Source organism: Prionailurus viverrinus, chromosome F1 (genome assembly GCF_022837055.1).
Source record: "Prionailurus viverrinus isolate Anna chromosome F1, UM_Priviv_1.0, whole genome shotgun sequence".
NCBI lineage: Eukaryota > Metazoa > Chordata > Mammalia > Carnivora > Felidae > Prionailurus > Prionailurus viverrinus.
The window spans coordinates 46,498,357-46,570,445 of NC_062577.1; the positions used below are offsets into that span (position 1 = coordinate 46,498,357).

Sequence of the window (72,089 nt, forward strand, 5' to 3'; positions counted from 1 at the left end):
TATATTGTTGAGGTTTAACAGAAGCCTTTAGCCTTCCAAGTCATCAATCCTATTATATAATGAAATGAAATTTGAGATAATTGATAAAAAATTAAAATACTTTGCTTTTCTCAAGATGAAAATGAAATAACAGTGTTTAAAATATTAGAATTTAGTAGATAAGAAACAGAGTAACTGCAACAATTAGCTCTTAATATTTTCAGGATTTGAAGGTGCTTTTCACCATATACTGGCATAGCTGACATTTTTCTCAGGCTGCTTGAAATTGATAAAACACATATTGAAACAAAGACATTCAATTCTGGAAATATTTAAAAATCCTCAACTTGTACTTCCAATAATATATTCACATATTAAGAATTAAAAAATACCTTAAATACCTAGAAACAAAAAAGATATGCTATTTTCCATGTTACTACAAATAATAAACTGTTTTCTGTTTTATCTGAGAGTGCTTTCAGAATAGTTGTTAAATCTTGATGATTTCTGAGGAAAATAAAACTACAGGATGTGTGTTTTCTATTCACAAAATCTCAGCTTTCTCCTAAAATTTGCAAATGTAACCTCATGATGCCTGGTGGCAGTGATGTCTTGTATACTAAAGAAGGAGAAAAACTTTGAGCTTCCTATGCACCATTTATTTTAAATTCACATAGCATCTTGTTTTCAACACTCTGAAATCATATTACATGGACTTTATTTCTTTTATCCAAACATCCTGATTCAATTTTCATATTAAAGTATTTTTTAATGTAACATCATGCATGGCATCAAAAATAGAAGCGTTGGTGTTTACTTGTGCACCCAGAAAGTTTTGTTTGTAAGCCAGGTTTTAAGGGAACACACCTAAAAAGAGAGTTTACATATTTTAGAATAATCTCAATTATTACTTAGTTTAGGAAGATGAAGTCTGAGAGATAAAATAACCAAATCTATAAAATCAAGAGATCCAGTTTATTTTTTAGGAATTTTAATTTTAAAAGAAGTAGAAGAAAGAATAGCCATATATGAAGTGGTAAAATTGTCAAGCTTGTTGATGTTAGGGGTTGAGAAACAAAAAAATATATAAGTAGATTCCATAATTGCTTAATAAATTGTATGATTCAGTTACATATATCAATACATGTATAAAATTCTTTCCCACCTGAGGAATTTTTCATAGAGATTGCCATTTCTCCCAGAACTTCCCTTCTCCTCCTTGCCATTTTTGTCCAATCCTACATTTCCTTCTATACAATCCATTGTTTTACTATGACTTTACATGCTCCTTTACTTTATGTAGCATAATTAGAGGTTTTAAAAAGAATATTTAATCACAAATTTTCAAATGTATAATTGTGATTTTACATTTAGTATCTGAACCCCCCCTTTTTTTTCCTCATTGAGGTCAAGTCTGGTCAGAATTATCACTTACCCTTTGAGGAGACTTGAGCAAACAACCCATTTTATATATTTGCTAAAGACTTAGCCTTATAATATGGAAGAGAAAAATTAATGTCTATGGTCAAAACTTACAATTTATTTTTTTTTTACTTTTTAATGTTTATTTATTTTTGAGAGAGAGACACACAGAGCACAGGAGGGAGAGGGGCAAAGAGAGATAGAGACACAGAATCTGAGGCAGGCTCCAGGCTCTGAGCTGTCAGCACAGAGCCCATATGGGGCTTGAAACACAAACCATGAGATAATGACCTAAGCCGAAGTTGAACGCTTAACCAACTGAGCCACCCAGGCGCTCCAAAACTTATAATTTAAATGTTCACTTTTTATATTATTAATTTTAACTAGCATTACTCATTCTAGCATTTAAGTATATGTAGTATATATAAAGTATGAAAGAAGGAATGAGATTTTTTATAAAACAAAATAATAAATCAGCAGAGCTCCAGTTATGTTTTATTAAAATTATTCAACCAAACATTTAAAAATTAAGGTAGTTTCTATTTAAAAATGAATTTAAGCGATTAGCCCATTTAATATATGACACACGTCCTCAGTATAAGAGCCAAATACCAAGCTACTTAGCTTAGTATGTTATAACTGAGTAGTCATATAAACTAAGTATACAATTTTAATGTAAAGCATAATAGTAAGTATTTCAGCGGTTACAAAAGTCAAGAAGTTGGGAATTGCACATATATATCTCTATCTATCTATCTATCTATACATATGATTAAAATTATAATACTGTTATGAATTATGACTAAAAAATCAGGTACTATGCTAATAAATGCACACACATGCCTTATTTTATTGAACTTGACTTTATTATGCTTTGCAGATATTGCATTTTTTAGAATTTGAAGGCTTGTGGAAACCCTGCTTGAGCAAGTTACCAGCACCATTGTTCCAAGAGTGCTTGCTTACTTTATCTCTGTGTCACATTTTGATAATTCTTGCAATACTTCAAACTTTTTCATTATATTATTCTATTTTTTATGGTAATCCATGATCCATAGTTATAACTTGATAAAAGCTCAGATGATTGTTAGAATTTTTTAGCGATAAAGTATTTTTTAATTAAGATATGTACATTGTTTTTTTTTAAAACACTATTGCACACTTAATAGAATACAGAAGTGTGTGAGCATAGTATTATATGACTGGGAAACCAAAAGTTCACTTGACTTGCTTTATTGTGATATTCTCTTTATTGAACTAGTCTGGAACTGAACCAGCAATATCTCTGAGGTATGCCTGGCAATTAATTTACTTCATTTCTTCCATAAAATAAACTTCTATGAATTTTCATTGCTTCAAAAATTGCCTTTCAATTTAATTGTCTTTAGAATTTTACAAATAAAACAAAAATAATTAATATGTCTTTAAACAATTATATATGTACATGTGTGTATTCACTAAAATTTATGTATATATTTATATACTTATATTTACTTATATATTTATACAAATCAGCAAAAATAGAATTGAAGGGTAGAATCTAGTTTTATTTTGATTTTTGATTAAGGTTTAATTTTCAGTAAAGCAAACTAGATGACTTCTTTGAAAAGATGGTGTATTTGGTATACTCATCTGATAATGTATTTTATATCAGAAGAAAATCCTGATAGTAGGTACTGATAAATTTTTACTGATGAGATGAATAAATAAATTATATTGGTTGATATCGGAATCATGTTTTCACACAAATTCTTTATTATTGTTCTAACTGTTCTAGAGATGATTTTACTATCCTGACTTATAAAATGTGAAAGTTGATGGACACAATCTCTAAATCTCCTTTCAGCACTAGTGTTAAGTGTTGGAATAAAATGTAAGAAATCTGCAAATTGTCCAATGCAGTTTCTCCATAATGGAGTGGATTTCCCTTACCAGAACAATGTCATGCTTTGAATAGAAAATTTCAACTCTTGCCAATTTGTCCTTGTTCAAAAACAACATGCAATGTTTTCTTTCTTTAAAAAAAAAAATTTTTTTTTTTGAGAAAGGGAGCACAAGTGGGGGAGGGGCAGAGGGAGAAGTGCAGAAGATCTGAAGCAGGTTCTGTGTTGACAGCAGCCGGCTGATGTGGGGCTCAAATTCATGAACCATGAGATCATGACCTGAGCTGAAGTCAGGCACTCAATTGACTGAGTCATCCAGGTGCTCCAAAGATTTTATTTTTAAGTAATCTCTCCTCCCAACGTGGGGCTGGAACTCACCACCCCGAGATCCAGAGTCACATGCTCCACTGACTGAGCCAGGCAGGTGCCTCTCCAGAGCATTATAACTAAAAATATACTGACTTTTAAAAGCCATTATTGTATACCTCATGTCTATCTTTCTGCTTTTGGACTTCCTTTACTCTTCCTCATCCCTTATCTTCATACCTTGTAATCCATTAATTTTTTTCACATACTGCTTTTAGGATTTACCTCAAGTATATTATCACCTGTCATGTTTGAGATTTGGCTATATTTTGTTCATGGCTTTATTGCTCTAGTTCAAATTGATATTATAAATTATATTTTTAAAATAAAGAGAATTTATTCTTTCCAAACTTCAATATTATTTTGAAAATTTAATTTTTTGTTATCAACAAACAGAATTCTCTTAATTAATATTCATGTTTATAATCCATCATTAGAATGATGACAATAGATTTTAGAACAATTAGAAGGAAATATACACGTGCACTAAAATGCTTGTTCTGAATTGAAAGATTAGGTCTTTTTTCTTCAATTTATTTTCTTCATACATTATATTTGTCTTTAAATCATATGTAGAATTAAAAACTGTTTCTCTTAGATATGTTTATAGTACTTTTTAAAACCATGATGTGATGTCAGAGATTGTGATTCATATTATGATAATTTTCAGTTTTCTATAATGCATTCTTGTTTTCCAGAATGTATACATTGCTTTTGTTGCCAATATGCATGTTCTTAAAATTAAGATATTTTCCCCCCATTTAACCTTTACCGATGACTTCAAGACCACTTGGACATGTTTCAAATATTTGCTGGAAAATTAGCTGAGAAAGATATTTATTAGCTGAGAATATGATATGTTCTATGATAATTATGTAATCTTATGTAATCTTTCTGACTCAGCCATTCAAGAAAATGGAGGCCCCAATCTAAGTTATTCCTAAATTTCTAAAACATTCATAGATTCTGTATGAAAAGTGAAAAAATGAAGATTAAATGATATCATTTCCTTTCTTAGGCAGATACAGTTGCTAAACACAATACTATTTGCAATATTCAGGGATTTAAAAAATGCTTATTTTTATATGATTTTTAAAGCACAAAAATTACTATCTTATTGATTTCTCTCTATTTTTATCTGTTTAAATAGAGATTCTAATTTTCAAGTCAAAATTTTTTGCAAAGTATAAATATTGTCTTATATCACCCCAAACATTTGCCTATAAGACTTTCTTCAATGATGAAGAAACTGTGATACTGTGTGGCAGAGAGAATACAGTTTACCCAGTAGACTGAAAAATAATGGTAATTATTATTATTTTTTTTAAAAATCACACTACTGGTATATTTATATATATGTGTATACCATCCTGAAATCATCTTTTACTTACAAATTCTTGGCAAAATAGCCATCTGGAGAAAAAACAAACAAGAAAATACACTATAAATGGCTAGCAAATAATGTTAGTGGACCAAATTGCAAGGTTATTGTTTCCTTCATAAGCATGTGATTCCTTTTAGAGAATGTTAATTTTATTTCACAATAAATATGCTTATAAATAATATAAATAAGTAAAATGTTATGGTTTCAATAATGATTTTTCAATGAATATTTCATAATTTCAGATATCATTCATCTGATTTTTTGGTTGATATTCATTTACCAGAGTCTCAATACTCTGCTTGTCACTTTCTATTAAAGATCTACTTCCAAAGCCTCTATGTTAAGTAATTTTTTGTCAATAAAACCTAAATACTTTTTTGAAATCTCCTACTTAAAGGTAGCCTTTAATGAATCAAATCATAATGTGAATGAAGTCCATTTATCTCTTCCATGAGATCTCAGGTTTATAAAGACAAGCATTTTAAAGCAAGTTTCAATGGCAAGATAACAATTCAATATCTCACCTCATACTACAAAATATACTCAGACGTATTGTGAAGACACAAAGGTATGACTCCGGTGTTTTGTTACATCACATGAAAATGTCTGGCAATTTTTTAGAGATAGAGATAGCAAGATATCTGTGACTGTTTTGCATGTTGGGTTGAAATGACTAGTTTATGTGTTTGCCTACATAGGAGTATCATCAGGTGTAATATCCTCAACAATATACTCTATGTTTTTCACTTTTGCATTCCTACCATCCAGTACAGTGACTGGAACAAAGGTGAAGTATAGCCAATATTTATTGAACTTCAGGGGTTCTGTATGATAAAATAAGGATAAATTAGGTATAGAGTATTCCAAACTATAGGTTATTAAATAAATGTATTACAGATATTGTTAATACTGATTTGACATCATTTGAATTCATATTTAAATATTCTAATTTCTCTACAGGTAACAATAGTTCAATGTTCAGAAGATAATTATTGGGTTTTACATGTTGATGGCCATCTTTCCAAATATTTTCTATCTCCTTCCTTGCTCTAGCAAAAAGAATATTTATTTTGATTATTATTTATTTTCTGTGTATTGCTAGTGATATCAGAAATGGACTGTAAACAGACTATCTGAAAGTTAATACTGTTGTGTTTACTAAATTTGTGATATTTTAAATATTTCCCTTGGTTATTACTTCTAAAAGTTTCATTTCCACTCTACAAAATTCAATTTGAAGGTAAGGTTCCACAAAAAATATGTGTATTTTCTGTAAAATGGTCATATCTTTTAAAAGCACAGTTAATACTGGCTCATTATTTTTCATATGCAATATTTTTCTACTTATGCTGTTCATTTTTCTCTATTGTTCCTCAAATGATATGATTTTTTTAAATGTTTAGATTTTTTTTTTACTCTACAAAGGACTTTTGTACAATCAGTTGTTTATAAAATAAAAACACATGAAATTAACATAACCCCTCAGTCTTAAATAAAATGTATTCTTAGATATGTGTATGCTTTTAGTTCCTCTTTCATTTTATAAAAGGTGCATGGAATTTGTACAAGTTAGTGGGACTACTGTGTTTCTCTTAAACAAGTGAAGAAATTAGCTATCCAACTCTTAGCTTCAAAAGATAAATGATATCTGCATCATCAGTCATGGATGGATTTACTATCTGGCATAAATATGAAGGAACATCTTGTGTAAAGCATGGCTTTTAGCTGAATATTGTATTATGCAAATTTTATCAGAGAACATACCATGAAGAAAGTTTCTTTCTCTCTCCCTTTCACTCTGCTTGATTCACTTCTTAATGTCCAGCAGTTAACTGTACCAGTCAAACACAAAGTGTTCAATAAATATTTGTTCATTCATTCAACATGCAACAGAAGCTGGGTTTGGCTATGTTATATTATCTTTAATTTTCATTATTGAAAAGATTCCAGTTAATGTTTATGAATAAACCCATGGTTAAATTGGCAAGGATCTTTGTATTTGTTTTCTCTTTTATAGATAGATAATAATTAAAAAGCAAGGGAATTAAATAGAAGACCAATCAATGTAACAAAATGAAAATAAAATTAATGTGTTTAAATTTTAGCTAATGTTATTGTTAAATCTGTGAGCACTTTTGGATCTTTAATATGCTTTGTCCTTTTTTTTTCTCCTAGAGAAGGACTTCATTGCACATAATTAATAAGTTAAGTTTTTTTCAGCTTTTCTTTAGAAGAATATTTTAGCTTATAATTTTCTAATATTTTTATATGACTAAATGTCATTACTTACTTTTCAATGGAGGGAAAATTTATAAAAGATTAGGTGAGAGCAAGAACTGTTCTCCCGCCCCCGTATTTTATTCAAGAAAAATCTCATTATTCTCAAGGAACATATATTTGTTTTTAACATAAACATTAGGAAAATTTATATCATAATTACACTGTGATACGTAAATATTGAGAATAATTCCGATATTTTAATGTTCATGCACTAACTCAATGAATCTATACTTGGCACTTTACAAATATTTTAAAATTTAATCATCTTAAGATCACTGTGAATGTTTATTTCAATATCACAAATGAGAAATTGAAGTTCAAAATATTTAGGTATATTTAGGTAACTTTCCCAACATACCACACTTGATAAGTGGCAGACCCAGGATTCAAATAAAATATGCCACATTCAATTAAAGTATGCCTTTATTCTTTGCTGAAATGTGAATTTTCCTCATAATGCTTCCTTTTGCTTCCATTTGATTCCATATTCACGTATTGAATTTCTATTATATACAAAACATGGCAGCATAGGTATTGACTTTTGTCTATGGACTTCAAGATACTCCAAATTATCTTATTCAAGCCATTTAAAGACATTCTGTTTTATACATATGATCAGTCAAAAAAATGTAAGCTACATTTCCTGTGGTTTCTTTCCTTTCATGTATTTCTAAGTTTTCTATAAAATTATTCCTATTAGACCAATATCCCATATTAACTTTTAGTCTGAAGTTTTCCTTCATTAACTATACATATTTGCCTCTTTTCCTTCCTTGGGCATTAATCAAGAGGTGCTTTGGAGAATATCAGGTGATGTACTTAGAATCAGTAAATGTAGGGACCATAAAGAGGATTAGAATTAGAAATGCTGAGCCCTTTTATTAAACAAAACATGGTTAAGATAGATATGTTTAGAAGTTAAATGAATTTCTGAGGCTTATACATCTGCTTAGGGAGCCCAGGCACTGAGGTTCTCAAGATCTCAGACTTTTATTATATATTTCTGCAGTTCCTTCAGCCATTGCTCAGTACTGTCTGCACAGTTTTACTCAGCTTCTTTCACTTCTCCAAATGTTTATTTTGTTTTCTGTTTGTGGCCACATTATCCTTGGTATGTTTTTGAAGGGTCCCATTGAATATTTTAAACAAGATATTGGACACATCTGTGAAGTATTACAAATACAAAAAAAACCCTACATAATATGTATTTGTAGTCCTAGAACAATGCTGTTAAAATCAGCCCATGATTTTTCTGATGATATCAGAAAGCTTGCAGGGATGCCTGGGTGGCTCAGTCGATTAAGCACCTGACTCTTGATTTCAGTTCAGGTCATGGTCTCATGGTTCATGGGATTGACTCCTGTGTCTGGCTCTGTGCTGACAGTGCAAAGCGTGCTTAGGATTCTCTTTCTTTCCCTCTCTCTTTGTCCCTCCCCTGCCCCTCCCCCCCCCACATGTGCTGTCTCTCTCTCAAAATAAATAAATAAACATAAAAAAGGTACCTTGTATCAAGTCTTAACTGTGCATGAGGCAATCAGACAACAAATAAAATACAAATCACCCAAAGAAAAATTAAAAATCACTTTCTTGGTTGATTTTTGAAAAGCATGATACCTTGTTTCATATCTATAACTGTATAAAGAATTGAATTAGCATTAAGATCAGTGACAAAACATTTTAATTCTTTCTATTCCATTATCATTCTAAAATAAGAAAATGTCTATGTGTAATTTGATGACAGAAAGAATATTCAATAATTAGCAAGAACACTTAATGGTAAAATAAACATTAACTGTACAAAAGAAGAAATTAAAAAATATTTATTACAATAGGTAATCCATGATTTTTATATTTTACATTTCAACTAATATAACATTTGCCAAAGCCAAATGTCAGACATCTTTAATTATATAGGCATTTACATGCAGCACACATTGAAAATTATATATTTCCCTAACGTAGAGACATATATTTATTAGCATAATCTTATTTTGAATAAGATAGAATTAAATGATTCAATGAGACTTGAAATAAGAACATGATCAATGGGGAACACTTTCTTTCTATGAGCCAATGTAGCAGATGCATGAGTCTCCAGGCCTTTGACTCCTTGCTTTTTTACCTCCTCTCATTTCTAACTTTCATCCCAATCCTAAAAGTCTAAGCATGAAACCTAACTACAGCTGGGGTAAACTTCCTCTGGGTGTCATTCAAACCACTGACTGCCACTATTTTAGTAGCAGGTTACTTATGTTAGCAGGTAAGAAGATGCTCCTAGTCTCAACCTGGAGCTATGTATGACCTGGTCATGTTTCTGTGACCACCAGAAATGTGCTCCACTTATTGGGTAAGCCCATGTTCATTTAGGAATGAGCCCACATGTGGATCCTATTCTCAGTTATCAATATGGGTTATGTTGAACTTGGAAATTCTATAGATGTGAATGTGTCTTCCCCAAAGTTCCCGTTTCTGGTTTATAACTAGAGGTGATACAATGCTTATTCATGAACCAGTGTTAGTAACACAAGAGCAAATGACTGTCTCTTCCTATTGTAGAACCAGATCACTTCTACACTCTCTATGACTGAAAGAGAAAGAAAGAGTCTTCATCAGTATGGAAACTGTGTTCTGAATATATGGATATCTGAGCAGTAAATTGTTTAATCTAGAAAAATAATCCAAAGTAGATATTGGGTCTAACCATTGACAATTTTGCAAAAGCTTAACTTTAATTCAACTTTACAGTCTCATAAAATATTATTACTTCTTTACTTCTTTTTAATTAAGTAATGTTTTTGTGATTATGAATGGAATGAAGTCAAATGGAAGGTTTTACAGAATAAATTGGCAGATATAGTATGTGTTGTTAGAATGTAAGTTTTGATTTACATTTTAAAAATCCATTGACATGGTGTATTTTATTTTAAAAGATGTACCCACTTGTAAAAAGTAAATATTCTATATCTTAAAAGCAGATTACAAATTTGCCATCAAAATAAACAAAATTAATTTTCTTTATAACCAAATGGCAACATCTGACTTGACATCCTGGAACTCAGCACAGGTGAATGAGCGTGATCGTCTTCTAAGATTTGTTGGTCTCTGAGGTCTTCCTTCTATCAAGTCTAAATAGATGTCAGATTTCAGAAAACGTGTGTAACTGTCTTGTTCCATAAGCTGATACACTCTGCTTTGTGCAGCATCAAAGCTGTGTAGGGTGGGTTGGGTGATGCTCTTAGTAATAACTTCTTTGGTGTGAAAATCAAGGTTAACCTAGATGATAATAATAACAAAAAAGCATGAATATGGTCAATCTACTTAAGTAAACACCTTTGAAAAACAAAGTGCAGGACTGATCCAGTGTTGGAGTGGGCATAATGTACTTGAATGCTTGGGTGATTTTCTTTGTTATGGGTCTAGGGATCCAATGATTTACTCTGGGTTGGCATTTCATGAGGGTCTTCTCTTCCTACGCTCCTGGTCCTTCTCACTTCTGCTAATTTAAGATAATGAAACATGGTAAATATCATAAAGACCATCAGGGTAGCTCATTTTCAAAGTGGAAACTAAGCTTCACAGAAATCAAATTATTTTGAGTGAGGGCAGTGAGTTTGGGGCATATCTAGGATTTCAATGTGGGGCTTTTTTTTTTAAATCACCATGCTCTTTTCATTTTATTATGATGCTTTCTTACAAGCAAATGTGTGCTGAAAATGGAGATCTTATAAAGATATAAAATCTTTCAATGGTTTTATGAAACTACTACTGCTATATCTGATTCTGGTAGAGGTGTTTTCAGGTAAGGGTCCTTCCTTTTCCCTCATAGATAACACCATAAAACTAGCTGTTTTTAAAAATCCATGTATAAGGTTGGCCATGGGAAAAACAGAATAATGCACTGAAACACAGAACCAACTGAAACATGCTGAAACAAGAAAAACAGTCATCATTCCATGTGAAATGATATCCACATAGACGATGCTACCTCATGGACGATAGTAATTTATAGTAAAACAGAACTCTTACCAGTGATAGACTACCAGTTCTACTCCTTTAGCGAAGAAACACTATTTTTTGAACACACAGAAATATAGAAACTCTATTTAAATTACTTTTGAGGGTAGTGAGGTAATATTGGCTAGTTTTATAGCTATTGTTTTAGTAGTTGTATCACACCGTTATCTCACACTGAGCTTATGGTCAAAGAAAATCACAACTGTTTTTTTACTTGAACCATTGCCAAATTAGTTTCCCTCAACTATTTATTATGAAATTTTCTTTAGTCTATCTTAAAGTGGAGGAATAATTATTTTGGGGCAATCAAAACTTTGCATTGGTAGATGAGTTCACACTAAAATGGCACATTATACAAACTTCTTAATTTCTCTTGCCTTCCTCACTTATAGAAATCATTAGTTTTGATGAGACATTGCTTATATTGCTTATATTTAGGTTATTAATATGGATAAGTGAATGAATCTAAATGTTGCAAATAATTGCATTGACTCTTAGTCTAGAATAAAAATAACCCCAAGTAATAACTTCAATTATAATTTTATTTCCATTGCAAAGTCTTATAGTGAATTTTGTTTGTATGTAGGAATTTACATTAATACCCATTTTTACTTCAGTGAAATATTGACCTTTTGGTGGAATGTATGAGGATATCAATTTGATCAAGGCAGACTTTCTCAAAAAATTTTTCAAACAGTTTTAAATTTTTACGATCATCTTTACTATACCTCTTGTGGAGCATCATTCTGTATAAATTTTTCATATATTGCTTTTGCTTTAAGGATAATTTGTTGAGGGTCTTCGCTTTTTTTGAAATCTTCACAGGCTATCCAAAATTCAATGTTTTCCTCACTGAATTCAGTTTTAAGAAATCTGGTAAAAGTCTCTAGTCCATCTACCAAGAAAAGAAGTGATATATTTTAACTAAAAAATATTAATTAAATGCTGAGAAATTATATTACATAATATTATTTTTTACTCCAAATATTTATTTAAATTCCAGTTAGTTAACATGCAGTGTCATATTGTTTCTGGTGTGCAATTTAGTTATTCATCACTTACATATAAGACTTAGTGCTCATCACAACAAGTGCCCTCCTTAATATCCATCACCTATGGAACCCATCCCCTGCCCAACTCCCCTCCAGTAATGTACTACTTGATATTAAAGTACATTTGCAAATGTTAACAGAATAACTACCTCTCCCCTCTAATGCAGTGAAGTAACACACATCTTGAAGAATATAATGAGGGACATCATGTAAATAATCTTCACAATTATAAAAGGTAAGTATCATTCCTGTTGAAATGAGGCTGGTATCACACTTAGATCTGAGTAAGAGTGACAAACCCCTATTCAGGACCTTGCTTGGGTTTCTTTCAAATCTCTCAGCGCCTCTCTCAGAGGTGTGGGCGTTATTCTACAGAGTCAAGAAACCATTCTATCTGGAGTTCATCCCAATTCTAGACTATGCTTTTGTATACAGGACCCTGGAATTCCCTATCTAAAAGCTCTGTGTTACCAGGGTTTGCATGGTCTTCTTTCCCTAAATTCATCCACTAAAGGCACACTGACTCAATGGTATGTATATCCTTAGGACAGGACTTGGATCTGCAGGCTGGGGTGTCCAAAAAAATGTACAAAAAGAACTTTCACAGTGTGGAACCAAACCATGAATGGAAAGAGAAGAAAGGCAGTCCATCTTGATAGAGTAGAACTGTAAAAAGTCTGAGAATTTTAAATTTAAACTTAATGGTTACACAGTATATTTGTCTAAGTAGAAGGATGAAATATATACATTTTTGACCGTTTGTTAGCTTGATTTATAGCTCTTAAGCATTTAGACATTTAGTATGGGGGTCTCCATTTTTACTTTTTTCCTGAGCTCCTTCAATGTTAGTCATTGGTATCAAGCCTTTTGGAAGATAACCCGGTTTCAAGTTCATATTCAGCCAGTTACTATGTGGTCCTGAGTGAAATACTTTTCTTTCATTGCCTCATTTTCTCAATATTTAAAATTAAGATAATGATGATACCTACTAGATAGGGCTGTTTAGAGAATTAAAAGCATTGATTTCAGGTGAAGATGGAGAAGGAGGACCCTAAGCTCATTTTGCTCCATAAATAGCAACCACATCAGTGTAAATAACCAAGAGAATGACCTCAGGACTGGCAGAACAGACACTCCACAGCTAAATGTAGAGAATGTAGGGAAGAGGACACATTGAAGTAGGTAGGAAGGAAAGAGACATAGTTAGGAGTCAAATGGATCCATACGATTGTAGGAGGAAGGGATGCTGAAGGCCCTGAAAGGGGAGAGAAATGGACCCTCATGTCAGGCACCCCAGGCTCAGCCATAATAGTATAACACACATAGCACACATAGGAGACACTCCTAATGCTCCAGGTTCTGCTGAACAGGGAACATTGCACTATAGGGAACCACAAGACTTCCTCATAAGGCCATTACTTTCAAGAGCAGATCTAGCTGACTTTCCTAACACTTAGAAAGATATACATAGAGCTAGACAAAATGAGGAGACAGGGGCTATGTCCCAAATAAAAGAGCAGGACAAAATAGAAAAATAGACTTGGGGAACTCAGCAATACCATCAAGTATAATAACTTTTTCATTATACAGATCCCAGAAGAAAAAGAGAGAGAAAAGGGGGAAGAAATTTTATTTAAAGAAATAATAGCTGAAAAATTGCCAGTCTGGGGCAGAAAACAGAAACCTAGATCCAGGAAGCACAGAGAGACCCAACAAAATCAACCCAAGGAGGTCCACACCAAGACACATAGAAATTAAAATGGGAAGAAGTAGGGATAAAAAGAGAATTTTAGAAGCATCAAAAAAAAAAAAAAAAAAAAAAAGGAAAACAGTTACATACAAGGGAAACCCTAAAAGTCTATCAGTTGATTTTTCAGCAGAAACTTTGGAGGTCAGAATGCAGTGACATGATATATTCAAAATGCTAAAAGAAAAAAAACAAAAACAAAAACAAAAACCTGCAACCAAGAATACTCCATGCAGGAAGGCTAGCATTCAGAATAGAAGAATAGATAAAGAGATTTTCAAACAAACAAAATTTAAAGGAATTCATGACCACTAAACCATCCCTAAAAGAAATGCTAAAAGGAACTCTATGAAAGGAAAGGAAAACCATAAGTAGAAGTAAGAAAAGTAGAAAGCATGAAAACAGTAAAAGTAAGTATATCTATAAAAAATAGGTCAAGGGATTAAGAAAATAAAAGGATGTTAATTATGACACAAAATACAAGTATATCACTAAAGTAAGTCAGCAAACCATGAGAGAAGTAAACAAGAGAGGAGAGAATTAAAAGTGTTAAAACATGCAAAGTGCTTAAATCAGTGACTGGCACATAGTATGTATACTGTATGGGTTTCAGTGGTGGTGGTGATGATAATGGTCTTGATGACTATTATTTATTTAAGGTTCAGTCAGGTTAAGTTTTCATAGCTAGAATGTGGCAGGCTTAGAATTCCTCTCTAAGACAAACTGACTTTAAAACTAGTGCTCATTCAACTTTTTATGATATTCTACTTTTTAAAAATTTTTTTTAGATTATATATTTATTTATTTTGAGAAAGAGTGCTCTGCACTGTCAGCAGAGAGCCTGATGTGGGGCTTGAACCACAAACTGTGAGATCATGAACTGAGCTGAAATCAAGAGTTGGATGCTTAACTGACTGAGTCATCCAGGTGTCCCTGATAGTCTACATTTTTTGGCCTATATACATTTTAAAAAATTAAACTTCTTTATTTTGAGAAAATTATAAATTCACATGTTGTTGTAGGAGAACAGAGGTCCCATGTACTCTTTACCCAGTTTTCACCAAGGTAACATCTTCCAAAACTATACAGTTGTTGTTGAACAATGCAAGGGTTAAGGGTACCATGCAATCAAAAATCCACTTGTAAGTTTTAACTTCTCAAAAACTATCCTGCTAATAGTTTACTGTTGACCAGAAGCTTTACAGCTAATATAACCTGTTGATTAACACACATTTTGTATGTATGTGTATCACATACTGTATTCTTACAATAGAGTACGCTAGAGAAAAGAAACTATTATTAAGAAAATCATAAGGAAGAGAAAAAATGCCTTTATAGTATTGCACTGTGTTGATTGAAAAAATCCAAGAGTAAGTACACCTGTGCATTTCAAACCCATGTTGTTCAAGGGTCAAGTGTAATACAGTAAGTATCACAAGTAAGATAATAATATGCCACCATTTGTTTAACTATTTGCCCATTGAAAAACATAAAGAGGCTGGTTTTCTTAAACGTATTTTACTTATTAGAATTATTTTATCCATGGATTATTATAACAACTTTCTAATTAGTGACCCTGGCTCCAGAATTCCCTTATTTCTTCCCACAACCTCTTAGTTCATTATCCACAGTCTGGTCAGTATTATCTTGCTAGTATAGACCTTATCATGTTTCTTCGCTGTTTAAAATTTTCCAGGTGCCCTTCATCTCTCTCCACTCTCTTTTTCACATTTTAAGATCCAAGAACTTAGAACATTGTGCTATAGTTGCTTGCTTGCTTTTATATCTCATGCTACTTTTTAAGATTCATGAGATGAAGACCCTTGTCCAATTTGCCACCAAATGTCCAACATGAAGAAACCATTCAATGATTACTTACTGAAATAAATGATCTACAAATAATTAAATACATGAGAAAAAATTTCATTAAAAATAAAAAAGTTTTGGAAAATGTTTTGTGTTCTTCATAAAACATCAATTCTATAATAATTAGGAAAGAAATTGTTAAAGCCAGTACATATAAAAAGGCAATAAACAAAGAAACAAAACAAAAAATCTTGTCATATTATAAATATGGATACATAAGGTATTAAATTAATAATATATTCATTTAAAAGTCAAAACTTATCTTAGCCTATTGTTATTAAATATTTAAGTAATGTTCTAATTTCAAGCTTGTCAGGCAGAATTTTTATTATAATTTTACTTGTTTGAGCAAACAGAAAGGGAGAGAAATGGCAACTGATGCGTTTTATTTCTGAATCTCTATTACTAAGTTGGAGGTTGGCCTCATGAGTTTTGCCAATGTGAGCCTTCTACTGAGAATTGGGTCCATGGTGTGTTAACAAGATGACAACATCAATATTCACAACCTTCAAGGTTAGAGTTTGTGGTAAATGCCATCCTATGTAATTTCAGACAAGCTGAAATATTTTCCTGGGGGTACATTGCTCCCTTTTGGATATCACTGTGGGCTATTCAAGCATATTTCTAATTCTATTTTGTATTCCTAACTTTGGTCAACTATCTTATTAAGTAAGTTTGTTTTTATCCCAAATTCTCCAGTGAGCAACACATTAATTTATTTAAAACATATTTATTGGGGCGCCTGGGTGGCTCAGTCGGTTAAGCGGCCGACTTCAGCTCAGGTCATGATCTCGTGGTCTGTGAGTTTGGGCCCCGTGGCGGGCTCTGTGCTGACAGTTCAGAGCCTGGAGACTGTTTCAGATTCTGTGTCTTCCTCTCTCTGACCCTCCCCCGTTCATGCTCTGTCTCTCTCTGTCTCAAAAATAAATAAACGTTAAAAAATTTTTTTTAAATAAATAAAAAAAAATAAAACATATTTATTGAGTGCTAATTATATCCCAGACAATGTTCTCAATACTGAAGAATCCAGCTAAACAAAGTAGACAAAGTTCTTGATTTAATCTACAGAGCCCCATGTTAATAAGAAGACATATTTACTATTAAACTATAAATAAGAGGGCCATGACAGAGTAGCAGGAACCCAATTTGCCCTCTGACTATACATAACCATAAAACTTGACCCAGTATCAAGGCAGGAGTTGTCAAGCATAATACAACTGGTAATAGGAACTGGAAACAGTGTGAGAAAAGAAACATATGAAATGAGCCCTTTCTGTCTCTCTTTCTCTCTGTGTTCCTCTCCCACCCTCTCTTTCTCTTTCTCTCTCTCAAAATAAATAAATTAAATTAAAAAAAAAAAAAAGAAACTGACCATGAAGTATCCAAAATATTGGAAGTAGCATGCAAGGACAGTAAAAAAGCTATTATTAATTTGTTGAAGAACATAATAGTTAAGGCATAATGAGTAAATAAATGCAAAAAACTCAGCATAGAAACTGAAACTACAGAATCAAATGGAAATTCTAGATCTGAATCTTAAAAATATCTGCGGTAAAAAGTTATTGAATGGGCATGACAACAAATTAAAGAAGAAAGGGCAAGTAAACTAGAACAGAGTTGAATAGAAATTACTTAATCTAAGGAAAAGGAAAGGAGGAAAAGAATAATGACCACACAAAATTATGGGACAACCAGGAAATAAGATGTAACCTATAGATTCCATTTATATCAATGATGACATTACATTTAAATGGACTAAACATTCTGATTAAGAGTCAGAGATTGTCAGATTTTATTAAAAATTAAAACGACTATATATTGGCTATAAGAGACACATGCTAAAAATAAAATACCAGGAAGGTAGTATAAAAAGATGAAAATGATTCACAAGGTGTTTTGCATAAGAAATCTGTATAAAAACAATTTGATATGGCTCTCTCTCAGTAGAGAGGGAGGGAAGGAGAAAACAAAACAAAACAAAACAATACAAAACAAAACAAAACAAACCCAAAAACACAATTTGATGTGGCCTGACACAGTGACTTCAAAGTAGCGTCTTTCCATTTCATAATTGTAAAGTAGTAAATAACAATTCTTCCTATACATGATCTTAATTGTAGACCTTTAATATATGAAGAGCTTTAATAAATGAAGCAAACTGGAAGAACTGAAAGAAGTAAAAAAATTATAATATAATTGTAGATTTTAATTATATTCATGTATAAATTTATAGAACATGTAGACAGAATATTGATAAAGTAATGTAAAACATTATCAAACAAATTGACCTAATTGCTAATTATAAAACACTTATAAAATTCAAGAGAACAAGAAAAGATTATCCAAGACAGACCACATACTAGATAGGGTATAAAATAAATCTAAACAAACTTCAAAAGACTGATACCTTACAGAGTATGTCCTTTGCCCACAAGGGTTTTAATAAAAAATTATAACTAGTAACATAGCTATAAAAGTCTCTATATATTTGAAAATAAAATACGCACATAAATTCATAGGTCAATATGGAATTACATGAGAAATTATGATATATTTACAATTGTATTATAATGAAAATATGGCACATCAAAATTTGTGGGGTAGAGTTTAAACAATATTTAGAGAAAAATTCATTACATGTAAAGTTGTACTAATAAAAAAAGGGTATGAAAATCAAGATTTAAGTTTCTACTTTAAGAAGCTTGAAAATAAGAACAATTTAAAACCACAGTAAGTAGAGAGGAAAAATAATTAAAAACAGAGCAGAAATCTATATGAAGGAAAAAAAAACATAGAGAAAATTAACAAACGCCAAAAGTTGGTTCCTTGAAAACGTTAATAAAATAGAACCCCTAGTAAGCCTGCTTCATAGTAGGAAGCAAATCAGGGATATTACCACATATCTGGCAGATAGTAAAAAGACTGTAAATATTATGAATGACTTCACACCAATAAATGTAACTTAAATAAAATGAGAAAATCATTAAAAAAAGAAAACCTACCCAAAATGACACCGAGGAAGTGGAAAATCTGATTGCCCTAATCCAATTAATAAACAGATTTTATAATAAAAATATTCTCTTTTCTCCCTAAAAAATTTTGGTCCCAGATTTGGTGAATTTTATCAAACCTTTAAGAAAAAGTGTTCTAGTGGTACTTGGGTGGCTCAGGTGGTTGAGCATCTGACTCTATTTTGGCTCTGGTAGTGATCCCAAGGTCATGGGATGGAGCCCTGAGTCAGGCTCTGAGCTAAGAGTGGAGCCTGCTTAAGATTCTATCTCTCTCTCTCTGTCTCTTTCTCTCTGTTCCAACCTGTGCTCACATGTGTGTACTCTCTCTCTCTTTCTCTCTCTCTCTCTCCCTAAAAAAAGAGAGAAAGTATTCTAAAACAGTGGAGGGATGAATACTTTCCCCCTCATTTTAAGAAGCTAGGATAACTCTCATACCAAAACCTGCCTCCTCCAAAATAAATAAAATAAATATTAAGAAAGAAAGCAAAAAGAAAATTACAGACCTAGATCCCTCTGATCTAGGGTCACAGATGCAAAGAATCTGAAAAATATTCTGAAAAAGAATCTGAAAAAATATTAAAGACTTAAATTTAGCAATATATTAAAAGAAGCAAGCATTCTAGCATTATGGTGAAAAAATACTGTGAAATAAAGTGATAGCTTTTTTTCCCCCTTGATTCATTTTCACCTATATTAATTTCTTATACTCACTTCTGTCTAGCACTATTCCTTATGGTCAGTGATGGTGTCTAATATAAAAAGTTCTGAGGCACCTGGGTGGCTCAGTTGGATAAGCAGGTCACGATATCATGGTCTGTGGATTTGAGCCACACGTTGGGCTCTGTGCTGGCAGCTCAGAGCCTGGAGCCTGCTTCAGATTCTGTGTTTCTCTCTCACAGCCCCTCCCCCACTGGCACTCTGTGTGTGTCTCTCTCTCAAAAATAAATAAATATTAAAACTTTTTTTTAATTAAAAAAAAAGTTCCATATTGAGTGAAGCAAGAAGAATGAATCTATTGGTAGAATGAAGGCAATTAAGAGATCTGGCATTTGTGACATGTTTAGAGGTTCTGAGGGCTAAGTGCTGCTTATATGCACTACCACATTTAGCCATTTAGCTTTTACAACAGTTGCTTGGGATATGTCTTATATTCATTTTCATAGATGAGGAAACTGAGTTTCAAATAAGTTCAATTTCCCCAGATCTCATTTTCAAACAACAAAACAAAAATTGTAGAAGTGTATCTGTCTCAGGAAGGTAACACTTCCTATGGTAGGCAGAGCAACAGCCCTCCACAGATGTCCATGCCCTAATCCCCAAAACCTGTGAATGCATTACCTTACCTGGAAAAAGTGAGTGTGGTTAAGGACCATGAGATGGGGAGAGTATCCTGGATTACCCAGATGGATAATCAAGTCCAATCTAAGCACATAAATCCTTAAAAGCAGAAAAAGGCAGAAGAGTGGGTCAGAGAGATACAACACAAGAAGGACTGTTAATGATTTTGAAAATGAAAGAAGATGGTCATGAGCCAAAAAATGTGGTGGCTTCTAGAAGGTGGGAATGGCCATCAGTTTAGAGCCAGCAAGAGAATGGAGACTTTGGTTCAAAACTACAAATAACTGAATTCTGCTAAAACCCTGAAGAGCAGGAAAGGGTTTCTCCCCTAGACCCTCCAGAAGGGACAGCAGCCTATTCACACCTTGACTTTTTTTTTCAATGAGACCCATACCATACTTCTGACCTACAGAGTTATAAGAGAGATTTGTGTTGTTTGAAGCCACTAAAGTTATAGTAATTTGTTACAGTAGCAATGGGAAACTAATACAATCCTCAAATGATGCTTTACATTTCACCATTTATTTCTCCTGTATATAGAACTTGTCCTCTTTGTCATGAAGCATCATTTTTTTTTAATATTGCAAGCAATTAAAACATACATTTGAGATACAGGAACAGAAAATGACATGACAACCTACAAGCATTTACAAAATATTGACTATGGCATCACTCCAACCACAACCATGACAAAAGAATCATGTCTCTACCCACTGCTCCTGCCGCTGGCGTTTTTTACTGAGATAAAGAGGGAGATTCTGCCATTTTTCTTTCTCAGTAAATTAACACTGAGCAGATGTTGATGGTTAACTGTTCGTGGAAAAACTAGGAAGACAAGCAAAGATCGGGCTTACAAGATTTGAGAAGCTATCAGTTAAGATTGACATGCAACTCAGAACTTGTCCACAGTCACTAGATGCTGGTAAGATAATTCCTGGTTAAACAGAACTTTCTTAAAAAGCTGTTAGTGCTAAGCAGTTCCTGAGTGAGTCAACAAATTCTTATCACTGAGAATAGCAAGAATGATCAATATAGGTGATATTTAACCACTTTCCTAATTTCTTTAGCTCACTTTGTGTTTCATTTTCAAGATTTATTTCTCATGTTGAGCGGTGTGCTTTTCTCAGAAGGTGCAAGGGAAATATGAATGGGTAATGATTCTCTGAAGCATTTTGATACACAGAAGCTTTTCCTCAAATTCCTAAAATGTATATGTTTCAGACTAAAAATAAAATTCCTGCTATCATGGGGCGCCTGGGTGGCTCAGTCTGTTAAGCCGCCGACTTTGGCTCAGGTCATGATCTCGAGGTCAGTGGGATGGAGTCCCACGTGGGGCTCTGTGCTAACAGCTCAGAGCCTGGAGCCTGTTTTGGATTCTGTGTCTCCCTCTCTCTGACCCCCGTTCATGCTCTGTCTCTCCCTGTCTCAAAAATAAATAAAACGTTAAAAAATTAAAAAAAAATCCTGCTATCTTACAATGAGACAATAATCTGTTCCAGGTTAAACCTAGTTTAGAAAGAGGAAATAAATTATAAGCTTTATTGGGCTTGTGAATAAAGTTACATTGACCCAAGTGAAGGAAAAAACTTTTCAGATTTCAATTTATTCTATCCACATGACATGTATAAGCATGATTGATCAATTTTTAAATGCCAAATTATTCCTAAAGTGAGTTAATAAATGTCATAATTTTGGGAGAATATGATCATTACTTTTCCTATTAATAGATCTCAATTTTTGCACTAACATCCAAAAGGGATCATCCATATGTCAGGCAACTGAAATTGCTACATATTAAAAATAACTTTCTTCATCTATTTTATTTATGAAACACCTAGTATGAGCCCGAGAACTGTATTATATACTGAAAATGCAATAATATTAATTATAATGGAAGTTTTGAGTGTTTGCTAAGGTCTTGGCACATTGCTATATGACTTTTATTAGTGTGGCTCCATTTAATTTTCATGTCAACCTTGTAGAGTAAGTCCTTTTATACCCATTTTTATAAATAAAGAAGTTGAGATTCAAAGAGTTAAGTTGCCCTAAATTTATAGCTGGTAAACTATAGAGCAGACGTCTGAACTGTAGTGTATTTTGTTCAAAGTTATAAACTGCCATAAAACAACAAAATCCCTAGTGTTGAGTAATATGAAGGTTAATGGACAAGGCACGCACTTATATACCAAGGACTAAGGAAGGATATTTGTGGGGTGATTTATTCTATTTGGAGCAGCCCAGGAAAATCAGCTTGTATGGAATTCAAATTGAAGACTTCAGAAAATAGCACAAATGTTTCTTAAAATACAGTCCTTTAGTAATTCATAAAATATGAGTGTTGACTATATGCCTGCCATTGTGCTCTGAAATATCATGCAAAAGGCCTTTGTTACCATGATTGGTCTTGAGTTTGATATGGACACTCAGAGTGAAGTCCAACTCTGAATAGGAGAAGTGCTATGTGCTAAAAAGTGCTGATAAGTGGGAAAATCAAAGTGAATGGATTTTGTTGGCATATATGAATACAATAAAGAAGAAGAAATACTGATTCAAGAAATGAGTTAATAATGAATGAGGGGTGGCTGGGTGGCTCAGTCGCTTGGACCTCTGACTTCATCTCAGGTCATGATCTCACAGTCGTGAGTTCGAGCCCTGCGTGGGGCTCTGTGCTGACAGCTCAGAGCCTGGAGCCTGCTTTGGATTCTGTGCCTCCCTCTCTCTCTGCACCTCTCCAGCTCATACTGTTTCTCTTTCTCTCAAAAATAAATAAACATTAAAAAATTAAAAAAAAAATGAATGAGAAGTAGTTCATTTTAAAAGTTTAAGTAAATTACTTTTTAAAAAGTAATATGCTTAACTAACTAGCATTTAAATAAAAACTTAAAAAAAAACAGTAAAAAGCAATGTTGTGAAAGATTATTCCAGCACATGAGTGACTTCCTGTTTCTCTTACTCTGGGCAGCTGCATTGTCAGGTCATCATGGAACCACTGCTCACACGGACGGAGTAACTGACCAAACAGTCCTTTAGAAGGCAGCAGTGGTGAATGCAGCTGCCATAAGTGCCTGATGGAACCTATTGGGATTAGAATTCACACTGGAAGAAGCTGGCTCAATGTGTCATACAAATATGAAACACTTGTGATTGCATGTTTCTAAATTAAAACGCTGGCATCTGTTGGAGTATTTTTCTGATGCCAAGAAACCAAATGAAACAAAAAGTCAAGAAACTCTGAAGTTGGAAGCTCAAGTACGGTATTACTAGGTTGCATTGTTTCCCCTTTAATATTGGGCTTTATAGCTCTTGACCCTACACAGAATGTTGTGGTTACTTTTGCAATAATGATTTACTTATGTAACCCATTCCTAGTTTTAACTGGATTTTACTTATTTTTATTCTTAAACAGATTAAGAAATTGAGTGTTTAGCTTGATTCAGCTTGACTCAGAAATTTAACTTTGCAGAACACTGGAATCCCTTATCTTGCAGAAAATCAGTAACCGAAAATCGGGAAGGGCAAGTTGAAAAGCCACAAGGTAGAAAGTGTAAGGAGAAGTACTCATTTCCTTGCAGCCTTTACTCAGTCAGTAATAAGTATTTTCCACAGTATAATTAGTTTATACTTTTAAATCAAGGGGGTGCAATGACCTATATATTCTATTTCTCTCATCTATTATGAATTATTCCCAGAATTAAGTTTATTTGAACCACAATTCAGGGTGCAAAAAGTCAAGCAAATACTCATTAATGAAAAGGTCAAAAATATTGGAATTATTTGTAATGACTGGAAAAAAGGGTGCATAGGAAAATATACAGTTATGTAGTGGAAAGATTTTCTTATTGATAGAGACTCCCCGCAGGAAATAACATCCTCTTTCACATCCTCAATTATTAATTATGTGAGATGGCTAGAAAAATCTCTATTTATGATCGATTACTCTTCCACATTCCAGGTGTATGCTTATAAAACCCTGCAAAACTTCTGATGTAGTTTACCAGGAACTAAATAAGTTCAAACTCTGACCTGTTATCTTCTCACAAATCTTGTTCTTCCACCTCTTTTTCTCATCTTTAAAAGGCACTGTCATCTTCCTATTTAATGTGGAATAAAATCTAGGGAACTTTGGCTCATCCTTTTTCTTCATCTCATATCTCTTCACCATCTCACTTTACAACACACATACACATTCAATCAATAACCAAGTTAATCCATTTTCTTTCCAAAATAGCACTTACTGTGAGGTTAGCTTTTATATTTGTAACAACCTTGTGGGTAGTCCATATTACATGTATAGAATTCTACCTTTCTGTCCATCAGAGTTTTCTGACAAACTCTTCCAAAATTTGTCCCCAACTTGATTTTCCAATGTGTTTTTTTAGTACTCTGCCTCAGTGAAAGATAACTGGTTGCTTTTCCAAGTTACAACAAAATCTCCAGCACTTTTCCTGCCTTTTTTTCTCAGCTCAGGAATTATTTTTTCTTGCCTGTTGAAACCTTGTACCCATTTATCCAATGTCTTTAAACATTTTTTGAAAGGCTACATGATACATTGCAAGTTATATAACATTTATAAAACTAGCTAATAATTTTCAAACATATATTGATCAACATCATGATTTTATTTTCAAAGATGTCTTACATGGAACATACCTATATACATACAAACACATCCATATATATGTAAGTATAATATATATGTATATATATATAACTTTATTGGTATTAATTGGTTTGCTAACTTCATATTAATAGCATTTACTTTTATAAAGTCAATCAGTGAATGAGGAGACTGATAACTATGAAATTGGTGATTATGAATTAGATATAATCTGACATTGGTTTTTGATTTATTCATAAATTTTATTTCTATTAAATAGCATTTGGAAATTATTGATTTTTGGAGGGCCACCTGGGTGGCTCAGTCATTTGGGTGTCCAACTTCGGCTTATGTCATGATCTCACCATTCATGAGTTCGAGCCCCACATCAAGGCTCTGTGCTGACAGCTCAGAGCCTGAAGCCTGCTTTGGATTCTGTGTCTTCCTCTCTCTCTGCCCCTCCCTTGCTGTGTTCTGTCTCTCTCTCTTTCTCTCTCAAAAATAAATAAACATTAAAGACATTAAAAAAAATACTGATTTTTATATGTATAGTTAAATTATAGACTTTTATGATTCATTTCACAATTCCAGACAAATTCGTCAATAAACGGGGATGGTGGAAAAAATGTATCCTAATATCTGTATAGAAACAAATGAGGAATATTTTATTTTAGAATAGATTTGAATTTACAGAAAAGTTATGAATATAGTGCAGTTTCCTTATATCCCACAACCAGTTCCCTCTTATTATTAACATCTTACATTGGTAAGGTACATATATGATCATAAACAAATACTGAAACTTTTTACTAACTAAAGTCCATACTTTGTTTAGATTTACTTGTATTTTATCTTCTCGTTTTTTTTTTTTTTTTAATTTTTTTTTTCAACGTTTATTTATTTTTGGGACAGAGAGAGACAGAGCATGAACGGGGGAGGGGCAGAGAGAGAGGGAGACATAGAATCGGAAACAGGCTCCAGGCTCCGAGCCATCAGCCCAGAGCCTGACGCGGGGCTCGAACTCACGGACCACGAGATCGTGACCTGGCTGAAGTCGGACGCTCAACCGACTGCGCCACCCAGGCGCCCCTCTTCTGTTTTTTTAAAAGAGTAAAACTACATTTGAAGAATGAAATTTGGATAAAATAGTGGAATTATTAAATACTCCATGGATTCTGTCGCTTCCATGGAAGATATAGTAAAAATCATGCTTTTTCTGTTTTAGTCTTATCTGTCTATTGTGTGTCACTCTCAGCCATGCTTCCTTTTTCAAATTATGTTTCTCAACAAAGAATTACTTTCTTTTTAATTCCCTAAGTTAAACTGGTTAATGCCCCACGTCTATGATCACTCTCCACTTGGGTGTTCTCTCTTCTTGTCCAGCTGGTGAATTTTGATTAATCCCCTAAAATCTAGCGTAAGAACCATCTACTCTGTGGCTCCATTTCTAAAGATACTAATAATCAGCATACAGTGCTTTAAATATCAGCCATTTTTGTCAAACTAAATACTCATATTTCCATCGTATTTTGATTTTACATTTTGTTATGTATCACTACATTTCCTATTTGCCTAAATTTAATACAATCTCTATTTCCTTTATATAGACATGACATATAGAATTTGAGAAACTTACTCATTTAACCAAAGGGGAATTACATAAAATTTGATAGAGTAAGATCTTTCTTTAAGTGTGTGCATATGTGTGTGTGGGGGGGAGGGTACTAATGAGTAAGATCTTTCCTTTTTTTTTTGGTCTGGAGTCAAGTCAGTAGAATTGAGCTGAATTTAACCATTGTAACCAAAAAGACCTTTTTAGCTGATTATTTTAAGCTTTATTATTTAATATTATGATAAGCTTTGCAATTAAAAATAATTGGATTTTGAGGGATTGATTAAACGAATACTAGTAACATAATTTTTTTGTGAATGCCATATAATTTAATTAGCACTTTGATCATGAACAATGATAATAATGTCCAAGTGGGTCAGTGCTGACTTTTGTTATCATGTTGAACTCTCTTGATTCAAATTGCTATTTTACAGCTCTTTAATATTTCCACCAACAGAGAAAAGAGAGACAGCAGCAGATTCAATTTTTTCCATTCAGGTTTGACTACTTGCAAAGCAAAATGATTACAGAATGCCAGGGGAGAATTTTCTGTAGGACTAATTAGCCTTGCTAAATCTTTCTTCTCTCTGAGTCGTGAGAATATGATGAAATTATTATGTACCAATTTATTAAGTTCAATAAATAAATACAGCTTATATATTTCTTTTAATTGAAATTTAACCCTGTTGGGAATGAACTGGAAAATAGAAAAAGATTATTAAATTCATTGTTGATAATTCTAATTTTTTCAGAATAGCAGTAATAATTCACATTTATGGAGTGTCAGTTACTGGTTTCGTATTCATCATCTCATTTAATCCTGAGAGAAACCCATTCCTATTGGAGTTAAGGACACTGTTATCTCCATTTACAGTTGAAGAAGCTGAAAGTCAGAGACATTAGGAAGCTTAACTAAGATTATGCAATCATTATGTAGCTGAAGAGAACCAGAACTCAAATGTCAAAGGAAACGTGGGCTAACATTTTCTTCGCAACAAATTTGGTTATATTATTTAAGAACTTAATATTTATCAAGTGATGGACTGGGCTGAGCCTCCACAGATGAAAAGACATCTGCTCTCTTGTAATAAACTATCAAATTCCAGAAAGAAAGAAAAAGAAAGAAAGAAAGAAAGAAAGAAAGAAAGAAAGAAAGAGAAAGAAAGAATTCCATTCCTTTTTTCTCTTGCTGTGACTGGTGAAGAGAATAAAGGGGGATGTGTTCAAATGTTGGAAATACTAATAAATAAGAAAAGAAACAAATTTGGGGAGCATAATTAATGATGGAGGAAAGTTTTATATATTGTTGTAATTCGTCTTAAGAACTGACAAATTCCTGAACCAAGACAGTGGACTTAGTGAGAACAAGACAGATTTGACATATATTGAGCAAGAATTGGAATAATAGTTAAAAAATGATTGGATATCGGGGATGAAGAAAAGTGAGCAGTTGAGGAAAGAGATGTTTAAATTACTCTTCTCCAAAATATGGACTGATACAGTATTAAGGTGAAATAAGGAGAAAGGAGTAAGAAGTTACTTTTTTTTTAGCATCAACTTCTTACTTATGTCATTTTCATTGATTACATTCTTGCTTAAATGTAAGCCTTGGTTTTTCTACCTATATTTTTCTTTCTCTCAGTCCATATTACAATTCAGAAGTAGAATGTATTTTCATTGGAAGAGGGAAAGTATTCAGGGATGGTGTACAGAAATAGAATTCTTGTGTCAGTAAATTCAGGGAAGCATTAACAGAACACCAAGACCTTACAGAGATGGACAACTAGGAAGGAGAAAAATACAGAAAATGAAGACAGACAAGAAAAGTTGGTGTTTCGTCAAACAGAGCACAGTACTTGAGGCTGAATTACAAGTAGTGCACTCTTAGCTGTCCTAGCAACAGAAACCTCTTTTTCCAACAGAAACCTTAGAATGTGAACTCCACTAGCAATACTATAAACAGTAGAGTGACAGTACAGTAGTTTAGCTAGCCTCATCTTGGAATGGTCTGGGCAAGAGCAAGGAGGGTTTGTGTTTTAGACAAAGAATGAGGTGAGGAACCAGGAAAATTTTGAGATACAAGTAAAGGTGGTGCACTTGAGGAAGTGTGTAATGGTAAAGTGTTTCTGAAACAACTCTGCTAGGTTGCCGAAAATGATCAACCCTGTGGTTCATAGACCCATCGTTTACTCAGTTAAACTTATCAATTTTGCTTCGTGAAAGGAATCATGGACTCAATAAAGACAAAAAATGCTCACACCCCTGCTGCTTTATGTAAGTTGACACTAAAGAGTAACAATCTAGGCAGCCTATCTTCTGACTCATGCTTTATCATAGTGTTGAATAGTCAAACAAGGACTCAATATTTGTCCTCACCTTCCATGTCACCTACAAAAGTCATCATAAGAGATTATTGATACAAAGAGTGGAATATTTACAAAATTTGGAAAAATAAGTATTTTCATGAGGGTTTCCTGAATTTCCAATAAAAGAATTTCTTTACATTTTGGATCACTTAAAAATAAAAGTAACATAGGATAATCAAGTATTTAAAAAAAAACAAGGATTGGGAAACCTGGGTGGCTCAGTTGGTTAAGCAACTGATGTTGGTTCAGGTCATGATCTTGAAGCGTGGGACTCTGTGCTGACAGCTTGGCAACCTGAGCCTGCTTCGGATCCTGTGTCTCTGTCTCTCTGCCCTTCCCCGACTCATGCTCTGTCTCTCTCTCTCTCAAAATAAATAAACATTAAAAAAAATTTTAATAAAGAAAAAAAAGGATCTTAGGGTCCCTGGGTGGCTCAGTCAGTTAAGCGTCTGACCCTTGATCGAAACTCAGATCGCAATCTCATGGTTTGTGAGTTCCAGCCCTGCATCAGGCTATGCACTGTCAGTGCAGAGCCTGCTTGGGATTCTCTCTTCCTCTCTCTTTCTGTCCCTCACCTGCTCTCTCTCTCTCTCTCTCACACACAAAATAAATAATAAATAAATATTAAAAATTAAAAAATCCAAGGATCTCATTAAAAAAATCAATAAATGAAAAATTTGAAACTGTTAATCATGACACAAAGAGGTAATATTTCAACCACAATAAGTATTTCTCAGTAAAATTAGAATATTGAAGAAATACTTTCCATTTATTGACTATTCTTTTAGTTATTTCTCTTGATCAGAAACTCAGATTGCCGTCAATTACCAATCAGACTACATTTTTATTGCAGCCTATTTTGTATAGTTACATGCATATTTTGTGCAGTTTTCCATTAAGATGTAAAGCATTTGGGGAAAATACCACTAACCTTTATGGGAAAGCAGTTTGTCAAATGATTCACCCCATATCACTGCTTCTTCAGGGGAGACTCTGTTCAAGAAACAAAATGTTTATAATGGAGTATGCAGAAAGTCTGTTTATGGATCTGCTGTAACATATGCTATTACACTGCTCTTTTCAGTCATATTTCATGGGGTTTCTTCTTTTATTATTATTCAATGAAAGTTGTTTTTACATTGGAAACTTCAAAATCATTGGTCAAGTTTAACATATAATAAAATAACATTCATTATTTTCTCATGAGTGTACAAATCATTTTATTTAAAATTAATCATGTGTTAGGTTAAGAACAAAGGAAAAGAAATCAGGTCACTTATCTTTTTTATTTTTTTAAGAAAACAATTTATTCATTTCTGCATATCCAGTTTAATTCAACAATTAGAAGAACATAAACTGATGGTGTCTTTTAGTCAAACTTTTTAACTGCAATTTCCTTGAAGCTCTTACCACAATATGCAGCAATTTAAAAAAAAAACAGATACAGGAAGTTTGGCTAATGAAGTTCTAAAGGGATAAGAAATATATTTAAAAAGCTGCAATACAACAAGTATTTTAGAGTTATAATTTACAGAGTATAATATATTTGTTTTGGATCTTTTATTGGTCATATTTCATTTTTGGAAGAATCTGTATTATACTAGTAGATAAGGCTATTTCATTTTCTGTTTGAATTGAAGAAATGGCCTAAAGTGACAAAACATCCCTTTTTGTGCTTTCTTTCTTTTATACTTAGAGGAATTTTTTTTTCAAACTACTAAAGGAAGAGATGAATAGCTCTCCTCTATGACAATATTACATTGTGAAAACTCTTAAATTAATGAGTATTTCATCAGTTTATAAGGAGTAAAATATATCATTTAAAATTGACAGGTATATAATTTTAAAAGAGCACCTTTAAATTTTTATAAGGTTATTTAATTTGAGCTATTAAAATAGTTTAGTTTTATGGAATATTCCTAGTTTTTTTGAAATGAGATCTCTAACCTTCCTTATATTACGGTGTAATTTCCAATAAAATGCAAATCCCTAATTTCCTCTTTCTTAAACCTTTAATGTTAGAATCAGCAAAATCTTCCCTGAAATAATTAAAAGTTATTCACCTTGTTTCTTTGGCCAAGTTCCCAGATCTGCTGGAGGGGGGTTCTTCATGAAACTCAAGTTTCTGCACAAGAAGACTTAGCCTATTTCTTTTTTCCTTAGCTCTGAAATGAAAACGCATTAGCTTCAGGACTATTTGGATGACAATTAAAATCTTTCTTTCTGACTGTCGAACAAATTTGGAATTGGTAATCACCTGAACATCCCTTCTCATCCACCACCCACTCTCCACACACTCAAAATGGTTTTCCTAATGAATTTCATTCAATTTGTGGAGGAATTAGGAGAGCATATGTGAAATATATTTGTTTTTTCCCACAGTGACTAGGAAGTATTTGAGGCTATATTTTAATTAAGATTGTTATTACTTCTTTTGTGTGGTTAAAATTGTTGCATTAAAAAAAAATAAAAACACTTTAGATTTGACAGTTGTTTACTCCTAACAAAGAGACATTTTTCCTCCAGTTTTAACAGTACAGTCAATATATTTTCAACCAGATATTTTAAAAACAACTGCTAACAAATATTCAACATCAATCATGTCTTTAGAAGTATAAAACTGAGTTTACCTGATTTTGGCTTCTTTGCTGGTTTCTTCTTTTCCTAAACCATGTATTAACTTGAAAAAAGCTTTTTCCTTTGGTTCACACATATTTAATTGAGAAAAGAAAACCAAAGATGTTTCCATCTTCTTTCTCTAAAAGGAAGAGATGTCTAGTTTATTACATCTTTCACTTGTTAATGGTATTTCACAGTTATACATGGTACAATAAAAAGTTATCTCAACTCTGTCAGCAGTGCCAAAGAAAACCTCCAAAAAACAATAACAAAAAAAGAGTCCAGAGCTGTGTGTCTGCCTCTACAAAAAAAGTAGAACTGAGGAACTGAAGTGCAATTTGGTTCTGAGTTGTTTAGGGAAATGATACTACAAATTTGCAAAATGACTCTTGGTCCCTAAGATAAAGACTAGTATTACCACAGTGGAACTTCTCTTTCTAGTTTGTGCAACCAGAATGATGCTTTAATTGACCCAAATGACACTGTCATTTCCCACAGGAACTTTTTAAAACATCTTTAAATGTGTATAGTGTGTATTCAAATATGTTGTGGTGAAGTACTACATCAAACATTAGGAGATATTTTCCCTTGTTCTTAATTTTTTTTGTGCATATTTTAATTACAAGGAGTTAAGTATTTTCATTTACTTGACATAATGCTATGTAATGTAAATTACCTTTGATTAACATATTGTATCAAAATAAGAATATAGATCATGGAGTTTTATAGTTGAAAGAGACAGTAGAAAGCATTTAATTCAATAATTTTTAAGCATAGTTTCATGGAATGATTTTAGACATTTAAGAAATTTTTAAGCAGTCCATGGTAAAAATGGGGATAAAAAGATAATATGCAAACTTTTTCTTAAACTACGTATATATGAATATGAAGGATTTTACTTATTTTGAAGTTGCCCTTCTACCTCTTTGATTGTTAAAAAATTCTTTTTGATGAAACATTTTAACTAGAGAGGCAGGTTTTGTGTTTGTTTATTTTACGTCCTTATTAAAAAAAAAATGACAACTCCAAGTTGGTTCAACATCCACTTATTCCACTGTTTTAAGACACCCACATATCTAAGAAATACTGATGTAGTCCGTAGCTTACATTTTGTAGAAAAGGAAACCAAGAATGATAGATATTAAGTGATTTATTCTTGCAAAGCCCCAGAGGTCAGCGGAAGAAAAGATCTGGAATTATCAGAGCCTTTGATCACCAGGAGCATGTGATATAGTCTTTCGAAAAGTCTTTGATCTCCAGTAGTGGATGCTTTAATTCCTCTAAAATTTTGTCTACTAAAAAGGAAGTTAACAAATGTATAAGAAACCTTTTTTATTTTTAGTCTTTTCAAATTATTGATTTCAAGAAAATAGTTGACAGGGATGCCACCTAGGAGCTCAAAACATTTACAGAACTGAAATTAAAGAATATTTAGTATATATTTATACACACACCCTCCTGATTCGATAACTTTTACTTTGCACATATTTTTATAATTTTTAAAAAAGTTTATTGATTTATTTTGAGAGAGAGAGAGGGCAGGGGAGGGGCAAAGAGAGAGGGAGAGAGAAGGAATCCCAAGCAGGTTCTGCACTGTCAGCACAGAGCCTGACGTGGGGCTTGAACCCACGAACAGTGAGATCATGACCTGAGCCGAAACCAAGAATCAGGCATTTGACCAACTGAGCTACCCTGGTGCCCCTGAACACATTTTTAAATTCATCTTGACTGTTGGCTATAATGAGACTATATTTGAAGTACTATATCCAGAGGAGAGACAGAAACTTACTGGTGTTTTCATTAGATGTGTTGAAATTGTGTGCAAGCTCATAGAACTAAGGAGAGAGATATTGTGAAAATATGGACACAAGGAAACTACATTAAAGGCCTGTGTAAAGATCTGAAAGAGAACTATGAGATGTGTGGATTTACTCTTTTTGTATGCAAACAGTCGGAAGCAGGAGAGAAAGAAAAGGGTGGATGCTGCATGGTGGCCAGCATTCTTGGGCACAATAATTTCTTAAATATATATTTTAAATGAGAACAGTCTTTTATATTTACCTACCAGTTAATGATTTCCAGTTCTCTTCACTTCTTTGTGCAGAAGTACACAAGTCCCTTAGCCTGAACACCTTTAACATTTGTTGTCGTGAAGGTCTGCTGAAAACGAATTTTCTCAGCTCTTGATATTCTGAAAATGTCTCTTAAATTTTTTTTTTCCTTCTCAGTTTGAGGGATATTTTCACAAGATAGAATCTAGGTTGACAGTTGTTTTTTCTTCCTTCAGCAACTTTAAAGATGTTGTATTTTTGTTTTCTGGCCTCCATTATTCCTGTTAAGAAGTCACTGCTAATTCGTTTAAGAGTTCTTACATCCTAATGTAAGACTGTGACCACTTTTCAGATTTCTTCTTTATCTCTGGTTTTTAAAGACTTGATTAAGATATGAAAGGTGTTCATTTTACTTGGGATTCGTTGAGCCTTTTGGATTTGTGGGTTTATAATTTTTGTCAAAATTGGAAACTTTTAGGTACTAGCTCTCCATTTTTTGTTTCCCTTTCTCACAACTTCAGAGACTCAAATTACAGGTATGTCTGACCTCTTGATATTGTCCCATTAGTCACTTAGGAAATATTCAGTTTTTTGCCTCTTTTCTCTCTGTTTCACAGGTATTTTTCATCGCTATGTCTTCACAACAATTTTCGCCGATCTTTTTTGCCACAATGCCTTATTTGTTGTTAAGCTTATCCAATAATGTTAATTCAGCTCCAGAGATTTGATATTTTATAATTTGAATATTATACCTTCATTATGTTTTTTAATGTTCTTGAACATATTTTAAATACCTATATTGAAGTTTATTTCTGAAAATTCATCTCTGTGATCTGGGTCTGCTTTTATATTTGTTTTCTCCCTGATGACAGCACAGTTTCTCAATCCATCAGATGTCCAATAATTATTTTTTGGATGCTGGGTATTTGAATTTTATGATGTTAAATATCAGAATTTTGTTGGTCTTCATTAATGATGATGAGTTAACATTGATCAGCAGTTATTTAAGTATCAGCTTTGTCTTTAAAGACTTTTATTTAAAAGCTTGATATTATGGGTGCATATTAGCCTTAATTACTGAGGTATGATGACACCTAAATTTATAATGAATTCCCAGGGTGTTCATTAAAGCTTTCCTATTTTGGATGTTAAGAAATTGAATGTCCCTCAGCTCTGCATGAGCTCTGAAAATTATTAACTTATATCTTATGGTAAGTATTCTTTGCCAATACTCATGGAGTTTTATCCTGCATGTGAGCTGCTTGGTAATAAGCCAGACTCAAAGGTAACCTTGCACAAATTTCTTGTACTCTTTCTAATACTTTGTCTTGCAAATTTCTGCCCCCCTTACTCTTGCTATTTCCTCAACTTAAAATCATATATTTTTTTTCTGTTTAAGGAATACCCCTGTAAACTTCTCAGTTTCTAAATGAGACTGATATTTCTTCCCCACACTACAGTCTTTTAAGAAAGTGATTGATGTTGTATGGTTCATTTCATTGTCTCTCATATGTTAAGGATCTCAGATTCCTCAGTGTCTAGAAACAGTTATATTACATTTATTTTTTCAGTTTTGTAGTTTTTTTGGCAAAAGGTAATGTGTTTATTAATTAATCATGGCCATGGCCATCATGATCATGGCCAATTAGTCACGATCCTGGCCATCTTTTACCTGACATATATATGTCCAATTACCTTACTGAATTCTATTATTGCTCATAGAATTAACTCATTTTTCTATTAGTTTTCTTAAATTTATCAATAAATAGATTCTGTATAAATATTAGTAGTTTCAACAAACCCTTTTAAAATTGCTATACTCTAATTTATTTTCCAGTCTAATATGATTGGTTTATAACTTCAGTGTAGTAAGTTGATAGTTGGAATCCTCACCTTCTTTTCCATTGCATTAGGAAAAATTAAGGCCCATTAAAATTAGGCTGGGTTTCATACTTACCTTTTGTGAACTTACACAATTTATACAGTTATGTTCCTTATTCTCCCTATTATAACTTTGTATGGAATTTGAATTTGATATATTTCTGTTGTTTATTTTCTTTTGATACATTTTTGTTGTGAAATTAGTTTTCTTGTGCTTTTAGAAAGGACCAGGTTTCAAGGAAGCTTTTCTATTTTTATTAAATTTCAGTAATCAGAGTGGAGGTGGTATTTATATTATTCTGAGAATAATTTAAGAAATGAGTAATTAGTGGATGTTCTAATTTATCATTCCCTGTGCCAATGAGAAACTGAATTCTTAGGGTGAAATAAGGGACACATAGATGCAATAGGAAACAGTTTAATTAAAATCTCCTTAGTCTTGGAATTTGATTGCAAGAATCAGTATCAACTTTGCAAGTTGATACTTGATTGGTCACAGTTTCTAGTCTTTTATATTGGACACAGGATATATATTTTTCCTACCTGTAAATATTTCCTACCTCTTTCCACTCTAAAGACCTATATATAATTACTAATGCATTAGCATTAAGATCCAGATTGTGGTCTTGAAATGTCACCTCTTACTAAAAGCAGCTTAGGTTTAGTGGAGATATTGCTGATGTCTGAGACAGGAAATGAACATGCTGAGCCGGTCAATCTTGTCATGTCAGTTAGCAAGTAACTATCAAAGACAAAAAGAATAGATATAAAAGATATTCAAGGACTGACACTGCAAGTCTTCCACTAAACAAAATGAAACCATTTGAATTTGAAGAATTTTAATAATTAGAATGGATTGAACACATCAAACTTATTTATATCTGTGGGGTACATAATATTATTTAAAAATAATTGTCTACCTTCAGAAGATTATAGAAATTAACTTATTATCATGAAAACTTGCTAATAAAAGGAGTAATAAAGAATTAAGAAGTTTTTGTGCTCTCTTTGGCAGCATATATACTAAAATTGGAACGATACAAGAAAGATTAGCATGGCCCCCGCGCGAGGATAACACGCAAATTCGTGAAGCATTCCAGATTTTTATGGAACAGAATAGAGAACCCAGAAATGGACCCACAAATGTATGGCCAACTAATCTTTGACAAAGCAGGAAAGAATATCCAATGGAATAAAGACAGTCTCTTCAGCAAGTGGTGCTGGGAAAGCTGGACAGCAACATGCAGAACAATGAACCTGGACCACTTTCTTACACCATACACAAAAATAAACTCAAAATGGATGAAAGACCTAAATGTAAGACAGGAAACCATCAAAATCCTTGAGGAGAAAACAAGCAAAAATCTCTTTGACTTTGGCCGCAGCAACTTCTTACTCAACATGTCTCCAGAGGCAAGGGAAACAAAAACAAAAATGAACAATTGGGACCTCATCAAAATTAAAACCTTCTGCATGGTGAAGGAAACAATCAGAAAAACTAAAATGCAACTTATGGAATGGGAGAAGATATGTGCAAACGACATGTCAGTTAAAGGGTTAGTATCCAAGATCTATGAAGAACTTATCAGACTCAACACCCAAAAAAACCAAATAATCCAGTAAAGAAATGGGCAAAAGACATGAATAGACACTTCTACAAAGAAGACATTCAGATGACCAACCCACACATGAAAAATGCTCAACATCATTCATCATCAGAGAAATACAAATCAAAACCACAATGAGATATCACCTCACACCTGTCAGAATGGCTAACATTAACAACTCAGGCAACAACAGATGCTGGCAAGGATGTGGAGAAATATCTCTTTTGCACTGCTGGTGGGAATGCAAACTGGTGCAGCCACTCTGGAAAACAGTATGTACGTTCTTCAAAGAATTAAAATAGAACTACTCTATGACCCAGCAATTACACTACTAGGTATTTCTCTAAGGGACACGGGTATGCTGTTTTGAAGAGGCACATGCACCCCAATGTTTATAGCAGCACTATCAACAATAGCCAAAGTATGGAAAGAGCCCAAATGTCCACCGATGGATAAATGGATAAAGAAGATGCGGTGTATAAATAAAATAGAGTATTACTCAGCGATCAAAAAGAATGAAATCTTGCCATTTGCAACTATGTGGATGGAGCTAGAGGGTATTATGCTAAGTGAAATTAGTCAGAGAAAGACAAACATCATATGACTTCATTCATATGAGGACTTTAAGAGACAAAACAGATGAACATAAGGGAAGGGAAGCAAAAATAATATAAAAACAGGGAAGGGGACAAAAACATAAGAGACTTAAATATGGAGAACAAATAGAGGGTTACTGGAGGGGTTGTGGGAGGGGGCATGGGGTAAATGGGTAAGAGGCACTAAGGAATCTACTCCCAAAATCATTGTTGCACTATATGCTAACTAACTTGGATGTAAATTTAAAAAATAAATTAAATAAAAATTTTAAAATAAGAATTAAGCCGTTTTCCTGCCTTTCCTATTAATTCTGCGATGAGTAATCAAACAGTAGATAAGAGGAAGTATTTCTCTTAAAATTATTCTAACCAACAAAGAAAAGTGAAATAATAGCATCGAAATTTCAACTTTTTAAACAAACAAATATTTAGATATAGGCATTAAGCTTCAATGGTTGCTAAGGTCACAAAAAGAGACAAACATTATAGGTTTCCTATAGCCTTGCCATATCCCGCTTACAGTTTTCCAAAGAGATCAGATCAGAGTTTGATCCAGTCTCTGGACCCAGTTGCTAGTTAGCAGGAATGAGAGAAGACAGAGGAACATGTTGAACTGCACCATGAATGTGCAATCAGTGAGATCCAGACTGGGGGAAACTATATAGTTCACTTCTTCAAGGAAAAGGTGATTGAAATAAGGGGGAATTAGAATTGTATCTGTGGACCGACTGAAAAATATTAATCTATAAACCAAATATGTATTTTCAAATAAAGAACTAATTGCTTCATTAGTTCGACCTGAAAGTCTATTTGATTTTTATCTAGAAAACACCCATGTTCTACTACTAATCACGTGGTCAAAATTGACATATGATTTTACTAGGCATTTTAAGAGTAACTGCGTAAACACCCGGGGTAAGGAAATTCTATAAGAACTTACATATCAGAAAATAAATCAAGTCTCCCTTTCCATAATTACCCCCAACTACTCTCAATCATAGTAATTTGGTAATTTTTCAACACAGGAGCTCAGGGTGAATACTGAACACACTAGTTCTTCCAATACTCTACAGGATTATACTAATTCAAAAATCACGATATTTCTACTACCAGCAATAGCAATAAAAAAACCAAACGGAAAACAAATTCAATGACTACCTCTAATGCAAAGGGGGAAAAAGTTCCTACATCATCAGTGCAAATGTTATATATTATGTTTTACTGAGGAAGCTCACAGGCAGAGAAACAGCAAAGCGTAAAAGATCTCCCACACCTGCACTGCTTCACCTAAAAGTATGTTTGACATGGGCATAACTGCACTTGACAACTTCATAGAAGAGCTTCAAGACAGAGACTTTACCTCAATCATCAAAATATTTATAAGGAAAGGAGGACAGATAGCAGCTGTGTATCAATGGGAGTGCACTGGTTGAGGAAATGCCCTTATTTGAAAGAAAGAATCTCCAGAGTCTACTACACTCTTCTACTGAGCTAACTCACAACTGCTATGCTAAATTATTCCTATCCTACAGAAAAAAAGAAGAGGAGAGGACAAGCAGAGCCATCCAGAGTTGTCTCTACCTCTTCCCCAGTGCCAAACAAAATAAAAGGCATCACTCAGCTTCATGATATGGGCCCTGCCCATCTTTCCAGCCTCATTTCTCACCCCATCCATTCTGTCCTTTTAACCCCAGCTATATAAAATCATTGCCATTCTTACAATGGATGGTACTGTTTTGCAATACTTAGTATTTATACTGTCAGGAATAATAGTAAAAGACTTTAAAATAGGGAAAAGATTACTGAGTGTCCTGCCCAGTTCACCCTTCAGAGTTATCTTCCCTTTTCATTGTCTTTGAAGCATATTACAGTTCTATAAATTATGAACACGGATAGTAATGCCCGTGATTCCTGTTCACAGATATGCAGATTAGCCCTAAGGAGATGCATTTGACTATTGCCCTATGGATGTTGATAATTTTGCATCTATTTGTAAATTCATTTTAGTGTTCTTGATGACCAGTATATGTGCGAATGTTTTCAATTCTCTTTTGAACCCCCTATAATGTCTTACTGATTCCCTCGTTAACTAGTGAGTTAAATAAAACCTTAGATGTATGTTTATTTTACATTTGGAAAAAAATCATAATTTTACCTTTTTGAACATTTTATCACACATTGTAATACACACTAAAAGTGCTGAAAACCACACAAAACAAATGCATGCCATAAAAATTATTTAAATGTTAACACCCTTGTAATCATTATTCAGGTAAAAAAAAAAAAAACAGTACTTTGCCAGCCACACAGAAGCCCCATCCATGTGCCACACCACAATTACCAGCCCTCCATCTTCTCATGGGTAACTATTATTCTGAATTTCAAAAAGAGCATTGATTTTTAATTTTATAACCCAGATATGTATCCTTTGATATTATATTTATCCTCTCCCTTTTTTCAACTTACTATGACTTTTAAGTCTCTTTTAATAGGTCCCTCATCAATCCCCTTCTTTTCCTTAAAATTTATCTGTTGAAAAACTGAGCTATAATTTTCCCCACTATCTGAATCTTGCTGATTGTACATTCATGGTGCAGTTCAACATATTCTTCTGATTATGAATGATATTTTCAGGTATTATTATAGCAAGCATGATGAATACTTCAGGAATTAAAGGCATGACTATGGTCAAACCTGCCTATGCTGTAATCGTATGATAAATTACCTTGGACCATGTCCAAGGACTTGCCAAAATGAAAATTTAAACCTTTATATATTGACCAAAACTTTTTTCCTTTTTATATTGCAACCTATTTTAATTTTTATGTCATTGTCAAATATACAACTTCATTTAACATTTCCAAAAGGATTAAAAAACTTGTCTTTGTAAATTCATAGAATCAAAACTATGGATGGATTTCAACCCATAGACGAGAGAACCAGGATGAGAAAAATTTAATGACTTGCTGACTGTCAGCATATTACTGGCAGAGTTGAAAATGGAATAAGATTTTTATAACTCCTGGGCCTTCCCTCAGCTCATCTGAAAGTGACTAAAAGCTTTTGGCTTGGAAAATGCTCTACTCATGTCCCATGTCTAAGCACTCCAGTTTGCTTGTGACTTTACTAGCCTCCTACAAGATTCCTTTTTTTTCTTCCACTGGGGCTTTAACCTGCAACTGGATTAAAAAAAAAAAAAAGCTAGATTAAAAAAAGAGCTACCAGGGTGCCTGGGTGGCTCAGTCAGTTAAGTGTCTGACTTCAGCTAAGGTCATCATCTCGCTGTTCATGAGTTCGAGTCCTGCTTTGGGCTCTGTGCTGGTGGTATGGAGCCTGCTTGGGATTCTCTCTCTCTCCCTCTCTCTCTGCCCCTCCCCTACTTGTGTTCTCTCTCTCTCTCTCTCTCTCTCTCTCTCTCTCTCTCTTTCAAAATAAATAAAGAAACATTAAAACCACCTGCAGACCTGTAACAGGCTTATTTTCTGATCCTTTATTGCTAATTATAATAGGACTCAATATATTTTAAGTTTTTAAATTTGATTAGAAATTTTTATTTTTAATAAACATTTTATTTTGAAAGAATCAGATTTATAGAAATATTGCAAAGATAGTATAGGAGTTCCCCGCATATTCTTTCTTCAGTTTCCACCATTGTTAATGTCTTACATTACCATAGTATATTTGTGAAAACAAAGAAATCACTATTGGTGCCTAGATGATGAACTAAACTGGCTTTGATTTGGATTTCACTTTTTTCCACTAATGCCATTTTTCTGTTCCAAGTTCTAATCAAGAATTCCCTATTGCACTTTTTTTTATTTTTTCCACATTGTATTTACTAGTCATGCCGGATTAGTTACCTCTATCCATGACAGTGTTTGTCTTTCCTTGTTTTTCACCACTTTGGAAGTTTTGAGGAATACTGGTGAGGTATTTTGTAAAGTATCTCTTACTTTGGGTTTGTCTGATGTTTTTACCATGACTAGATTGGATGAGTTTAGGAAAAAAATACCAAAGAAGTGGAATGTCTTTTTATCACAACCTATCAGTGGGTATATACTATCAACATGACTTGCATTGGTGATGTTAACCTTGATCATTTGGCTTAGGTAGAATTTGCCAGGATTTTCCACTGAAAGTTTTTTTCCCAAACTTTTTATGCTCTATTCATAGGAAGCAAGTCACTAAGTTCAGCCTGCCTTCAAGAGGGAGGGGGGCAAAATTAAGTTCTACCTCCTGGAAGAGGAAGTATCCACACAAATTATTTCTAATTCTTTTGTAAGGAAGATTTATCTCTTCTCTTACATTTATTTATTCAATAATTTATTCCATCAATACAGACTCATGTGTATTTACATTTTCAGTTACAATTTAGTAACCGCAGTATTTATTTTGATATCCAATAGTTCCAGCTTTTGTCATTGGTAACTCAAATTAGTTCCTTGTTGCAGGATTTTTAAGTAATTAAATACACTTCATTTCTTAACTGTTACTAGTGGAAGCAATTTTTTTTTATATCAATAAATCTTGAAATAACTTTTTAAGTTAATGTGATGGATTTTGCTGACAAAAAAAAATCTTTGAAAAAAACATACAATGTTTGCTATAGTTTGGAATTAGAATATCATAATTCCCCATACACTTTAATGCTCAGTTTTAAAACTAGCAATGTGTTGCCACACTTTATTTATCCTTTATGTCCTTATTTTTCTTTCTTTCTTTTCTTTTCTTTCTTTCTTTCTTTCTTTCTTTCTTTCTTTCTTTCTTTCTTATTGTAGAGAGAGCATAAGCTGGGGAGTGGAGAAGAGGGAGAGAGAGAATCTATGTAGATTCTATGTTAAACATAGAGCCTAATGTGGGGCTTGATCCTATGACCCTGGGATCATGAACTGAGCTGAAATCAAGAGCTGGATGCACAACTGACTGAGTCACCCAGGCACCCTGTCCTTATTTTTTAAATAATTCAATTCCATTTTGAGGTATAGTATTTATATATGCATTACCATTGTGACAAAATTTCTAAAATTCCCACCTACTGATGATTTTCAAGAAAAACATTCTATATTCTTTTTGTTCCCTTTTGAAATATAACATAAAATAATAATAAAAATATGTAAAATATATCTGGGGAAAAACATTAAAACACTCCTGAAATACAAATAAAGACTCTACTTTTAATTAAAAAAAATGGACACGATGTTAATAAAATCTCAGTTATATCCAAACAGTGCCCCTGCCTCCCAACCCAGTGCTATTTAAACAATGACACAGAAAAAAAAGAATACATATTAATGGTCAAGAAAGTCATATAACAAAGAGAAGAAGCCTATACTTAACAAATCATAAAGTTTCCACAGTTTAAAAAAATGTGTTGTAATTTTTGATAGACCGATAGAAAAAAATCTGAAGTTTAGAGGTAGACTTAAATATTAGAGAAAATCAATATTTAATAATAGTACCTTTTACATCAGTGGGAAAAGATTGGCGTTTTAAAAACAATTATGGTGAGACAAATGTATAACCATTATAAAAAGAGAAATGTAGATCCTTACCTTGTTATTTATAAGATGATAAAATCCAAATGCCCCAAGGACTTAAATATTAAAAATGAAACTATACAACCCTTTACAAGTTAAAAGAAGACATGGGTAGATTTCATTAAAATCTGGGAGAGGATAGAATTCTTCCTAAAAATAACTCAAAATCTGAAAGTGTTTTAGTTTTTAAAATGTTTAATAAATTTGAGTATATTAAAATAAAAACAGAATTCTATTCAAACATAAACTGAAAAACCAGAAACAAAAGCCAAAAAACAAACTGTGGGACAAATAAAATATAGAACACATCGAAAGGGTTAATATCCCTAATATTTAAAGAGCTACTAAAAATAAAAAAAGATTAAACTCAATGGAAAAATGGAAAAGATTATAAAAAGAGTTCACAGAAAAATAAATGTAAGTGGGATTTAAATATATGAAACTATGCTCAGTCTTAGTCATTGGACGAGGGAAAATTGAACAAGCATTTAGGGGTATTTAGGGAATTATTGGGGAAATCTGAGTGAAGTCAATAATTTAGTTAATTATATTGTACCTCCCAAAGGTACACATTTTCAGTTATACAAGATGAATGAGTTCTGGAGATCTAAGGAACCGCATAGTGATGATAGTTAATTATACTGCATTGTCTGCTTTACATATGTTAAGAGGATAGATCTTAAATCTTATGGACACAAACACACACACAATGGTAACTATATGGAGGGATGGATAAGTGTTTTAGCTTGATTGTGGTGATTTTTTCACATTTAGTATAAATGAGTGTCTCAGTCAGAGGAGGCCAGTAATGATTAAGTATATATTGTAGTTGTAGGCATCTCTGTTGGAAATTTACACATAATTCTGTTATTTTTAATTTCATGAACATTTCACACAGAGTCCTGGAGTGTTTTTATAATGAAATTCCCTCCCAGCTCCACATGCACATATTTACTCACACCACTCTTTTAAGGGTAAAAATGGCCACCGTTTGGGTGATGTTTCTACATTTCCTTTGTGGTCTTGATTGGACGTGCTGACATTTATCACTGATTGCCTATGATTCTAAGTTTCCTTCTGTGATCAGTATGTTGTCATTCTTAGGAAGTGTGTGAAAGAAATGACCTCTGAGAAACAGTTTTAATGAAAACTTTCTTTGGTCTTAGTTTTACTCTGCTTTTGGAACCTGGTAACTTTCATATGCATATTCCCTAAGCATTAGTCAAAAAAGCTTTGCTGTTTGTTTGCTTTATTTTTTCACATTAGAATATAGATGGCCAAAATAAAATATCTAGGATATGGAGCTGATGTCAAAATTGAGAAGGATACCGATAATAATCAAAGTACCTATGTATCCAGGGAGAAAGAATGAGAAAGAATTAAAAAAGAGACAGACAGACAATCTTTAGAAATCCAACTTAAAATATTGCTTATATAATTGAATTCCTAATGAAGACAGGAGACTCTCAAATTCCAGCTGACCAGGTTTTACCCTTAGGATAAAAATAAAACTAAATATAAAATATAACAAATTATATTTTTGTTTTAAGCCATTTTTCATAACTTTGTGTTTAAATATGGCTCATATAAGTTCATAAAGGTGATTCTGTTGCTAGGTGGACTTGGGAGACCTAGACCCTGAGGCCTCAACCCAGCCCATCCAAAAGATTTGCCAAAGTCTCTTGGTCTTGTCACAAGAAAGAATTAAAAGGACAGACAACACAGCGGATAAGCAGTACAAGCAGGAAAACTTATTAAAGTGAAAGCATAGAGCAGACAAGCTCAAGGGAGAGCTGGATTCTGGGTTTAGGTTTCTATTTTTATAGACAGTTGTTAACAGATGGGTGGAATATTCATTACTTCAGGTGGGGATTTCTTTGAAGCAGGGTGGTCTCTTCCAAGAATGTGGGTTATGTGCCTTTTCTCCCTTGTTTATTCAGGGGATTCCAGCCTACTTTGCCAGCTACTTTGGACCTGTCTGGTTTGATCTGGTTTCTTGTGGCTTTCTTTTGGAATGCTACCAGGACAGTCCTCTAACTTTCTCTTAAGTAGCCATGACTTCCTCCTTGCTGGCCTCCAGGCATCTTGTTAGACCTAACTAACTGCTTATTCTAACAATTTAAATACTAAAATTTGACATTTTCTTTCCAGGTCAGTCTAAGTCCAAGACACTGAGAGAAATATTGTAGTATTTCAAGTGACATTAGTGTTTGACTCACTGGAAAGTTTTTGAGCAAGGTTTTTGAGCAAGGATAGTTCATTGTGTTTTTTCATGACCAGATAAAATATTCTTTCAGGACATTCTATTTCTTTTGCTCTTATTCTCTGTCCATGAAGCAAACACGAGCTTTCAAGTACCTGGTTGCCTTGGCACTGTAAAGGAAGTGCTCTTGACAGAAGACCCAGGGAAGAAGTGCTCTGGTTTTGAACACATAAATTACATTCCTCGTTTATTATTTGCATTTTTTTCCTCTTTAATTAATCCATTGAGACACGTTCAAATGTAAATCAAATGCCTAGCCCTTCCTACCCTTGAGTATGTAAGTCTTTTCAATAATAAAATTATACTTAGAGCTGCTTCTGCCTTTTCCAGAATAAATTCATAATTTCCTTTCTAACTTTACCTCCCCCTACCCAGGGATTTCTTCTCCCACAGAAAGTCCCATTATCTCCTGTGGAGTATTCACACTTGCCTATGAATCATGTAGTTTCATTAAGTTGTTCTGCCTGTCTCTGTGCAGAATCAGTGCTGTGATGATCAAGTCAAAGACCAGGTGGTCCTGGAATGGCCCTGATTGAACAGTTTTGGCCCAGTACTTTGTTCACCCCCATAAACTTGATACACCTATCCAGATTTCTGCCTCATCCTACTTGCTCAAATGTTCTTTTCTAAGGACAAGCAGGGCATCTTTTGTCATTATATCAAAAATGTCATTATGTTTAAGCAATTATGTTGGGAGAGGGATAAACTAATTCATTGTTATTTCACTTGAATTCTTTCTATGTTGATGAAAATTTATATATTTATCAAATGCATAGACCTTAGCATACTCTACCAGTTTCCTATTGCTGCTGTATGAAATTACTACAAACCAGGTGACTTAAAACAACACACATTTTTTTCTCTTACAGTTTTGTAGGTTGGAAGTCCAAAATGTGTCTGACTGGGTTAAAATCAAAGTGTCGGCAGGGCCGTATTCCTTTCTGGAGGCTCTGGAGTGAATCCATCTTCTTGCCTTTTCCAGCTTCTAGAGGTGCTCATGGTCCTGCTCCAAAAACTGCAATGTCCAGTTGACGCTTTTTTCTTTTTTTTAATGTTTATTTATTTTGAGAGAGAGAGGAACAGAGACAGGGAGAAAGAGAATCCCAAGCAGGCCCCACACTGTCAACACAGAGCCTGACACGGGGCTCCATTTCACGAATGGTGAGATCATGACCTGAGCTGAAAGCAGGAGTCAGGTGCTTAACTGACTAAGCCACCCAGGAGCCCCACGTCTTCTTTTTTTTTCCCTTGGCATCACTTTAACACTGACTTTTCTGCCTCCCTCTTCCGCATTTAAGTACCCTTGTGATTACACTGGTACCATAAGGATAATGCATGCTAATCTCTTTATTTTTAGATCAACTGACTAGCAATCTTAATTCTGTCTATTATTTTAATTCCCCTTGACCATGAAACATATTAAAAAGCTCTAGGGAATAGGGCCCGGACATTTTTGGAAGACCATTAGTCTCTCTACCACACATACATTCATAACAAGAAAAGCCCATAAAACAGGATTAGGGTAAATTTCAATTATCCTCATAGTTGAGAGTTTGGTTTAATGACAGTGTATACTTTTGAAAGTAAGAATGATTTTGAGTCTGCATACATTTCATTGTTTAAATTGTTTTTTCTTCTATGGTCTCTTTGATGCCTAAATATTACAGTTCAGATCTCTAGTAAAAATGTAAATGTGGAATGAAGAGGAATTTTTTGTCTCTACAATCCATTCATGTCCTTGACCTCCTCACTCCTAGTAGAAAGTGGTTCTTTTACTACAATGACATACTGAAGTTATTCTCTACATCAGTCAATATGAACAGTAAATACTCTGAAATTGAACGTATAAATAATTTTCTCCTTGGTGGCAAGTCTTCCCCTTGGTGGAAAGTTTCCGAAGTGTTTTGAATATGAAGATTTTTTTTTATAATATCAATGCAATTTTATACCAAGTTTGTTGTGATACTTATATGTTGATCGAGAAATATATCATAACAAAAAATACTGTGATTTAATTAATGGCTTTAAGTAAGTATCTACATTCCTTACCATGCATATGTTTTAGGCAATGGAACAAGAAGTGTGTGATGTTATCTACGTATTCATTTTATGCAGTTTTGTACACATAGATATTCAAGTTCACAGGTCCTTTGTAGTTAACTCTGAACTCCAGAAATGCATGGTAAATGCAAATTGCAAACCACTTCCTACAAGTCAAAAGCCTTTCAAGTCTATCTTCCTAATCTCCATCAACAACACAATTTTTGTTCACAGCATTGCAAAATACTATTGCTTCATTTTTGACACTTCAAAATAAGCAAGAATCTGGAAATTTACGAGGAAAATGTGTTGATAATTCTGAAACATAAATATGCAAATAAATTGATTTTTTATTCCCATCTAGTAGTTGTCTAGTATAACATTAAAGAAATAATTTAAAATTCATTTATTTTACAGAATTAAGATATACTCATTAGTGCCACTTGATAATTACCTCATAACGTCTCAGATCAAATTTTTTAAATTGTTAAGCCAAATCTGTCTTCAAATTTCATCCCTGATTTAAGCCTTCAAGAAATAGTACTCCCACTTTTGATAAACCCCAATTCCATACAAATGAAGAAAGGCATTCATAACAATTCTAAAATTTCTACCTAAAACCTAAAGTACATTGTTTCATTGAGTAGTTCTGTATGCTGGAGAGATTACCATGCTTTATGACAAACATAATTGGAAAATAACTCTTAGAAAAATAAAAATAATGTATTTGGTGAGATATATAAACTCAGCTGTCAATAAGTCAATATCCTACTCTACGTATGGTCATAGCCTTTCATTTAATTTTCCTTTTTATTCTGCTCTGTAGTTTCTGGTAAATTATTACTAGAATATTTATTAGAAAAAACAAAAGAGTTTGAAACTTTAAATAATCATCACATTTAAAAAATCCTGTTTGCTTATTAAGATTTACTTAGAAAGGAGGAATGTGGTGAATAAATCATATACCTAAAATAATGGCTTAAATGAGATAATAGAAAATTTAGGAAAGGAAAAAAGTAAAGGTCAATGTTAAATTATATGATTTGGCTAACAAAATAAATCTCTTCACTTTGCCCTACTCATTTAGATAATGCTTTTAGAAGTTTCATCTCTCAGTGGAGATTTGGCCAACGACTCCTAAATTTGTAAATAATTTCTCAAGTTTATGTAGGTTATGCATTTAAAGTTGTTTTTAATGCAATATATTTTAGATATGTACTGTAGGCTTTTCTGATCAGATAACTGTGGTATAATTTAAGTTTAACTCTTTATCTGGATTTAAGTTTATATGACATTAACAGTTTATAATTCCATGATAGATAAAATTGCCTCAAATCTGATAAAGATAGGGTATTATGTAAGAAAAAGATACTGGCATATTTCCATTGCTAAAGGCTAAGGACACAGAACATTTGCAGACTAAATAGTGTGTAAATTTTAGTTTATGTGCCCATTACAGCCACTGTCGACAGGAAACAGGATGCACACAGTGTGAAACAGGACTTGCAGCATCACTTGAGGCTTGTTCTCTGAAATTTACCAAGTCTATTGCCATTAACAGCATCTGTAGCAGGAGCCTAACATTTTGGTTTTATTTACATAGCAAAACAATGCATTGAGAATTGATCATTTGTCATTCGCTTTTCAGAAATAATCATTGAATCTTTTCTCAAAAGAGTAGTGACCTCTAAAAACCAGTAACACCCAGAGCATCTTATTTTTCATAGAATGTTAAAATTTTTTAAATAAATTTCTGGTACACAAGGAAATCTACAATGATTACTTACAAATCATATGATGTTTAGGAATGTTGCATTTCAAATGTTTTTTTTACTAGTGCTTTTGTAAATAGTATTGTGTAATTTGAGAGAGGATTTTTGCTTCTTCTTTTGAAAACTAGGTAGAGACACAGAATAAGGACTATCTCAGATTATATAGAGGTCTCTAAAAATGGTAGGAAATTGTGTTTTTTTTAATTAAAAAAAAATTTTTAATGTTTATTTATCTTTTGAGACAGGGAGAGACAGAGCATGAATGGGGGAGGGCCACAGAGAGAGGGAGACACAGAATCCCAAACAGGCTCCTGGCCCTGAGCTGTCAGCACAGAGCCCAACGTGGGGCTCGAACTCACAGACCATGAGATCATGACCTGAGCCGAAGTCAGATGCTTAACCGACTGAGCCACCCAGGCACCTTGGGAAATGGTGTTTTATATTGGTTAGGTGTTATGGTTTGATATTTAATTCATGAGAAGCAATGATAGGGAGCTGTGAACAACATAGCTTCTAGCCTTAGTCTATCCTGGGCTCATAAATTGCGAGCTGTGTGACCTGCAGGTCACTTGGCCTCACTCTGCCTCAGCTTTTTCATTTTTATATGGTGATAATAATGGTACAGACTTCAAGAGGTTGTCATGAGGATTAAATGAGTTAATATAGGAAAGCACTTAAAGCATTGCCTGACATCTATGTGCTTTTTTTTTGGGGGGGGGGGAGAAGGTATTAACTCATTTAGTATTATAGGTACCGAGTTCATACCAGGCACTGTGCTATCCTGGAGTCTCAAAGGTGAATTAGTTGTGGCTTCTATTTTCAAAGAACTTAGCCTGATCATCTCAATATAATGTGTAGAGTATGAAATCCATGCCTGTTTCTATGGAAGAAATTTAGCCCTGGGTTTCTCAGAATACCTGAACTGCTTCTTAAGGGTAAGAAATTACTTGAGTGAAAAGCTGAGGAAGGGCATTTCATTCAGAAAATAGCACAAAAGACATAGACACATGAAGTAAAACAATATATGCAGGGAACTTCTAGCAATTCAGTATCAGAAAGCTTAATCATAAGGACTTATACCTCTGAAGACCCCCTCCTCCCCACCTTCATTTGCTTAGAAGAAATCAAATGTTTTGGTGTTGGTCATTGATTCTTCAGATGAACACAATGCTTCCCATTCCTTTTAAGTTAAATTCAGCAAACCTGGGAACAAGAACTTGGGAATAGGTACCTGCTTGAGAGATGATCCTAAGAAGCACAAAGGAAAAAGAGCTGAAAAAGAAACAGAAAGAAACACAAATAGGTGTGTGTTAATAAGTGGGTTTCCATTTTAGGCAATTGGAGCTCAAAATGGGGACCCTCTGAGAAACCATGTAGAACATCCTTCTGAATTGTTCCACAAGAAGATGGAGAGACAGGCATTTATTCACCAACCTCCACCTGTCCACACTCACCATTGGGTGAAGGTTCACCCTTGAAGCAGTCATTCTCAAGAATTTCAGTTGTAACTGCCCCTAGTCAGCAAGCTTCCGTGGGGTTAGAATTAGCCCTCACGCAGGAAAGGAGAGAGATGCAGTGTTTAGAGTGAAATGCTACTGACATGCCAAGAACCATTTTCTATAGCCGCAGGTGAATTCAGAGGTGGACCTAAGGAAGAGGGACCAACTGTGGACACACATTTAGGTAAGTTGTCAAACTTCTGAAGACTTTTGTTTCTGTAGCCCCTGATATGAAGAATGAAGCAGGTGCTAACTGGAGACTTGAGATAAGGATGGAGAAGTAGGGAGAGGAGGTATCATTGAACATCTCACAGACCATGTTAATGCTTGCAATTTATTTTGTATTATTATAAAGAAAGTCTTTCAGAATGGTTTTAATATAATAGCATGTAAAATTTTCAATTTGCATCTTGGATAATTGTCTTAGATTGCAAACATCATCCTTAACTGAAAAATAACATAAATTTAGCTATTTTATTGAACGTGATTTAAAAATGGGTCTTGGTGCACACATGGAGATCTGAGATTTGGCAAAGGAAAAAAGAATTAGATTCTGTATTATAATTTAGTTCAAACCAAACTTACATTTGAACATATTTTGAATTTCTGAAAGACTAAGTAAATCACAGTATTTTTTATAGCATGGAGTAAAATTTACATATTTTTACATTTTATGAAATTGTATCACTCTATCATGATGTCACATACTGAATAAAATGCAAAGATGCACCACCTACATTAATGAATGAGTGCTTTTAGGGCCACATGTTATGCATAATAACTGATGAATGCAAGCAATCTATCTTTTCAATTTTTATTATAATCATATGCTATTTTATTTTTCCAGTCTTATTGGGACATAATTAACATATTGCATTATATAAGTGTAAGGTGTACAAGTTGATTTGACACACTTATATATTGTAAAATGATTATGACCATAGCATTAAGTAACACCTTTATCACCTCACAAAACTTCCATTTCGTTTTTGTGATAAGAACATTTAAAACCTTCTTTCCTAGCAACTTTCAAGTACAAGTACAGTATTATTAACTATAATCTCCATGCTATATATTAGATCCCCACAACTTACTTATCATATAACTGAAAGTTTGAACCCTTTGACCAACATTTCCCCATTTTTTCCAACACCTCGCCCTTGGTAACCTCTATTCTACTCTGTTTCTATGAGTTGGACTTTTTAGATTCCACATATAGCTGATACCATACAGTATTTGTGTAGGATAAGATAGTTTCATAATAATATTCTAGGTGTACATATTTCTATTTGTCCCCAGACAGTGGAGACACTGCATAGAAACGAGTGCAAGAAAAAAAAAAAAAAAAAAAAAACTAACTTACTCCGGAAAGTATAGCATCAGTTACAGAATTTAATACTGATTTACACCAACAATTTTATAAAATTAATGAATGAGTAATTGCTTTAAAAATATTTTTTAAAACAGAGGAATAATTTTTAAAGAGTGTTACCAAGTTATTTAATTTAGTATTTTGAATTTCAGTTGACAATCCCTTTAATAACACTGTTTTCTATTTTATAAAAATTCTACTTATTGCTTTCTAATCTTAAATGCACGTCCTTTGACAGAGGAAGATACTACTTTCTCTGTATTTCCCATCAGCATTTTTAAGGTGCGTATTAACCACACTGACTAATTTCTTAGGATAGATATAACTTATGTGAGGAATTCATACATAAATCAGTTAGAATAAAGCTGAACATGTTTCCTAAAACATATTTAGTCCTATAAGACTACTCATGTATTTGATTATATTATATTTAATATCTAAAATAGCTGTTGTTGTTTTCCTTAAAAATGTTATTTCACTTATATGTGTGAGTGTGGTGTGTGTATGTATGTGCCTTGGAATATGTGTTAATGTGTATGTTATGTGTACCTATGGAGAGGTACACACTATTATTATTATTACTTTGGAAGATATTTCACTTTTTGGATATCTCTCATAGCTTTTTAAACTTCTAAGTTGATATTATTTTCATTGATTAATTGTTGAGAACCATATAAATACTAGCCTTTAACCATGAAAGACATCTATTTCCTAATTTCCCATGATGTGGAGGAAGAAGTTGTTGTCTGAATCTGCCAACTTAGAGGCAGTACATGTGGCTTAGATAGAATACAGAGATTCCCAAATGTATGGACTTAGGTAGCTTAGCACAGTCCCTGATACAGCGTTCATGAGAAGGAAAGGGAGCTTCCTTTATAAAGATTCTTCCTTTAGGAATATCAGGGCAATTAACCACCTAGACAAAGTTCAAACATAGTTTCTCTATATAAAGTATGTATAAAGTAATGTAAAGGCCTTTGACACACAAACACAAGTACAGATTGCAATGTCAAAGCATTGTGCGACATTAAAAAAATTAATCTCACTAAACTATAGCATTTTCCAGGCCTGTAATTTATGATCTGAACTGTGCTGTCCCAACGACAAACAAAAGCACACTGAAGTGTTCCTACCTTAAATTGCTCAAGTAATTTTTTAAAATAATATAACTGCTTGTCTTTTCTCTGTCATTTTTGGACAAATTAAAATTTCTTATTTCTACTATATTCCTTAGTGCTTACACCCTTAGATTCAAAGAGGAAAACTACCACACAATCATTATTCTTTTCCACTGCTATTTTTTTTTAACCATTCAGGCTTTCTTAATCATTTTTTGTAAGAAGCCTTACTGCTTTTAGTCCAATATTCTAATGTAAATAATTTGTAATTTTTGCAGGAAGTTTGGACCCTATGAAGATTTAAATAGTGAGGAGTCTGTGTCTGATTCCACTGAGATCAATATTTATAGAGCATACTTTGCTTTGTTCATCTTCCTGCAGTTAAACTATCCAAACCCCTCAGAATAGTCCATTTATCCATTAAATGTTCAAAGATGTATCTCACTTACCAACTAATTGATTATATAAAATACACTCTAACTATGCACCTTTCTCTAAATACTTATTTTCCAGAATTTCTGACTCCCAGGATTATCCCTTTCTCAGTGCAGGGTACCACCACACTACCTCCTACCCACCACCTGATCAATCTAGGAGAGCAGAAGGGAGCCTCTAGGATGGTTGGAAAAGAAAAACCGGAACTCTTTTTAGCATATTAACATACGAAAGTTAATGCTAAGTGGCCAAACAAACTTAGGTATGGTAAGATATATTTGCCTGCTAGTTGTTTCATTTTAAAGTTGGATTGGGAAAAAATATATATATCTTTTTTCCTTCCCCTCCCACCTGGGATTGCTAAAGCCCATTAAACCCTTCCAGTACTTGATGGGACTGACATAGGCCAGAGGCTGAGAAAAGAACAAGTCAGATCTTGGGGGAGACTGGAGGAATTAAGAGGAGAGTTGAGAAGGGAGAAAGATGGACCCTGGGTTCTCTTTTATGCCCACAGAGTGGATAGACAACAAACTGATTGCCAAATATGTATACATGTGGCATATGGATATATAATTTTATTGAATAAAAATGGAGATCAAGAAGTTGCATCTTTTGTACATCAACAGGCCAACCATTTTGCATATATTTTTACATTCAGTCTCCAAATAGCATTGAAAAAAAAAGCATTATAATCAGATGAACAGTGTGCTCTTGAGAAAGGTTATATCACATACCCTAAGTCAGCTTGTAACTAAAGGAGTGAGAATTTTTACAATAGTCTCTCCAGCTCGACTAATTGCTTGGATTCAAACTCTTTAAAAAGATTTTTTTGGTAGATAAACTTAAAGTTATTAAAATTTTCTTATGTCATAAAAGTGTTATTTCCTAAAGGCAATAATTTTAATTTTCTTTCTTTTCCCCAAATCCCACTCCATTCAGATCTATTTCATTTGTACCAATGAAATTACCAATATGATTTTGCTAGGCTAGCATGTTTAAATGCAAGTTAAATGACTTGGAATTAAAAGATATTCATGAACATTTCCTGAGGTATTTTAAAATTGCATAAACTTTCAGTTCTTTATGGGTTTGTGAGAAGGTATCATATTCACCAAGCTGTGCTCTGTTTTTATTAGAAAAACAAAATTTCTTCTTTCTCACCTTTCGCATTAAAAAAAAATGTTCTTCTTAAAGATTGCCATTGTCCCCTATGTCCTGTTTTTCCAAAGACTTTGTAAAAAATGCTGACGCAACAGGGACAATACTTGGGTAAATCCTATAGGCAATAAATAAATATAAAATTGTTCAATTGCTTCTTACCACTCACAAGGTCCAGGGGTTGCCTGTAACTGCCAGCTTCTGATGGTAACAAGTCCTGACATAGACAAAGTCATGCTGAAATAATCTATGTAATTCTAGAAATCCTACTTTATTTTCTGATTCTGTTACCTTAAATCCTTTGCAAGAGTTTTTTTTATATCAGGAAATAGTTAAAGCAATTTCAAAACACCTTTGAAATTAATCATAAATGCATGCATAGCTTTGATATCCTGCTCTATACAAATCTTAAACAATAATCTTTATGTAATTATCAAGTTTTAAAACTAAACTTCCCGATATCTTCCAAACTAATATTTCCTTTGGTCATTGCCCAAATTGTCAGTTGACTATTCCTAATATCTGTATATTTGACATCCAATGAATTAATCTTTTATGTTTGATGGTGTGAGTTTTCCCATCTCATCTCAGAGCAATGCAGATCACAAGTTATAACATACTATAAGCAGAATCAGCTATATAATTTGTGTAGCTCAGGGAAAAATAAAATTAAGTGCTTCTTACTAAAAAATTATTAAGAATTTCAAGATGGCAACATCAGAGCATTAAATCAAGTGTAGATGCCCACTGAGCACTGGGCTGCTGCAAAGGTCATATTGTCCAAGGAACCAAACCCTCTTTTAAAAATTTTAGTTCCTTGACTTGTCACCACATTTTTTCCTAGTAATAGCCTATATTCCAGGCATCCTATAAATAGTCCTATTGAAAAAAAAGGTAGATATACTAATTCCACCCATAAATAAAAATTAAATTAATAAAAACATAATTCTAATATAATTTTTATAGATTTTGAAGGTATCATTGAAACATATCTCCCAATAAGTAAACTCTAAGAATTGGTAATATAAAGAACTGAAACAAACACTATGATCTATCAAACTTATTTTGAGCTTTAGAACTTATAAAAATAACTGGCATTTAGGAAATATTGGCATTTAGGAAAATGCCTTTTTTGTTGTTGTCATTATACTAGTGAATCTTTCTAGGGTTCTGTACATGTTATTTCTTACATTTCAGGCTGGCCACATGGATATTATTTTCTATCAGAGTATACCTAATGCATACAATGAAGATTATGACTCTTGATCTTGTCTTGTCCTTCTCATCTGCTGTCCCAATGTATATTTTTCATATGCCAGGATGCATATGGACCATTTGGATGATTTATTCCAAACTAGTCATTCTCCATTATTTCTTATTACATAATTGGTATATTCAGTATAAAACAAAATATGAAAAACATGAAAAATCAATAAATTACCCATAATTTTACTCCAAGTTATTAGTTTTAATATTGGGTTATGGCCTTCCATTGTTTTTTAAAAAGCAGAGTACATTATACAGATTTCTTTTGTGTGTGTGTGTGAGGGGGTGTTGGTGAAATATTTACTGTACATCATTTCAGTTGGTTCTCATACCAACCTTGAGAAGTAGGCATTTTTATGATGAGGAAACAGAAGCTCTGAGATATTAAGTGGCTTTCCTAGGTTGTTCAGTTAGTTACTGCTGAAGCCAGACTTCAACCTGAGAGTTTAGAGTGCTATTTTCACTGTACTTGACAGGCCTTGCCTATTCCCCTGCACTCTGAACTACATACTACCACTCTGATTTCTCTATAATTGTTTATTTTCTTAGTAGTTTTAAAAATGTTTTTTAAAATTTATTATTATTATTTTTTTAATTAAAATTCAAGTTAGTGGGACACCTGGGTGGCTCTGTCAGTTAAGTGTCTGACTCTGGTTTCAGCTCAGGTCATGATCTCATGGTTTCTTGAGTTTGAGCCCCACATTGGGCTCTGAGCTTACAGTGCAAGGCCTGCTTGGGATTTTCTCTCCCTCTCACTCTGCCCCTCTTCTGCTCATGCTGTCTCTCTGAAAAATAAATAAATAAACTTAAAAATAAAATAAAATAAAATAAAATAAAATAAAATAAAATAAAATAAATCCAAGTGAGTTAACATACAGTGTAGTCTTGGCTTCAAAAGTAGAACCCAGTGATTCATCTCTTAGATATGACATCCTGTGTTTATCTTAACATGTGCCTTCCTTAATGCCCATCACCCATTTAGCCCATCTCCCTACCCACCTTTCCTCCAGCAACTCTCAGTTTGTTCTCTATATTCAAGAGTCTCTTCTGGTTTGCCTCCCTCTCTGTTTTCATCTTATTTTTCCTTCCCTTCCCCTTTGTTCATCTGTTCTGTTTCTCAAATTCCACATGTGAGTGAAATCATATATCTGTTTCCCTCTGACTGACTTAATTCGCTTAGCTTAATTACCCTCCAGCTCCACCCACATTGTTGTAAATGGCAAGATTTCATTCTTTTTTTAAAAACCTTTTTCATTAAAAATATATCAGGGACATTTTTCTAAGTCAATAAATATAGTTATATATATTTTAACATTTGTATTTCAGTCCATTATATAGTTGAGGAGGAATTCACACAACTCATCTCTGTTGCTGGAGAGTAAGGACCTTGGTCAACTACATTTTCCAGGCCTTTCTTTCTCAATATCTTTCTGACAAAGGTGTTATTATGTCTTATCTTTTCAGTTCCAGCATTGCTTATTCAACTATTGTTTACTTTGTAAGAAAGCTATTGCATGGTTTTTTAACTTCAGGGTTTCTTGTTTGTTTGTTTGTTTCTGTATATAATGCCAATTCTCACTTTTGGCTTTTGGTCATGCTTCACTCAACTGTAACTCCAGCCCGTTCAGACTCTTGTTCTTAACTGACTCTGTGGGAAGGTCCTAGGAACAAACCAGTCATGCACAGAAAAGCACTCATGAAGACGGAACAGTAAGTGCAAAGGCTCAATGAGTGTGTCAGGTCATCAGCTGAGAGTAAGGTACAGGGAGGAAGTAATGTGACATTTTAATAATAAATGAAAAGAAGCTTAAGAAATAAACTCTTACTATGAATCAAGATGGGGATGTGAATGATTGGGTGAGATCAGGAAGTAACATAGATCTTTGGGGTTGATAAGACTAAGAAATTGAGAAGTCATAATATTGGGCAAATCATTTTCATGGGTACTGACGTCTCTAAGAATGATGACAAGAACATTGAATGATAGAAGGGTGTCAGAATTAGATTTGGCTGTTAAACCAGACTCCAAGGCTTATACTTACATCTCACAGGCAGAATATAGTTATGTTCCTACATCGTGGAATAAAAGAATTCTCATACTAAGAAGGAAAGGGAGAGCTGAGGTAAGATAGCTCCTTGTCTCTATCTTTACTATGAAAAACTATGAAACTTTTTTACTGTGAAACTTCAGAAGAGTCTTCTACACAGTTATCTTTAAATTTAATGAAACAAATTTGAAGTATTGGTTTGTATCTTAATATTGTTTTATTTCTACTTCAAAGCTAATGCCTGAAATGTGGTGGATGATCAATACTTGTTTTTGAGCAAATCAATGAAAAAAATTACTAGATGATTATTGTTTATCAAGCATGAAAAATCTCTGCTTCAAATTTCTAGCACTCTGGAAATTCACAGAACAGTGTTCCTACACAGTCCACGTACATAGAAAATAGCTTGGACAGTGGACAGAGCATAGAGAAACTAGGTTAAATGTTAACTCTGTTACTAACACCTAGTATGACCAAAGGTAAGTTCTTTAACCTCAGAGAGGCTGTTTCCTTCTTTTCCATATTCCAGATCTGGGCTCTACACTCAGACTAATATGTATGATTAAAAAACAAAACAAAAAAAACAAAAAACAAGTGTATAATGTTGCTTTCTCATATCACTGGTTTTGAGTCTGTGTTATAGATATCTAAAAGATTTAGTAGATAGTGATTTCTACACATTTTTCTATCTGCAGGCTATGTGGGAATCATTGATCAAAGACTTAATATTTTCAGAAATATGGTAAGATTGATTTTATGGCCTCTTCTGTTTCAGTAGAGATATGAGGCTAGTTCTAGCCAATGGGTTGTGAGCAGAAGGAAACTATGGTCTGGGCATTGAATGGCAGGACAGAACCCTCAAATTTTCTCTTGTTCTTTCTTATAACACATAGTAGGCATAAGATGGCCTTAAAGCTCCTGCTGCGAGTATACATTCCATGTACAATCCCCTCTCCCTTGAAGTGGAGAAGACCCACTGAGATACACTATTGTGATTGGGTTACATTATATGGAAAATCTAAAGAGATTTTACAGATATAATTAACATCCCTAATCAGTTGACTTTGAATTAAAAAAAAATTATTCTGGCCAGGCTTGATTTAATCAGGGAATCCCTTAAAAGAGAAAATTTCCTGCTTACCTTAAGAGAGTGAGCTGACATGTTGTCTGTGAGTGGGGTAAGTGGTAAAGAACTATGAGTGACTCTTAGAACCTGAGAGCAAACCCTGAGTAGCAGTCAACAACCGTAAGTAGACCTCTGTCCTACATCCACAAAGAACTGAATTCTGCCAACAACCATGTGATTTTGGATGAAGACCATGGTTCCATAAAGAATGCTGACTGCCATTTTTTGATATGATGGGAGAATACCCAGCTAGATTGTGCCCAGGCCCTGACCCACAAAAAACTATAAGATAATAAATGTACATTGTTTTAAGTGTTATTTTAGGCCATTGAGCTTGTGGTAATTTTTTACAAAGCAATAAAAAAAAAACCCTAACACATAAGCAGCAATATTTACAAGATTGCTGTTATAGATTAGTTTCCTGAACTAAGATTATGTATGTATACAGTACTCTTGCTAAACAACAGTGCACATATAAGGAGAACAAAAGCTAAAACTTTGTTTCCTTAAATACTGATACTTAGGGGCTTTTTCTCCCTTCCTTCCTTCTTTCCTTCCTTCCTTCCTTCCTTCCTTCCTTCCTTCCTTCCTTCCTTCTTTCCTTCCTTCTTTCCTTCCTTCCTTCCTTCCTTCCTTCCTTCCTTCCCTCCTATCTTTCTTTTTTTCACAGCCTAAGATAGCCTATCTTAACTGATGCAAATTTGGCACTGAAAGACAAGAGCTATAATAACAAAACAACATATTTTGCATTGCTATAAGAAATTTGCCTAGTAGTGAGGAAACTGTTATTAGAGATTAGAAAGATATTCATCCATGATATACAATGGAGAAATACATGATGATAAAGCTGTAAAATGTGCAATGCAGATAATCTTCTGACCTTGTCACTTTAGGGAATGTGTTTGGAAAATAGAATATTAGTAATGTGCTAGCTATCATTGGCTGCATTTGAGAAATACAAAGAAGAGATGAAGAAATGCATTAAAAAATAACTGGCCAATTTGTAAGCAGAAACGAGAGAGCATAGAGAGCATCCAAAAATGTAAGGAATTATAGGATTGGAAAAAGCAATTGCTTCTCAATCCCGAGCAATAAAAGATACTATCGAGAAATTCCTCAAACAACAAAGGTTGATTAAAACTCAGCCGTGCAGCAAGAATGCAATCAATGGTTTGGCTGTCACATCCATTGTTAAAACTACTTGATGGATTAAGGTGATAGAAGGTATATTCATTTCATTGGACAAAATAGTTCAGGGAATGAGTCTAAGGGTACAACTCTCCCACTGTGCCTGAAGAGGCTCAAGGTTCCTATAGTTAAACCAAGAGAGATACATTAAATCTGGATATAGCTCATGGCTCATGGGACTGGCTGGAATCAAACAGATTTGAAGCTAACTTCTTGAGAGAGTTATCCTGCCAAAGTAACCACGGAGCCTAGGCTAAAAAATATCTGTGCTTATTTGAAGTCCTCAGCTTTCTATGGATGAGAGGTAGGCTAAGAAAGCAGATCAGTCCCTAATGACATCAAAGTTTTCAATACCCTCTTCAGAAGTGCCAGAATAATAGAAGAGAGAAGATATCTTTGGAGAAAGAGCTAAGGATCTAAGAAGCCAATGACCAGAATTTCCTGACATTGGAATCAGGGCTCAACTGAGATATGCTTGCCACAAACAGTATAGGGTCTTCTTGGAGCTTTTGACCATGGGATTTCAGAATTGCTCTGGACCATTAACATCCTTTCCTTTTTTTACTACTTGTGAATGGGAGTGCTTACTTTGATAGTCCTGTTTTGTTTTGCTTTGTTTTCAATCACTGTAGATTTTTTGGAAGTGGGCATACAGTTTTCTGATATATCTGTGGATCAAGAGAGGATCACAACTGGACCTGCTGTAGTGACTACTGCTCATCACTTAGAGATCATGGGTTTGAGGGATGGGTCTTGACTTTATGGAATTTTAGGGTTATCTCCTTTTGGAAGGAAGGAAATGTCTTTTGCCTTGAAAACAAAAATGAACCAAGTTGATAGGCATAAAGTGGACTGTCTGGCATTGATGTTGTTCACTAAATATTTCTGTCTCTCTTCATTCCAGTTTTACAGTAGTATTGTATTTCCTAGGTTATTGTTGCTACATGCAGTCATATAACTAGCTAGGGGCAATAAATTGTGAATAGAAGTGGCATATGTCATTCTAAGGCTGAACATTTAATTGATAGTGAAACCAAATTCAGAACTCTCTGTATCCTCCCAGATTCAGACATAAATATGGTATACTTCTATCCTCAGTAGTAACTGGAAACTTCTGGAAGGAGAGATCACAAGTAAACTAGAAAATTCAAAATTGGGGATGATGGAACTATAAAGTTAAAGATAAGGAGAGATATTGGGAATGACGAAGAAAAAATAAACAGGAACACAAAACTGCAAAAAAAGGGGAAAGAAAAGAATTCACTAGGAGGGAAGGGGTGGTTGGAGGTGGTAAGTAAATAGTGGTCAGGCAATATTTCCAGATACTAGGACCAGTTGTGACGGGGGTGGCTCTATTGGTAAGGAACCTAGGGTGATGGTGATAAGCTGAGTCCCATATTGTGCCCCTTGATAGACATGTAGTGTAAGCTAAAATGATCTCATTTTAGGTTTCAATCACTGTGATTTGGGAATTACCTGTTGCCACAATGTAACTTCATCCATCCTGAGAGAAACAAAAAGGAAGTCTCAATAACTTCCCAAATATATCATATAGGGAAAGATATCAGAAGATGTGCAAATTAGTTAGAATCCTTCAAAATTTGATAGAATGGAATTTTGATATTTAATTTTAAATTTGTTTTCACAAGAAATTATTGCTATCATCTGGTTAAAAGTTCTACAGTGAAATAAGTCTTAAATATTATTACATTTAAATGAAGGGGAAGTTGGTGGTGCCAGAATTAACATAGAAACTGCTTGTTGATGTAAGTGATTCTATTTATAATGTTAAGAGAGATTAGCTTAAATATCCCATTTTAACTGCAATGTAAGTTGAAGTGCTGAAAGTTAAAATTACATGTTTTGAATGAATTTACCTATGAATTAAGTCTACTACTCATAGGAAATGTTTCAGCAATTTATCAAAAATCACATGAATATTCATTATAAGTTTACTTCTACTAAAAACCTTAATTGTGCCAACATCCTTATGATGATGTGATTGTGATGAAGAACCAACATAACATCATTTTATTTGTCACCAGAGAAAACCTATGTTTGTCTAATCAAGAAGTTTCAAGGCAAAAATAATTTTTAGAAACTACATAAAGGAAAGATCATGGTAGTTGAGTTGGAATAAAGCATTTTTGGAAATAATACCATCTTCCTCAGTTAAATTCTTATAAAAATCATGCTTTAGTGATTTAATTTTTATTTAGTATAGGATATTTAAAAAGTATAAAATTTATTATATTGCAACTTAGAAGTAATGCAGCTTGATAAATAAGGGACTCTATTAACTAGGCCTATCTATCATCATCTGGCTTAGTGACCTTGAGATGGTAATTTAACCTCTTTTTTTCCCCCTTTAAACCTTGGTAAATGGGATGGTTTTAAACAATTTTTACCTGGGTGTATAAGTAGCATTCTGAAAGAAGGAAAGAAAGAAAGAAAGAAAGAAAGAAAGAAAGAAAGAAAGAAAGAAGAGAAGAGAAAGGAAAAAAAAAAGAAGAGGAGTCAAACTAGATCTTACACAAGTTCAAAGAACTAGATCCAGGGTTGAGGATAATAATGGATGGTTTTACAAGTGATATAGAAGAGCCAGGTGAAGAGATGAATGTAAAGTGACAGCAACAGAAGCAGATCCATCAGAATTGGGAGACCCACATTTGGAATTCTAACCACACCACACTAGTTCTTATCTAGCTGTAGGTAATAACACTATGAACTTCTCTTCTCAGACACATGTAGAAACCTCTAAGTAGAGGGATATTAAAGAGGATTAAAAGCAAAAACCTCCACAACTTTACACTGGATATAATGTAGTAATGTGGGTGGGGGGTAACAGAACAGGAATGATGAAGAAAAAAAAATACAACAGGGAAAGGACAAGAAAGAGAATAAAATTGAACAGGAGGTAAGGAAGGTGCCTAGTCAGATAATTTTGGAGCTCTTTTGAGAGGGTATCCGTTAGTACTTATGCTGCCAAATTGTTCTATCCACTTTTTATTTCATTTAATGTAGAAACAGTTGACAGTGTTTGAAATCACTGGAAATAAGGTCTTCAGAAATTAAGATCTACTGAAAGGATAGATTTGTCTTGGAAATTTTATCCATAAAAAGGAGATGGAGAACATGACTATTAAAAGTATTGAATAGGGGCGCCTGGGTGGCGCAGTTGGTTAAGCGTCCGACTTCAGCCAGGTCACGATCTTGTGGTCCGTGATTTCGAGCCCCACGTCGGGCTCTGGGCTGATGGCTCAGAGCCTGGAGCCTGTTTCTGATTCTGTGTCTCCCTCTTTCTTTGCCCCTCCCCCGTTCATGCTCTGTCTCTCTCTGTCCCAAAAATAAATAAAAAATAAACGTTGAAAAAAAAAATAAAAGTATTGAATAGTATTTTGTTTCTGAAGGTTGACACTAAATGATTCTCACGGGAAAAAAAAACTGTGGGGAGGGCAGGAGGCGATATAATTACTTCAAAGAATCCTGTGATTACTTTTATAATTTTAGTGAAAGTCTTTCAGTGAAAGACATTTTTGGATGGGAAATATGACAAGGAAAAATGGGAATAACCACCTAAAAGGTGCTTTTCACTTAGAAAAAGAAACTGGTGAAGATGTAGGAAATAGTCAAAGATATATTAAGGGGGTCTCTACACACTGAGAACAATGTGCAGTATGTAGAGTATGCTAAGCAAGAAGAATAAAGATTAAGAGTACTTTAGGCTTTGTACTTAAAGGAAGAGTAATAGTGTATAACCTTGTATTTTTGTGGAAAGGAAGCTATCGTAGCCATGCACATTGTCAGAGACAATATGTAAAATGTGGATAGGCAGTGCTAAGAAAGTCAAGTGCCCAGAATTAAATGAAATAAAAATCTCTAAGAATAAATTTTACCTAAATGAATGAGAAGAATAAATTTAGGACTCTAAGAGAAGGAACTGTAAATGATTATAATAGTAGTACCTGTAAGATAGATACAATACCTCTCATTTATTGATACATACAGCTTAGTAGTCAGGAGAGGGCTCTGTGGAGTCCCACTGGCATATATACCTTGGCTCTGACAAATACACCTTGGTTATGACTCTTGTCAAATTGCTTAACTTCTCTATGCCTTGTTTCCTTACCTATAACATTAGGATGCAAATATTATTTTCATAAGATCATAAGAATTAAAATTGCAGTACCTAGCACATAGCAAATATTCAAAATATGTTAGCCAAGTACGACAGCGAACTTGTTTATATACATTTAAAAATATTTTAAGATATCACCTAATATGTTTTCCTTTCTCACTAAGTGTTGTTTTGAGGAATTAGGAGTTAGACAGGTAGTGAGCATTTTAGTTATCTGGTCATTTAGCCATTAAGGCTAAGCCAAGAGGAAGGATGAAGGGGTTAGAAGAAACTACCTAGAACAAAACAACCCATTGTCAGTGTGGTAAATGATTTACCTTTGCTCAGGGAGAGATGTCAACTTTGCCCTTTTATCATGGAAGGTAATCTCAAAACCCTTGGGATGTTTTATTAGATAAAAGTGTTTTTGTTTACCTGAAGATCTTAAATTATGCCAAGTAGTATAAAATGTGATATATGGTGGAGACTTTGGGTCATCTATTATCAGCTCAAACTCCAGAGAGCCTAGAAAGTGAGGTCAGCTATATAAACAGTCCACCATGTCTATATGACCAAGCCCCAAGACTATGGACACCAAGGCTTGGGTGAACTTCCCTTGTTGACAATTTGATTATCACACATTGTGCTGGAAAAGTTAGCACTGTTTATAACTCCACTGGGAGAGGACAACTGGAAGCTCCATGCTTAGAACTTCCCTTGATGGTCTCATGTGTCTCTTCCCTTGTTTGATTTTAATCTGTACTTTTGCACTATAATAAACTATAATTGTGGGTATAACAACTTTCAGTGAGTTATATGAGTCCTTCTAGTGGGTTATCAAACCTCAGGGTGGTTTTAAGGAGCCCAAAGTTGCACTTGGTGTCAGAAGTGAAGGTTGTCTTTGGAATCCCTGAATTCGCTACTGATGTCAGAAATGAGGGTAGCTGGAGAACTGTTCTCTAAAGTTATACATTCTCATTAAAGTGGTTTTTGGAGGGTGGTTTTAAAGTTAGGATTTTTAAAAATTCATATATTTAGCTATTTACCATTATATCAAGCAAATAGGAAAGGTGAAAAGGGTAGAAGAAAATGTCTATAATGAAGAAGACTTTGTCCAGTTTCAGGTTTTAAATTAGACACTAGACTTTTTAGATCTAGAGAGAAAAAGCCAAGATTTGAGAATATGGAAAGGGTTTCTTTAAAACTCCCATAGTTAAGCTTTTCATTTTCTCACACTAAATCTGTCTCTGCCTATCTTCTTCATCTTAATAAGTGTCATTGGAGGCTATTTCCTGAAAGCAAAATCTTGGCATTATCCTTGATTCCTCTCTTACCTTCATTTTTCACAACACATCCAACACTAAGTTCTATTGGCCCTATTTACAAAATATAATCTGTATTTGTTTACTTCTTTATGGTTTCATTACCTCCAAATTGAATGAAAACCTCATATTTCCATCTTCAAGAACTACACAAAGCTTCCCAACTGCTTCTGTTTTCACCCTCCACCTCAGTTATTCTCTAAGCCAGTTTGTTCTTGAAGTAAGATCCATGGACTTCAGGGAGACCATGAGATTTTCAGACTCAGCGTGTCTTTGAGGTCAAAACCTTTTTTATCATGATACTAACATATTATTTGCCTTTTTCACTGTGTGAGCATTTGTACAGGTGATGCAAAAGCGATGGTGGGTAAACAGCTGGTGTATTAGCACAAATGGAGGCAATGACATAAGACTATACTGCTGGTCGTTATGTTTGTCACCAACAGAGTTACAGTTAAAAAAAAGTTTAATTTACAAATACCCTTGATAAACTGGAAAAATATTAAATTTATTAAACTTCAGCTTATAAATTCATGACTTTTAAATATCTGTGTGACATACATACAAAACACTTTTGTTACATTCAAAGGTATGATGGTTGTATGAGGTAAAACTTACTCAACTGTTGGTGACGTGAGACGAATTAGCAGCTTCTGACTCATAGAATATTTTTACTTGAGAGAATCATAGAAAAACTGAAGTTACTTAGTCATAGGTATTCTCTAAAATGAACTAAACAAGATTTTCACTTCAAGGAGAACTGATAGTGTTTATTGCCAATTATAAAATTTTATCTTTCAAGAGAAAAGTCAGAAGTTTACAAAACTGAATCTACTACCATGAGTTTAACAACTTCCCAATACTTAAACACTTGTCTGGTAAAGTCAGTGGTGATACTAATAAGTGTGACTTAAAAAAATGTTTGATTAAATGTGTCAAGAAGAAGAGATGCATAGCTCATGCAATTATATCTTTTTATTGAATAATGTTTGTTCTATCAAATTATGCATGGTAAAGTGTTCATTTTAAATGTGAGATAAATCAAGATATTTTACAGGAGCTAAGTATGAAAAGTTCACTAATGGTTTCAAAATGCACTAACTTTGAAGGAACTATCACTTGCAAGTTTGGTATGGTATGAGAGAGGAATATCCACAGAAATCTGATAGGGCTATTAAAATACTCCCCTAATTTATGGGATGCCTGGGTAGCTCAGTCAGTTAAGCATTCAACTCTTGATTTTGGCTCAGATCATGATCTCATGATCAAGCCCAGCATCAGGCTCTGTGATCACAGCACTAAGCCTGCTTGGGATTCTCTCTCTCCCTCTTTCTCTGCCCTTCCCTGCTCTCTCTCTCTCTCTCTCGCTCTCTCTCTCTCTCAAAAATAAATAAATAACATAAAGTAATAAAATAACATAAAATAATGGATTACTCCTCCCTTTTATAACTATATATTTATGGGAGGTAAGATTTGTTTTTCATATAATTAAACCCAAAAGTATATTTCAATAGATTTAATGCAGAAGCATATATAAAAATATAGCTCTTACATTAAGACGGACTTTGAAATGATTTGTAACAATGTAAAGCAATGTTAATATTTTCATTCTTTTTATGGTTTAAAAAATTTAGTTACTTTCAATAAAAAATTGTTTTTGTTGACATGTAATTTTTTATTGTCTTCAAGTTAATTAATAAATAACATCACATAACTTAGTTTTAACTTCTATTGTAACTATCAATAGATATGCACTATGCAAACAAAAGCTCTTTGAGGTACTCAAAAGTTTTAATAATTTAACCAAACACTGAGACCGAAATCTTTAAGAATCACTTGTACAGGCACTAGCTAGACTGATATTTTAAGATATCATCCCCTCCACTGACTTTTCATTGCATCTAAATAAGATCTAAATACTTTCCCCCAACTTACAGTCTAATATGCTCTGACTGCTGCAAAATTTCAATAAACTTTCCCCCTTACTCATTACAATTCAGCCACTCTGGTCTTCTTTTCTGCCTGGAATGTTCCTCTCCATCATTTCTACATGGCTAGTTCTTTCTTGTGATTAAAATATCAGATTAATGTCACCATTACAGGAAATCTTCCCTGACTCCTCAATATAATGTAATGGTTTGACAACGGTTACTTTATATGTATTTACCCTGGTGTAAGTATATGCAAAGTACTTAATAATTTGTGATATTTTCTTTATTTGTACTATTTTGAAATTGTATATTAATCTGTCTCCACCCTCTAAAAAGTAAGTTATATCAGAGCAGGGATCTTGCCTATATCATTTATCACTTAGTCCTTAGGTATAAAACAGTTCTGGGTTATGGTAGATGCTCAATGTATTTTTGATAAATAAGTAAATGACAGCTTGTGCAATTAGCTACATTTAATTAGACAACATTTCAGAAAAAAACATTTCATCTTTCAGGGAAAATTTTAAAGAAGTCCACAGGATAAAATAAAACTTGGTATTGTGTTGAGGTATGTTTAAGAGAGAGCATAAAAATGAGAACATGAAAATAAGGGCAAGACAGACAACATGAAAAAGAGGGAGAACAAGAAAGAGAACTTTTGAAATACAATTCTCTCATTCCCACCTTGGAATCTAAACTTGAGGTACTGGATGGCTGGAAGGATGTAAATAGTTTGAGGGAATCTAAAAATAATAGTTTGTGAGCAATTTTCTCTTCTTTTATCTCCCTCCCTTCTTCTTTCCTTCCTTCTTTCTTTCATTTTTTGCAAGTTTCTCAGAAAATTCTCATGTTTAACATGGTACTGAGTTCAGATGGCAAAGAAAAGTAGCACAGGAACTGCTGAGGAAGATGATTGGTCCCAAGGACAATTTCACAGAATCTTGTACTATATCAGATGGTACAGAGCAATCAGCTGAGAATTCTTCATTTGATTCTCATAAGTACCAAATGATGGAATAGAAATATTTGAAGCAGGGACAAGGGAGCATTTCAGGACCAAGGATAGTGAGAAGGCTTGTGCTTGGCACTGGAATGTGTCAGGATTCTAACAAAATATCCAGCCCTGACAGAGTAACTGAGCAGATACTTAGCAGAGGTTACTCAGTGAGCAGGAAGATCCTTTCATACTAAGATTCCTTAAGGTGTAAGCTACTTTAGCACATTGTTCAGCTACCTGTTTCTGTCTTAGTAAAGTTTTTGGCTCCAGTAACCTTTTTTTTTTCTTTCTTTCATATTGCACATTGGATAAGAAATTAAAATTTTATTTTGGTATTTTAGTATTTCTCTTGTTTTCATTTTGGGATGATTGGTCCAGTACATAGTCACCATAGTGATGGGAATGGAAGAGGAAAACAACTTTTTCATGATGTTTGATTGTGACGGAAGGCCATGTCATAGTCGCTGAAGGAGACATTTAAGTAGGTGAATGTCAGGCATCAAGGAATGAAGAAACACATATACAATAGTCAGAGAAGACCAACACACACAAAGATAAAAATGCTTCATCTAACGGTATTGTTTATGAACAAAGACTTTTAGAGCTTTTGGGGGAAATTTTTCTGCTGATTTTTGTTATGTATGAGAAGAAGATGGAATGATTAGCACAATGATACAAGGTGTGTTAACAGTAGCATTTACACTGGAAGAGGGAGGCCATCCAAATTGCAGTTTCTGACATTATTCAACCTTGACTTAGAGAATTCTTACAAAAGTTCTGCTACACAGGTTGACCAGAATGTCAGAGGTCAAGATTTACTAAACACAGTGGTACATCACAAGGGGCCATAAAATTATAGACTATTTGTTGAACTTTGGGGAAATAAATAGAAATATGAAGAAAGTTTAGAACAATTGTTCTGATTTTATAAAAAGAATGCACTATTGGTCAAGGACGTCAAGATTGTTTTTCTTATTATTATGCAACAATAGACATTTCCAAAAGCAAACTGCTGGAAGAAAGAAAAATATATTATGCTTAAAATACTCTTCATAGGTTTAGAGAGGGAAATGAGGAAAAAGCTTTAAAAAATGAGAAGAATGAAATGGCTGCCAACATAATCCCTTACAGTATTGAAGGCCAAAATCTCCCCCTCACAAAGACTTATTGCTGTGTGCATGATATTAATGTAAGATGAGAACAGGTCAGCAGGAAATTTCAGATACATCTGAGTAGTTTATTTTTTTGACACATCTGAGTAGTTTAGACATATATGTATGTGTCAGAGAATCTGGACAGAGAGTTAAAGAAAAGAATGTTTAAATAGGAGAAACATTAAAATTCAAGAACATTGAGGGAGTAAGCATAGTGTTTTGAGTCACAAAAACTTTACACACATTTTGGCAAAGAAGAATTTATTTTTAAAAGTGGGAAACAAATGCTAAAAGATGAATATGCAAAGGTTGGGTTGGGAAGTTTTCACCAGAAACCTAGATAAGATATCACATATTTACTGTTCCTAATTTTATTTTGCAACAGTTGAAGAGCAGTTTCCAGAGAAAGCATTGATAATTTAGCTAACAAATCCCATTTAATTAGCCGACAGATTAAAAAAAAAAGACAAAAAACAATGAGGTAACTCATATTTCCTATAAAAAGAAGTAACTCTAGATTACTAACAAAGATTATCTCCTTGCTCAAACTTTAGTCAGGCTCCTCTGAACACTTTTTAATTAGGCCTTATCCTTGGGCCTTGTCTTTAGTTGGCCTACTCTGGTTTTAGCAAGAATCCTGCTAAGTCAGTTTAGTGACAATCATCCCCACCCTTGATATCTGATCAAACTGTTCATCCCCCACCCTTGATATCTGGTCTTCTGGCCTGCCTTCAGCAAGAATTCTGTTAAACTTGGTTAGCAAAAATCCTCCTACCCTTATTATCTCTTAGTAATTTTCCATCCACTGATGCCCCTCATTCTGGTCATTAGTTATAAATTCTTGCTTGTCCTTGTATTCGGAATTGAGCCCCATTTTTATTCTCTATTGCAATAGTATTGACATTCATAGCAATAGTCCTGAAAAAAGTCTTCCTTGTCATTTTAACAAGTGTCAGAATAATTTATTTCTTTAAGATATACAACTCTGTAATCACATAATACTCTTTCATTAAAATTAAGAAGACAAATGATAAGGTAAGTTGATAAGTTGATGGGTAGGGGGCTTTCAAATTCACTGCTCATATGGAGAAAGTATGGGGAAGAGAGTATTGTGCAGAAGAGAGATTTTCTATAATGTACAGGGATGACCTATGAAAAGGACATTTCAGATTGGAGGATAAAGGTCAAAAGCCTGGTAGGGATAACCTAGAAATAATATTAGACAAATGTCAGCATTCTATTGAAATAAATGAAGTGAGGGTGAAGCCAATGGATGAGGTCACAAAAAAAGGAAGCATCACAACATTGCAGGCCCATAGTGGAATGCTTTCTCTGGGAAACTCCTAAGTTAAATCCATAAGTGAAGATCTAAACTAGAGGCATATAAATAAATAAATAAATAAATAAATAAATAAATAAATAAATAGCGGCATTTCACTCATGAGGAATAAAGTAATGCCATAAATATTTTTAAAGGCATAGACACAACCTCCAGAGTTTAATTCAGTGTCTGAATTACAGTTTATCATTTATCACATGGTATGACAGTACCTTACAAGTGAATTCAGAAACCACTGTCACTTAAAAGAAATTTAATAAACTATTTGAGAGTTTTTGCCAATTAATTGTCTTGACCTTTGAAACTGAGAATTTAAGTATCATATCTGTTTTCAGTATTCTCTTCTTGCTTATGAATATTCAATCATTTAACTCCAATTCCTCTCGTGCACAGGTTGCATTGCTGAATAATTTTATGATATGCATTGTGATCCATCATATATTTTGAGCACCTGCATAATATTTTCATGAACTTTAAACTTTTAAAGTATGTTGATAACAGTGAGAACTTGCAATTCTGTTTTTCCATATAACTCCCAGGAGGCACATATTCTGAGTAATGGATCATTTATGAAAGAACAAAAATAAATTTACATTTAAAAGAAAACAATGACAATAATAGGGAAAAAGCCTCAGAATAAGCTTGAAATTCTTTAGTTTTATGTCCCAAGTCCTTTGTGACTTACTTTTCCTTCTTTCTGCCTCACTTTCTGCTTTCAGAAATACCTTCCTTACAC

At 33.6% G+C, this 72,089-nt stretch overlaps 1 protein-coding gene and 1 non-coding gene across 2 annotated transcripts; one reads left to right on the forward strand and one right to left on the reverse strand.

The window, feature by feature from the left end:
- Positions 1-9,119: 9,119 nt before the first annotated feature.
- On the reverse strand, positions 9,120-50,763 carry RGS18 (regulator of G protein signaling 18). The gene is made up of 7 exons (XM_047841496.1): positions 50,738-50,763; positions 50,515-50,555; positions 31,548-31,675; positions 30,981-31,082; positions 29,849-29,910; positions 12,057-12,223; positions 9,120-10,587 (listed from the first exon to the last, which is right to left on the reverse strand). The coding sequence occupies exons 3-7, from the start codon at positions 31,664-31,666 to the stop codon at positions 10,330-10,332; spliced, it is 708 nt and encodes a 235-aa protein (XP_047697452.1). The 5' UTR covers positions 31,667-31,675; positions 50,515-50,555; positions 50,738-50,763; the 3' UTR covers positions 9,120-10,329.
- Positions 36,468-36,574, forward strand: LOC125155916 (U6 spliceosomal RNA). Its single transcript, XR_007148424.1, has one exon. It is a non-coding gene; the product is annotated as a U6 spliceosomal RNA (small nuclear RNA).
- Positions 50,764-72,089: the final 21,326 nt, after the last annotated feature.

What these genes read in the sequence shown, in the direction of transcription:
- RGS18 (XM_047841496.1), bottom strand. Translation starts at nt 31,666, where the DNA reads ATGGAAACATCTTTGGTTTTCTTTTCTCAATTAAATATGTGTGAACCA. An exon ending in CAAACTGCTTTCCCATAAAG is followed by an intron (nt 12,224 to 29,848) that starts GTTAGTGGTATT and finishes TTTTCTTGGTAG; the next exon opens with ATGGACTAGAGACTTTTACC. An exon ending in AGAATGATGCTCCACAAGAG is followed by an intron (nt 10,588 to 12,056) that starts GTATAGTAAAGA and finishes ATTATCATCTAG; the next exon opens with GTTAACCTTGATTTTCACAC.